General features: G+C 34.7%; 4 protein-coding genes and 2 long non-coding RNA genes across 15 annotated transcripts; 2 read left to right on the top strand and 4 right to left on the bottom strand.

Moving 5' to 3' along the window:
- Positions 1 to 7,473: 7,473 nt before the first annotated feature.
- Positions 7,474 to 11,139, bottom strand: LOC118276030 (uncharacterized). 2 transcript variants are annotated; one of them, XM_050699028.1, is made up of 5 exons: positions 10,835 to 11,138; positions 9,905 to 10,103; positions 9,725 to 9,868; positions 8,925 to 9,291; positions 7,474 to 8,047 (listed from the first exon to the last, which is right to left on the bottom strand). In XM_050699028.1, exons 1-5 carry the CDS (start codon positions 11,105 to 11,107, stop codon positions 8,035 to 8,037), a joined length of 996 nt encoding a protein of 331 aa, XP_050554985.1. In that variant the 5' UTR covers positions 11,108 to 11,138; the 3' UTR covers positions 7,474 to 8,034. The 2 variants fall into 2 exon arrangements, with proteins under 2 accessions (XP_050554985.1, XP_035450054.2); XM_035594161.2 differs by having other exon boundaries at positions 9,725 to 10,103; positions 10,835 to 11,139.
- A 1,446-nt stretch (positions 11,140 to 12,585) lies between these two features.
- On the bottom strand, positions 12,586 to 21,928 carry LOC118276776 (uncharacterized). 3 transcript variants are annotated; one of them, XM_050699025.1, is made up of 7 exons: positions 21,352 to 21,927; positions 19,668 to 21,072; positions 19,537 to 19,591; positions 18,978 to 19,031; positions 15,962 to 16,075; positions 15,492 to 15,563; positions 12,586 to 12,701 (listed from the first exon to the last, which is right to left on the bottom strand). In XM_050699025.1, exons 2-6 carry the CDS (start codon positions 19,770 to 19,772, stop codon positions 15,496 to 15,498), a joined length of 396 nt encoding a protein of 131 aa, XP_050554982.1. In that variant the 5' UTR covers positions 19,773 to 21,072; positions 21,352 to 21,927; the 3' UTR covers positions 12,586 to 12,701; positions 15,492 to 15,495. The 3 variants fall into 3 exon arrangements, with proteins under 3 accessions (XP_050554982.1, XP_050554983.1, XP_050554984.1); XM_050699026.1 differs by lacking the exon at positions 15,492 to 15,563; XM_050699027.1 differs by lacking the exons at positions 15,492 to 15,563; positions 18,978 to 19,031 and having other exon boundaries at positions 21,352 to 21,928.
- Positions 21,929 to 30,497: 8,569 nt separating this feature from the next.
- On the bottom strand, positions 30,498 to 38,968 carry LOC118276736 (uncharacterized). 2 transcript variants are annotated; one of them, XR_004783695.2, is made up of 2 exons: positions 38,583 to 38,968; positions 30,498 to 31,492 (listed from the first exon to the last, which is right to left on the bottom strand). It is a non-coding gene; the product is annotated as an uncharacterized LOC118276736 (long non-coding RNA). The 2 variants fall into 2 exon arrangements; XR_007706027.1 differs by lacking the exon at positions 38,583 to 38,968 and adding an exon at positions 35,449 to 36,619.
- A 3,795-nt stretch (positions 38,969 to 42,763) lies between these two features.
- On the bottom strand, positions 42,764 to 45,923 carry LOC118278076 (ATP-dependent RNA helicase glh-1). Its single transcript, XM_035597143.2, has 3 exons — positions 45,342 to 45,923; positions 43,986 to 44,166; positions 42,764 to 43,480 (listed from the first exon to the last, which is right to left on the bottom strand). The coding sequence occupies exons 1-3, from the start codon at positions 45,752 to 45,754 to the stop codon at positions 43,307 to 43,309; spliced, it is 768 nt and encodes a 255-aa protein (XP_035453036.2). The 5' UTR covers positions 45,755 to 45,923; the 3' UTR covers positions 42,764 to 43,306.
- Positions 45,924 to 54,498: 8,575 nt separating this feature from the next.
- On the top strand, positions 54,499 to 60,090 carry LOC118273898 (uncharacterized). Of its 6 annotated transcripts, none has more exons than XM_035591090.2 (8): positions 54,499 to 54,655; positions 56,149 to 56,384; positions 57,104 to 57,173; positions 57,661 to 57,676; positions 58,091 to 58,370; positions 58,620 to 58,644; positions 58,738 to 58,750; positions 59,799 to 60,090. In XM_035591090.2, exons 2-8 carry the CDS (start codon positions 56,333 to 56,335, stop codon positions 60,072 to 60,074), a joined length of 732 nt encoding a protein of 243 aa, XP_035446983.2. In that variant the 5' UTR covers positions 54,499 to 54,655; positions 56,149 to 56,332; the 3' UTR covers positions 60,075 to 60,090. The 6 variants fall into 6 exon arrangements, with proteins under 6 accessions (XP_035446983.2, XP_050554977.1, XP_050554979.1 ...); XM_050699020.1 differs by having other exon boundaries at positions 54,530 to 54,655; positions 56,132 to 56,384; XM_050699022.1 differs by lacking the exon at positions 54,499 to 54,655 and adding an exon at positions 54,903 to 55,197.
- Positions 60,091 to 64,503: 4,413 nt separating this feature from the next.
- LOC126911510 (uncharacterized) lies at positions 64,504 to 65,180 on the top strand. The gene is made up of 2 exons (XR_007706028.1): positions 64,504 to 64,625; positions 64,935 to 65,180. It is a non-coding gene; the product is annotated as an uncharacterized LOC126911510 (long non-coding RNA).
- Positions 65,181 to 72,089: the final 6,909 nt, after the last annotated feature.

The following is a 72,089-nucleotide window of genomic DNA, read 5'->3' as shown; positions in this document are numbered from 1 at the left end:
ATGTTTTAAAACTGTCTTACGTTTAGCTACAGAAACAAACAACAAAATATGACTGCACGGTTGGCGCGGTGGTTGGGCAATTGGCTGCTGTGCAACGTGTCGCGGGTTCGATTCCCGCACGGAACAACTCTTTGTGTGATCCACAGATTGTTGTTCCGGGTCTGGGCGTGATGTGTATGTGAACTTGTATGTTTGTAAACGCACCCACGACACAGGAGAAAATCCTAATGTGGGGCAACGTTTTTTTTTTAAAAAGAAAAAAAATGGAACGTCAATACGCAATATTAAAATGACTTAAATAATTGCAATTGTATCGAAAGAATGACCTTTAATCAATTCTGGTAAACAGTCAGGACCGGCCCCAAAACTAATTGGGAACAGACCAGGAGTAATGAGATTAAAAAGTACCTATCTAGATATTTCGGACAAGTCCAGCGCTTCGTCAATAAAACAGCTATAAAATGACTTATCTACAGAAACCAATTAATTATCATTTTACGAGTATGTTCGAAACCATAACATAATATTATGAAAAGATGTAATGGTTTGGATGCAGAATATATTATAGTTGGCGATAAAATGACTGCCTCGTTGGTCGAGTGGTCGCAAGTGCGACGGCCGGGCAAGAGGTCCCTGGTTCGATTCCCGGGTCGGGCAAAGTATTGCTTTTTTCGGTTTATTGAAAATTTCTCAGTAGTAGCACGGAGTCTGGAATTGTGCCCAGTATATGGTAATAGGCTCACTCCTTCTTACATGGGACTTATAACATAAGTGGTGAAAAGTGGGTGTACATTGTACAGTGGCGTTACGTGCCGTAATGTGCACCTCTGCCTACCCCTTCTGGGATAAAAGGCGTGATGATACGACGACAAATTAATTATCATTTTATGTTCGAAACCATAATATTATGAAAAGATCTAACGGTGTGGATGCAGAATATTAATAATAGTTGGCTATAAAGCTATTTAGCTAATTGAATAAATCGGCCGTGGGAATTAGTCAGTCGATTTATTTGAGGTAATTACATAGCGGTGTGACTAATGTTGCAGGCGGTAACATGTTATTAATGCTGCTATGATCCTTATGTGTTTTAAGTTCTTAAAGCATACTTTATTTTTTTTCTTAAATCATTTGCAGATTCTATAAATCATACTCCATTTCATCTTTTCTTTTATTATTTGCTATTTCGAAAATGCATGCGACCGATATTTGAGGTATTTGCTAGAATTAATCACTCTAATATTATAAATGTGAAAGTTTAATTTGTTTGGATTTTTGGATGTTTGTCAATTACTCTGAAACTACTGAACGCTATATACCAAAATGGTATACAGACAGCGTATGAGCCGACTTGGTTATAAAATACTTTTTATCCCACGGGAACACAGGCTGGCAGAAGCTAGTTTAAAAAGATGAAATATTCTTGTTTTCTGGTCATTAAGCTGATTATATTATTCATCTTTTAAATGCGATTAATTGTCAGGATGGATATATGTATGATAAAAATATCATTAGAGTCGAACCTGACTTGAATTTAAATGCTGTACTTTTTTGTTCCGGTAATACGAGTAGAACCGGATCTAACATTAATATTTTTTATACAGAGCTAAAGCTACAATTATATGAGTCAGTTTGAAGTTAATCTACGAGTTAATTTACTATTGTTTATTAAAACTTGCCCTGCCAAGTGTAGATCACGATCTACAATTAAGGTAAATTGTCTTCCATCAAAAATACCATTGATTTCGTTGATTGCAATCATTGTGTTTTGTACAATTGCAATAATAACATAGTTTAGTGTTTCGGAGTTCCTTGAATATCTTTCAATCGTTCCTTTATAAATATTGATTGCCTTTATTATATAGAAAAAATGTATGACAAGGGCACGGACAAGAGTCCTTTTTTTTTTTTTTTAAAGGGGAAAATCATCCAATGACTTCTCTCGCCATGGCAAAGCGAGAGGGAGTGTCAGACTCTTACTGACTAAAAACCACCCCGTTCCTACTCCTGCTTGTCGAGCCGGAGCCCCGGTAAACCCGCTAGGTTGTCCGCAGCTCCGGATTAAGCATCAGCCCTACTGGGCCCCATCTGTACGGTCTGATGGCTCTTTGAGGCGCGCGCGGAACGCAACGCGCCGCACGCACGGGTCTGGTTCTGGTCGGGCGGCGAGCTACCCTTGCTCGCCGTCCGCAGACCCGCACTTACGGTGGCCGGAGATCGTCATGCGATCCCCGACGCCCGGAGTGTCTTTCGCGTCGGCTGGGGCGTGAGGAAGTTCGTTCACTCACGCGTCCCGCCTCCTCCTTAACTAGCATTACTGCTTCGCAGAAGGAGGAGACGACATCCCAGTCCCCCTCGCTCCGCACCATGGCCTGAACCAAAGCCGGACGCGAGAGGTCGCCGTCGCCGATCACTTCCCTGAGGGCACGGCGGTGTTCAGCCCACGCAGGGCAGACCGCAAATGTGTTCCACCGTGTCCTCCGGGCGGTCTTCGCAGTGATGAAACGGACAAGAGTCCTTGGAGAACTAATTTTAAAGGAAGAAAAAGAAAATTGGTCAACTCAGTCTACAATATATACCTATGTGTAATAGTCAATTAATGGCTTATTAGTTTGTTTAGGACAATACAAGTACAGCATGCACAATATAATGTTTATTAGCCCAAACTTAAGTTATTAAATGCAAATTTCATATAATTAAATTAAATCCAACTGTTACTTCAATTAAGTATTCATCACGGAAAAAAATCATCATCGACTTTAGTCATACAAATACCTCCTTTAACAACTTTATAGTGTCTATTCAAGAATCAATTACAAAAAATATAAAACCAACATACATAATATAATTTAATAGACTAGACTTAATACTTATTATATAGTTGTCTATTAATAAATAAGACGAATAGACTTTTAAGCGTCACGATTATGAATGATTAAAAGATACTTATTATAAACACACGTTTTATAAATTATGATGATGCACGATCACTACAAAATGCTCACAGACATACCTTATTAACAAAAAACAATAAAATATTTAACAAAAACTTCTATCACATCACATCACACCTCGGAAATATATGTAGATATTATTTATCTATATAAAATATAAGATAATTGTCAGTTCCGTGAACAATATCCTGATATCGAAATATGTTGATGATCCACCCATGGTCAGCTGTTGAAAGTCTAGTGTTAACTGCAAAGGTCATTAGGATTGTTTGTTTAACGATTTAATTTGATTAACACAAACAGGATTTTTTTTTATAACTATATTGCATTGATTGCATCTTTATTAGCTATGCAGTCATCTATCGAGAATTGAGTTCCTATGTTTCTTCTTTTACGAGTATATTAACGGTTTTAAATGAAATTGCTGGTTACTCTATTCGTCTCTACTTCTTATTAGTTGTCTTTAAATTATATATGAGCTATAAGCGAATTACGTAGCTTGGGTATATATTTTTTATTTAAGTCGACTCTCATCAATTTGGAACTGAAAGGATTCTTCAAATATTTCGAATTACCTATCGAAATATCAAATGGTCGGAAATTTGAATTTGCCTCAAAATTTCGGTATTGATGTTTGCACACAAACAATCACATGGATGGACTTAATACCGTAGTCATTTTGTACTAGTTGACCCTCGGGTGATGCAGAGAAGAGTAACCACCGGGTCTTCATACGGCTCCGTACGCAGAAAGTCCACTTTTCAAAATGTCTGGTCTGCAGAATTTACAGAACCACCACAGAAGGTCTTAAATATCATGTAATACCTTTAGGTATATTGTGCCCATTGTGTGTTAGGCACAATATACTGTTTTACTCAAAATACAAATGCAGAGGAATTCATACATTTTAATTGGCAAATCCATCTAAAGAAGTCGGATCGAAATCGTTAATCAAACATTCATCCAAAGGAAATTGGCGTTAGACGATTTATAAATTAAATGCGCCACAACTGACAAGTCAAAAGTTGAATGACATTTCTCAGAAAAGCAGAACATTGCCATATTGAAATCGTTAACTTACAATAAACTTATAAGTAATTAATTGTCTCCAGTCTTAAGAGGTGTCGGCGATAACCTTACGCTTTGAAGTTGCTCGCCGAGTCGCCGATTATAATAATTAAAGTGAATCGTACTCGTAATCGAATGAATATAAAATGCTATTCTTGTACTGAATGAAGAATCGTGCAAGATACGGACATATTTACATGTTCTTGCTCTGACTACGAGTTATTATTAACTCTGTATTGTGTTTGTCAATTTATTTAATGAATGGCTTCTTTTATTGCAGAATATGAATATATTTCTGAATAAAATTATAGCCCTGGGCGTACATATAGATTGCTTTTATAGACTTTTAATCGAAAGATGCATGTGTTTTGTGAACCTATACCGTATAAATAAAAGGTAGCACGAATTCACGAAACTACCTGTAGGTACAGTTTCTTGCTAGAATAATAGTAAAAATTTACGCGCCGTTACTGACAATTTGATATTTAATTAATATACAAATTAAACCCTAAATAAAATAATACAACACAGAACACTTATATAACAAATACTTTACTATATTGGTTACGTTATAGGCGCTGAATTAATTACGGGTTCCTACTAGTTTACGTAGAGCAATGAGTTACAGTACGTCAGCGTTAAGTTGAAATGATTACTATTACAACAGGCGCTTAATTTAAAAGCGCCTTTGAAAATATTTTAATCTTAATCTCGTTATACGTGTCGCAGAGAATTTATGATTTTTGTGCCATAAGGAGTTCATGCAACAGCTATCATCGACGATGGTCCAAATCATACTCGTAGTTACCTGTGCGAATATTAAACGAAACTCTTAAAAAATAAAAATAAATATATTATACCTTAAATCTTATTTTGTCTAATAAATATTTCGAATAATATTAAATGAAAGTGAATCAAATTCACACAAACGTTTTAAAGTATTATATAAAAAATTGAGAATTAAAATAAGTAGTTACCTATAAGCAATGGAATATTTACAAGAATATTCCCCACTACTACAAACTATTCAAGTTTATCTTAAGTTTTATATAGGTTATTACTAGCTTGTTCCACCTGGTTTCCCCCGCTCTGTTCGGCTAGTCGGCTCCTATTGATTGTATCGTAATAAATGATATTTATTTCTGCAAGTAGGTTACAAAATAACACATTTAGGCCGGCATTTCTGACCGGATAACTGGACTATCCAAATCTAATCGTTTCTTGCTGGATCTTCTCCATAGGAATATACACTTTAGAACGAGGAAATAGCTTCACTAGAGGACTGACCGACAGATTCTTTTTTTATATTTGTAATATTTGCTTTGTCGTTGAAAAGACATTTTATCTTTTGATCCAACACAAAAAATATTATGCAATTTCGACCAGTTTTTCTGGAGATAAACGCGTTCAAACAAACAAAAAAAAAACTCTTTAACTTTAAGTATAAGATAATAAAATTATGCTTAGATCTATATTCTAGTTTCCTACGCAGAATCTGGGTTTCCCTATCACTTTGTGGTTTTTACAACAATAATCTGAACATTCTTGTTTACCTCACTTCGATGTTACTGAGAAAAATGATAATAATCATATAATAAGAACTAGGTATCGGTGATGTAATTAACTATGAGATCAGGGCGAATACCAAGTCGAAGGAATGAACTACATTACAGAAAAACATTTTTTGTTGTTTATACTTTGACAAGCAAAAAACAATTAATATTTTCCATATACATAACTTATCTACTGTTTTTTTAACGATGCCCCACACTTGGATTTTCTTCTGTGTCTTGGGTGCATTTACAAACATACAAGTTCATATACACATGACACCCAGACTCGAAACAATAATTTGTGGAACACACAAAGAGTTGCTAAGTGCGGGAATCGAACCCGCTACACGTTGCGGGGCAGACGTTTACCCAGCCACCGCGCCAACCGTGTAATTATTTTCCATAAAATGTTTATTTCTTAAAATTGTTACAACTCACATCGAACATAAATGGATTTTTAAATAAATTAACATTAATTACCAAAATTATGCTTTTTTTACTCGATTTTTAATCGCTTGAGAACGTAATAAAGAATTAATGTGTCGATTTTTAAAAACAATGATGAATTTAAAAATGGAATCTTTAAAACAAGTTTACTGGCTGTCTATAAAATTAAAAGGCGGATTCACGCTGAAGGCCGCGTGAGTAATGAGGTTGGATTACAAGAATTTAATTTATGAGTAGGTAGCTTGTAGTGACCCTTAGCACCATAGCTATAAAAAGCATGACTTTAAGAATGTTTAATTTTTGAAAACTGGCTTATGTCTAGAGGTCACAGTCTAGATTTTCAAGTATGATGTCTCTGGGTTTTTCCAATTTTGATTACTTCATTTAGATTAGTCTGGGATGACACAAACTCGTAATATAACTGGCGAAACAACAATGTAAATGTTCCGTATAATTTAATGTTTTTTTCCTATGAGTAGATAAGCAATTTCACATCATAGGCGTTACAAGTGCGTTGCTGGCCTTTTAGGGGTTAGGAATTTAGGGGTTGTTGGGAAATTGGGGATTGGGAAGACTAGGAAGGAGGGTAATTGGGCCTCCGGTAACCTCACTTACACAACGAAACACAACGCAAACGTTGTTTCACGCGGTGTTTTATGATGCCGTGGTATCAACCCGGTCGAGCCAGCACGTTCGTGCTCTCCCACACTTGTTCTGTTTTGTTGTTTTTTCTTTGTGTTAAAAGACGTATTATCATTGTTCCCAATTCTAGTGAAAAACACCAATCCAATGTCTATATATCTCATGTTAAAGTATCATCAGGATACTAAGTGATTACAAGTTCATTGCTAATCACTCTCTACAGATCAGTCCTAAGTGTGGCAATTATGTAATTACGGGTTATCAATCATTTTATAATGGTTATCGCACATCACAGAGTTACATCGATTACCAGAGGTGATGAATGAGTATAAGGTCGGCGATTATAGGATATATTATTATTGAATTCATTATGATTTTTACTAACTTCTACCGGCGACTTTGTCTGTGGTGCCAGGGTAAAAAATAGTCAACGTGTTGTTTCGAACTATACAGTATGAAGATCACTCATATGATTTAAATGAAACTACAAATAGTAGTCCACACAAGCATAATACAACTAAATAAGTTTTCAACGAAAACAGAATTTTTTTTTTGGCATATTGTCAGCCATGATGGTAACAAATATGTGATTTAAATTAAGTCATAAGAGGTTTGCCTATACGGTATACTTTAGTGACTTATCTACAATTTGCTTGACTTGGGAATTTATTCTAATTTCTAGGCAAAATGGTAGTTAATCATTGATTATGATTTATATTTTTAATTATGTCAATTACATACAAATAGTGAATAGAATAATAGTAAATAGGTCATGAGAAATAGTTCAAATTGGAAATAAAACAAAAGAATAATAAAAATGTCTGTATTTCAATTATTTTATTACTTAGGTATAAAAAGTACAAGGATTCATGTAACAATAGATAGGAAATCGTTTACTTGACAGAATACTATAAATACTGAAGTATCTGATATTGTAGGGAAACTAATTGGGTACCTTTATTTTAAATAATATCTACAAATACTCCTATGAATAATTACATTTACCAACAAGTCAATTCTTTGTAAATAAAAAAAATATCTGCATCTTTAGTATAGAAAAGTTGTTTTTGGATTTAGGATTCAAATTAAATTATTGTTCTATCATTCAAAAGTAAACCTACTCTCAAAAGTAACAAGTATCAAAGTTGAATAAAACAGAAATAGTTTTAAAACGACATAAAAACCACATCTGAATACATTTGAAAATAGATCTACTCACAATAGAAATACGGTTTCTATCTGTAATTACATGGATACCAAGTAATTAAAGCCATTTGGTGTCTAGCGAGTAATAATCGTCCTGTCACCTATGATCACAGCTTGTTCAATGCACTTCGAAACACTCTGTTATTTCACTGAGCACGACGAAGTTAACGTTTTCTTCTGTAAAAAAGAGAAAAAATCTTAATTATATAGTAAAAGCAAAAGGTTTAAGAGAGGAAAATAAAAAACCTTTGGTAAGATATTATTAGCTCTTCTATTAGCTTCTCGTTCCTGCCAGCGGTTTTGCCCGCGTTCCCATGGTATAAAGAGTGGCGTATGTGTTATTTCAGACCATAATCTACTCCTGTTCAAAATTTGATCTCGATCCCTTCAGCCGTTTTGAAGTGAAGGATTAACAAACAAACAAATATATAAACTTTCGCATTCATAATATTAGTAGGAAGTAGGATAAATATCTCGTAGGTATATATTATTAGCTCTTTTATGATCTTTTACAAAATACCTAACTCTAACTCGCGTGTAAAATTGGCCAAGAACTTAAAGTTTACAACAATTGAACAGTAATCTTTAAACACACAACGTCAAGAATTTATAAAAATTGAATATGTATTGTATACCCATGAATTCGAACCCAACCAAACTCAAGATCTTCAGGAAGTCTGATGAGCCTTAAGAATTGACGCACAAGACTAGACTAACAAGATACCTAAATGACATCACTGCAAACTTGACAAATTACTTAATCACAGGTTGTTTGAAGTAATCTCGAAGTTTTTGCTATCATTCACCATTATTTAATTTAAACACAACTCCTAATTATGTTACATCAATAACAAATATCATTAGAGGCACAGGGAGTAACGCTTCGAATGTCATTGCAAGCGTAAGGAGGACAAATTAATGTATAAGTCTTTAAAATTATATGTCTCATGATTTTGCAGTTAACTATGCAACTATAATATTTATAGTTTATAGGATTACATTAATTATTTAGTTGTTATTATCTAGGAATATCTAAAGTTCAAGTGTAGCTTACCCATAACCGCCTGCATGAGCGGTAGCAGTAGCAGTGGCAGTAGCGGTAGCGGTGGCAGTGCCGCTACTGTAGCCTCCGTTGCCACCACATCCGCCTCCGCAACCACCGCCGCCATGACCGTAGTTAGGTTGGTAGCCGCCGCCTTGGCCGCCGCCATGGCCACCGCCGCCGCCGTAGCCACCGCCGCCACCGTATCCGCCGCCACCACCGTAGCCGCCGCCACCGCCGCCGCCACCGCCGTAGCCACCGCCGCCGCCGTAGCCGCCGCCTCCACCGTAACCACCGCCGCCGCCGTATCCGCCTCCGTAGCCACCTCCATTACCACCGTATCCACCATCGTAACCGCCGTGGTGATGGTGACCGTGACCTGCACAAAAAATAAATCTTGAGTAAACAATTTGTGTACAGCCCCTCAAAATCTGTGTAAATAATTAGAAAACAATCAAATTTTATATGGGTAGACAGCAGTAGGTATATTTTCTGAGGGTCTGGTCATTGTATTGAAAGTATTGCAACCATATAGAAGAAAGGTGAGTTTGGTGTTGTAAGTAAATACAATCGGTGATAACTACAAATATGCATGCTACTTGTTTACTAGTACTACCAAGCATGTTAACATCAACAATCTACGAGTACTTAGTATGTAACTAGTTGTCAATTACTAGTTTGCTAATTTTAACTACTGATTATTTACTACGCAGGCACAAACATTATTAGAAGACAAAAACTACAAAGAAAGCGTTCATAAAGGCATAATTAAAAAGTGTGTGTGTGCAGAAAGCTGTGCAGTGCATTCGTACCACGATCTTTAACCACTTTAACGACTACAATTTTTTCGGGTGGTTCTTCGTAACCGCCACCATGGCCTCCGCCAAAGCCACCGCCGTAGCCACCGCCTCCGCCATAGCCTCCGCCATAGCCACCGCCTCCGCCATAGCCACCGCCTCCGCCATAGCCACCGCCTCCGCCATAGCCACCGCCTCCGCCGTAGCCACCGCCTCCGCCGTAGCCACCACCGCCGCCGTAACCATCGCCAAAGCCGATGCCTCCTCCGCCGATTGAGAAGCCGCCACCGAATGACAGTCCACCTTCTCCCAGACCCAGACCTAATAATTTCTTCTTCAGTAGATGCCGCTTTTGTCTGTTCAGGTTTTCAGGTTTATCCTGGTCTTCCAGTTTCTGTGGACAAATAAACATAACACGTATATTAATTGTTTTTATGCATGAAAAAGAGCATATACTCATAGCAAGAAATGCTGACTGCAACAGTAACCTTGAACTTATAAATATGCAAAACTGATTCGCTAAAGTGTGAAACCCATATGTTGTGATAATTTTGTATGTTTCTATATTGAAGGGTTTTTTTTTTGTAGTTCTAATAACTCAAATATTTTCGTCGACCCTGTATTCCGATACTTAAATTCATACAGCCATTTGATGATTTATGCATTATCGTTAAGAACGACGTTGTTGTGTTAAGATTTCGTTTCTAAATCGGTAAAAAATTAAGTTAAGTGTCTGGAGGAAAGCGTCAAATTGACATATTATAGTACCTAGTTAAATGGATCTACTACATATGTTGTTTATGCAAAACACAAATGAACGAGACTCCATAATAAACGGTTAACCTCTGAAATTAGTCGCAACATATTATTAAAGATCACGTTGCGGTTCATGTTATCTGTTGCACAATTTAATAAAGACAAATATGAGAATTGTTGGTGATTTAAAAAAAAAGAACTGGATAACCAGCTCTTTTTATGAAAATATACACCATAAAATTTGTTTGCATATAGTAAATAAATTATGCACTTTCATGATTCCATTCTTTCCTTCGGAGAGTGTTGAGAAGAAAAATGCCAATAAATTAAACAACAAGATAAATATCGATAAAAAGTATCCGCAATTACCTTCACGTAAATTGGCTGCGGGTTGCCTTTTAAGGACTTGGCCTCGGGCTCCAGACGACCGTACGATGGGTTCGCCTGGGCAAGGAGCACTAGTATCGGGAACTGCCTTGACCTCGTCGTGTCATGTGTCCTGGAGTCCCTAGGAGGGGCCAAGACTGGTGACACGAGCAGTACTCGCTCCCCACCGTCCAAGGAATTGTCTCTGATTGACGGCTCAGCCGTCGCCAGCGCCGACAGCGCCAGCACGCTCACCACCACACTACAGTATCCCATCGCGATCACTGACGCAGGACCAACAAAGCAAACCTATTTATAAGACGCGTTTTTCCTGCGACCGCTCCGACGTCATGGACCGCCTACTGCCGACACCAGTCCGCGGGATCAGTTCGCAGAACGCGCCATTCCCACGATGACGTTGACAATCGGATCAGTCAGATTGTTTTCAAGATGACGTGCTAAATTGATGTTCACGCCGTAGCTGATATAATTTGACACATAGAAAATATAAAGATGATGTGCAAGTACGTGTGGTTGGACGAGAAAAACGTGATGTTACACGCCTGCCAATTTGCTGAGTCCATGCACGTATAAAGCTGGTTATTCCCATAAACCGGATGCTCGCCTGTGTGTGTTCGGATACATACTTAATAACAGCGAACTGGTTCTTTATGGTTTTTGTGGTGGTAATCTGCTAAGATAGCTCTGTTGTTAAACACGCAGACTGATTAAAACGTTATAAACAAGTATACGTCTTCAATTCAATGGTTATTAAATTGAATAACAGAATTAATGGATTGACGTAATAAGCTAAAGTTGTCTTGGAAAATATTTAAAATAGATTCCAAAGATTATCAGAAAAAAAAAACTAAACGCGGAAGACAAAATTACAAATAGAGAAACTTGTGTTCACAATCTGAATCCTAAAAGACGAATTAAAGTTAAACTAAAGCACGTAAATATATTGTGTTGCAGGAATGCAGTATCAGTTCTTAATATTCTGTGTATGCCCTGTAAACAAACAAACTGTTATATACTATGAAGATTCGAAAAAGGATTAAACTTTTCCATATCTCTTAAAAAAAATATGATATTCTTAGCTAACTAAGGAATCAGTTTTGCTTAATATCGCTGATATTTCTATACTTTGAACTTTAATCAAGCTACACTATGGAATTAAAAATGGAATCTATTCACAATGGTCTATGAATATTGAATTCAGTTTTGTTAGACCATTCAATGCTACGAGTTTATTCTATGCTATTTCTAGTTAGATATAAAATAAACACATAGGCGAGGCGTAGACAGGACAGTAATAAAACCCTTGAGAAAAACTAGATGGAATGACGTACAATTAAATTCATGGCGTGCCTATCTTTATACCATAAAAGTAATCAGAACATAATTGGTAGATCGTGAACCATGAGCAAAAATATCTGTGTGCATACAAAGTTGCATGTGAACATGCAAAAATCAGGAAAACAATAGAACTAACCTCATTTTAATCACACTTTCTTGGTATCAAGAACAAATGATAGCCACCAATTACTATTCCTCTTTAATCACCATTAACTCGCCTCCATAGGAACAGTGACCCGGAAGTCATTGGAAAATATCATTAACTCGCATATAATTAAGGTTCATTTTTTAAGCTACATCATCGCATCTCATAATTATGCCTTCAGATGTTCAATTACTATGGAAAAGGTAAATTACCTGACCTTTAGGGGTTGTGTCATTGATAAAGAAACCAATTGTTATATTAATAAAGTTTTATTTTCAATAACAAGTTTTGTGTCTTGTGACATTTTGGTCTATTATATTCTTGGGACGTATGGGTTGCTTAGTACTGGAGTCATGTAGTTGTCATCTGTAACAGAAACAAGAATTAATCGTATTTGGTGCGTACTTCGTCTTGTGGAATTGAGAAGTCCTAAATGATAAGACTATTTTGAAACTGTTTTATTTAACTTGCCCTTGTTTCTTTGTTTGGGTCAAATTTTGTAATTAGAATTTAACTCCCTTCCTGATGTAATCCATCTTTTATTTTGTACACATCATGATGACTACGATATAAGCTAATTAAAATCGTTTAACATAAAAAAGTATTTTTATGTAATACTTCTTAATTTAACACGTATTACGTTGAAGCTGAAAGGTAGGGTACACATGAAGACAGGTTATTGCTAGATATAGGTCTTTCGTTAAAGAAAAATGTTAATTAAGAATAAGTTAATTACGACCAGATCTTCTAAGATCTATATCATCCTAGATGATATCTCTGATTCTCTATTAACACGTCGTGTGCCGGAACGCAGATCTACGCGTAACATGATGTAATTTCTATTGTTGTTTTATATACGGCATACGAAAGGTTAATTTAAGAAACTGACATTATTTCATCAATAAGATCTTGAGGTATACTTCTATAGACGTAGAAACTCTTCGGGAGATTTTTAATTTTGATTAAGAAAGCACAATATTTTCAATTTCACAATCTTATTTCATAGATAATTGGAGAATAGAAGACGTTCAAATATCATATTTATCCAAATTAGCTACTTAACTGCCGTTATCACTAAGGAGTTAAATTAATTAAATTATGTAAAAAACTTGTTTTAAAAATATCCCCGTGTTTTAAATGATTAAAATCAAAACAGTGAGATGAGCGGTCCGGTTTTTCCGCCAGTAATGTGTTTTTTAATACAGTAGAGCCTCGATAATCCGAACTACCAAAAAATTACCCCTGTTCGGACTCACGGAGCGTTCGGATTATAATATGTACTATAGAAATAAATAATACAGTATAGAAAAAAATTAGTTATATTTTGATATAAATATATTTATTGAGGTTTAGTAAAATACACATTTAAACCACATTTTACACAAGTTACTTATTAATAAGTGAAAAGTGCTTCTTCGAGAACGGGATTTTCTGGCAATTTAAGCGTTTTTCTCAAACCTGGGCCTTTCTCGGTTTGAGCTACAAACGACCGTATCTTCTGTTCTTTTTTCTTTAAATCAGTAATTGTCGATTTTCCAACACCATACTTAAGGGAAAGAGACACTCCATCTTTCAAACTATCCAGTATGGCACACTTTTCAGTTATAGTTAAAGACAGCGGCAGTTCGGATTACAGCAGCGTTCGGATTAGCTTGAGTACGGATTATCGAGGCTCTACTGTATATTGTATCTTTATTTTATATTTCTTTAATATTAGGATTTTATTGTAACTGATTTATAATGCGGTTTTGCTTATCGTTAATTTAGTTTACGTAGAAAAGAAAATTGGAGATAAAAGTCGTATAGAACAACAAGATTTTCTTTTCTTTTTTATTTCATTTAATGTTATATGTTTACAGTGAGAGGTAATTTCTTAAATCGGGTTTGCAAAATTATTCGTTAAGCTGTAACAAACAAACACACAAACTTACTTTACTAGCATTATTACGTTAGGATTTAATTGGCAATGCTAAGGACAAACCAGAATTTAATTAATACTTAATACATTTTATTAGTTTTCTAAAACATAAAACATCGTGGCCACGTGACAATTATGTATTAAGTTTTAAAGGCCTATAATGATTTTAATGGGCCTAGTTTTTTTTATACCTTGCGTGTAAAACATTTAGATACAGATACATACATGTAATTGAACAATTATTTACAAAGTTCTTAGACTCTGAAACCCAGACAGGTCAGGTCCCAGATATGAATGGAATGGGATTGAGATATATTATCATATTGTGTGGGGATTCCACAAGGGTAACCCGGGTCACGGTCACGATCTAAGGTAGTAGAGAAACACCGCGGTGGCTTTAGCCGGATAGTTCGGCATGCCCATTACCATTACGATAAAAAAATCATATTATTGGGATACATGACCATTTTAACAGATTATCGAAAGACCTGCATACTCTACAAATGTCTTAGTGAATTAAAAAGTAACATGCTATACGTAATAATTACATTGTTTTTTTTTTATTACCGACGCAAGCGCAATTACAAACTATTATCCCATTTTATATGTTGAGGCAGGATCTTAACCCCCGTACCTACTCCTGCTTTTCGAGCCGGAGCCTCGGTAACCAACAAGGCAGCACTGGGGGATCTTAACTTTATTCCGCATTTCAGTATCAAAAAGTTTTAGGTAAAGGAAAATTTTAATGTTCGTATTATGTTACCATAATACTTAATTTATGAGAAGCGAACCTTTCGTATGGGAAACCCGACCACGAACGCAAAAAAAACTTCTTCAATAGAGTATTATTCTACGTAACTTGTATAAAAACATAATCTTGTTTACGGTATCTACTTATATTGCGTACTATATTTTTTTCAATTAGAGTAAAAAATATAGTATAGGTACATATTATATCACTTCTTGTTGTAAAATAGACTTCCCCGCCACATCTGTCTGTCGATTCACTCAGTGTTAATCTCAAATACTACTGAATGGATTTCGATGTTGGTTTTTACTATTGAATATTATAATGATCCTCCAAAACTAGAGAGGATAGTACTTATATGTTGAATGCAATAGCATATATAATATTATAAAGAGTAAGATAGCAGATTAGTTATAGGAATAACTACCCATAACTATTTTTAGTACTTTCATTAGGTATATAGTTTAAAATTGATTTGAAAACATCTTACCCTACTACTTTTCGGATAAATCTGAGAGAATCTTTTTTTTCTTCTTTGTGCTTTTCTTACAGCTACTGCTATCTGTAGCAAGTAAAAAATATCGTTCAAGTAATTGTTTAAGATTCTAGGTAATATCCATTTTATGTAGACCACTTTTTAGGAGACATGCGTCTCGTATCCAAAAATTAGTTCGATAAGCCTATATTAAAGCTTGCATGAAAAGGCTGATGACTGTTGATGAAGTGAAAGTGAAAAGATTCGTAGCAATTGGCGTTCCATTGTTTTTGCCTACCCCCACGATCCACTGTATAACCCCCATGGAAGACAGGCGTGAGGTTATGTATGTATTTATCGGTACTTATGGATTATGATAGCATCGCAAAGATTGTGTGCTAACAACTGCTCTATTATGCCATGAAATATAATAAAAATAGTGATATGAGTAAAATATATCGAATTATTTAAATTATTAAAATTACCTGGAACGCTGACCACTACGGTAGGGGCTCTGTTCACGCCGTAACCAGCCGCTTGTGTTCCATAGGGCACGCTTTGTGTTCCATAAGATGATCCTCTATACACGGTGTTAGGAACTGAAAAATACCATTATTTAACTGTTATGATCGTTAAGTAATCAAAAGCCTGTATCCCTAGTATGGCGCTCTGAAAAGTTGGTTTATTCGAGCCAACCAATCAGTACCCTTAGTATGAGTTTACGTTTAAATTAATCGAAACGAGACCGCGTGCGGTGCTTTAGTTGATTGGTTTATTCGAACTGGCCAATCAGAGAGCCGAATGGGCTCTCGTTTCGTTTTCGTAAAGCAAACTCGTACTATGGGTATTGGTTGCCAAGCTAGGCGTCAGATGAAAAGTCCAGTCGGAGTGTCTTTTATTTCTAATTTCGCTAATTCTTAATGGGTAATTATAAAACGAAGCCTGATTAAGTGTCTAGTGAATAAAAGATATAGTCGTAGTAAAAAAATATTATATGTCTAATCTGCGTAATATTAATATTTTTAACGGTTTTTAAGGTAGCAAATTCCAAATTACTGCCTCCAAAACCTGATTACTAATTTATGTATTTTAATTATGTGTATGTGGAAGTTTTGGATCATAAATTGTATTTTTTTTAATGTCTAACTGTCGCAGTGAACTTTGTTCTATCTCAGAATTAAATTAATATACCTATGGTTCATTATCATGATCAGAGGCAAAATGGTGAATGTATTATTCCATCGTGTCGTGTCCTAACCAGATAAATATCATAAAATTAGCTGACCCGGCAAACTTCGTACCCCATTAAACATGTTTTTCTCACGTTTTTAAACCTTCCCTGGACTTCGATTCAAAATCAATATTTGCCAATATCGGTTCTAGCTGTTCTCGAGTTTTAGCGAGATTAACGAACAGCTATTGTTTTTTGTACATATAGATTACTGTTTTGCGACAAAAACACAGACAGACAAACATATTTTTGCATTTTTATGTGAGATTTTTTCAACTGGGTATCTGGTTTTTTACCAATATAAATATGGAATCTTTAAAGAGCACGGAACAATTTATTGATGTACATTACTAATTGTATTTTAATGTACATTCTGTAGAAAAAATTAACATTTTCGACCATATCATTATGTATTTAAGTACCTACGATATTTATTTATTTTATACAAATTACATAGTCGACCGTGACTGCAGTTCTGTAGCCAAAAACGGTTGTCGATGGCCAAAGATATCAATCAATGTAAATGTCGCTATAAGTTCAGTTAATTTTCTTTTGTTTTATCACGGTTAAGTTATAGTAAAAACTTGAAAGTCTTACAATGGGTTAATAAAAGATTTTAATTCGTATATCCACTGTTTGTGTGGACCTACATGGTAATTGCTCCCCGTTAACTACTCGTTTGGGACATACAAATGAAATAAGTTGATTGATAACTTGAATTAATCGGGAAATAAATGTTTTGGGAAATGAAACTATATTTACTATGCCTATCAGTAGCACCTATAATTGGCGTCATGTAGCTATTTGTTTTTCTGTTAATTTTGTATCAGCTGTAGATTCTCTTAATAAAAAAAAATATTTGCGGTTGAAATTTTGATGATTTGAATTTATTTAGTTTCTTACGTCAAACTTTAGGTGCTTTGTGGTAACAAAGGTGAATATTTTTGGTCGTACCCAAATATTTTTTTACTTAATTTTGTTTAACTGCCGATCAACGTCAGAACATATAACCTGAGCATTTGTGACCAAAATTATTTTGCTCGTTAACAAGTTAAATGCTATTGGATTCACCGGTTTCTGGAGCGTAGCCTTCAACAGTTTTCGATAATAGCCAAAAACTTATATAGTAACCTAACCAAATAAGGCCTATGCCCCAATAAAGCCTATTTTGAAAATTTCCCTCTTCCCGATGTCAAATGGTCGCCAAAGTTTGTAGAAGTGTGCATGCACATTAATTAACTAATTTGAGCACAGCAAGCAACCCGTGCCGCGATTATGTTGGCACCTACAGACGAATACAAACACGACGTGGAGCGCACTTTAGTTTTTATAAAATTCGAGTAGCGTAAACTGTTAGTATTTTTATATTAGTATACGACGTGTCGTGTTTTGTCTGTATGACAATTATACATTTAGCCAGCTCCTCACATAAGTGAAATAGCTATAATATCGGTGTATTTCATATAATCGTTGTTTTGTTTACCTATGTGCCATGCCCCAATAAAGCCTACAAAAAAAACGTGTAGGCCTTATTACGGCATAGTTGTTTTTCAGTAATTTCATAGAAAACGGATCACCAGCTTCTGTCAAAAAGAAAGCCAATGGATTTTGCAAAAGATGGAAAACGCTGTTAAAATGGTAGAAAGGGGTAAACGGGGTGAATAGATACAGAAAAGGGGGAATGGATATCGGGAAATTCTTCATAGTATCTATTCACCCTTCGAATTTTATGCACCCTGTTTTACCCGGTAGGCTGATGCAGCCAGATATAACTTCCAAAGAAGTACGCATCATCTAAAGAGTGGTTTCCACTACACGAAATTGGCTACAGAACAAGAAGTTATTCTCATTCGTTTGACTGATGCTGGGGTACCGATGACTTCAAAGATGTTACTTGGGTATTACATGATGAGAAACTCGTTTAGTCTGATGTATAATGACCAAAATTAATTAATAAGATCTCATTACATTTATTATAAGCATTGACAAAGTTTTATTATAATTAAGAAGTTGAATACTTACTAGTTTTTATTGAGGCCTTATTAAGACATAGGGTTCCCAATAAGGCCAAAGTGACACTTTAGTTATTTGTGTTTACAAAATTGTAACGTTTGTTTCTAAAGCCATTTTGATTCCATTATTACAAAGTTTAATAAATAAATATAAGATTTTGAAATTATCAGCCCGTTGTCATTTTAAACCTACGAGCTAGGAGGTAATAAAAATAAGGTAGGCCTTATTTGGTTAGGTTACCTTATATCTTTGCTTACCTCCAGGCACCACCACCACACTTGGTTGCACTGCCTGTCCGTAGTTTTTGTAACCTGTGAATATTACAATAAGCTTTAATTACTGGGGAAAAAACAAACGCATTAAAAACACTAAAATTCGTGGTTACGAGTGTTTCTTCAAAGTTATTGACTTCAGATAAGGGGATTTTATATGTAAATTAAGTAATATGTAATTTGAAGTCTGGATTTTAATTAGTTTGTGCTGGTTTCACGCTAAGATGACTAGATAGGAGAGTCATTTAATGCTCCTAAGTACTTGTGTACCTAGATATATTATGTAAAAAACGTGTAGATATGATAGCTACAAATTGGTTAGGGTTACCGTTTTTGCTCATAATGAGACATACGTTTTGTTCATGTCCATAGTCTCATGACACTTACAAATGAAGAAATTAAAAAAAAAAATACAAGTTACTTAAACTGATCGAACCATTAAACAGTTATGAATAAACAAACTCATGTATGTATTACATATCTATGTATGTAGGTTGGATATAATTATAACACGCACTTTATAAAAATAAAATAAAAAACAAACCTAGTAGTGGGCTCTGCCGTCTAAACCGGCTTGCAGAAGAATGTCTGGCTGCATTCTATAAAAAAGAAAACACGTTACAGTATTGCACAACATTAATTAATGGTAAAAAATATTGTGATATTTATATTTACCTGTCCATGTATGACATCAGAACTTCGTTGCCCATTATTTATTAAACAATTTACACTTAAAAATACTAGTGATAAAGTAAAATAAATGTGAAATTGAGACGCCATTTTGAAAAAAAAATGTCTTGTGTTATCTGTATTTTTTGCAATATGGCGCGAAATGCAACTGTCACCTGTTTTTATAATGTCAACAACTGATGGTATCGCAGATTTTAATAACTTGGTTTTCCTAACCACGTACTTTAACAATTAAAACGATTAATATGGGTATTACGTCACATTTAAACAAGCATAATCATACAAAGTAATGGAATTTTCTGGATCTTTATGAATGGAAATAAAACACAGTTTTAAATAACAACTGTATAATAAATCACTGTGTTAGTTTAATAATATCTCTATAGGTAGTCTAACATACTTTTTTAGTAAACATGTCCCAAAGGTCGACTTGTCACATTTGTAAAAATATCAGAATTAGGAAAAAATACTGTTTTAAATTAATTTGCATGATTTTTGCTGTTTTAGTGAGTTTCGTCTAGGATTAAACATACTGGGGTTTTAATATGAGAGTGCTTTATGTTTAATGAGATCGACACGAGAAGCCTTTCTCGTTTCATTTTCGTTCAACGTAAAGCAAACTCGTACTAAGGGTACAGGATGCTGTATCGTAATTTTCCAAAGCATTTTGAAGTTTTCGTCTGTCATATATGTACAATTATTAATTGGAAAAATGAATATAAATTGTAAAAATGTATTTTTTTAAAGAGTAATGAATGGAGTTTCTTGCTCGTTCTTCTTCATTTGAAGGTACACTTTGAAACGAGCACTTAGCTTCACTGATGGACAGTCTGACAGGCTATTATTTATTTATTTGTTAACATTTCAAAAGTACCTATTCATGGTTTAATTAGATGATTTGACTTTGACATAAAAGGGAATAATTCATCATTCTAGTTTTTTGTAGTTTTACAGATTTTTTTATTAGTAACAGACAGACACGAATCCTTTTCAATGATGTGCTGCTATAGTCAATAAAATAACAATAAATATAATAAAAATTGAATAGGTAAGTTATAAAATAGCAAAAACGTGGCTACGCACTTGATAATTTTTTTGTAGTTCTCAATGTTAGCAACCACACAATGTTTAAATCAATTGTGGTGCTAGATAAACTGGTTTTGTTTAAAAATACCAAGATTGATTTCAATAATAAACGCTTCTTCATAACTTGTATTATATCTTTTATTTCCTTGTACTTTATTTATGAGTAATTTTCTCGAAATATAAGATGTGTTCCGGCAACAATTGCTCATCTATAGTTTTTTGTTGGCTATTAATATCTCTGCACGAAGTAGATCTTGCTTATTTTTCTACGGCGTCTCAGGAGATGTTTTTGATCTTCTATTTTCTGGAAATAAATAGATTAAAATATTAGAAGTGTCATGATAACGTATGTATTTGCTTTTTCATTGATGAGAGTAGTAATATTAGTTCGGATATATCGTACGTTGTCTTCGGTCGCAGTGTTGCGTCGTACGAATTATCTTACTCAAAAATAAACCTTAACATGATTAACTTATGGTAATTAGTTCGGTTAAGTTTTACCTATATCGGTGGCCACTCACCACCGCCACAAAGAATTATTTTAATCAAAAATAAACCTTAACATCATTAACTGAAAACTTACTTTCACATACACAGGCTGTTGAACAATATCCGTATTTTTTTCTTCTCGTACACTTTGGTCGCCATCGCCAGCCAGCAACATAAGCACGGGAAAGTCTTTAGCGGTCTCATTTGTTTCTGCTCTCGCGTTTCTATAAGGAGCTAGAACGGGCGATACCAACACAACTCTCCCATCTTCGCTCAAATTACTTTGCACACAAACAAAAGTAAACAGTATCAAAAACTTTAGTACTAAACGATTATATCTCATCGTGTTTAAATATAAATGAGTACATGGTGTTCCAAGGAAGCCTTATATACGGACCTTCTTCAATAACATCACGACTTGCTAAGTGATGGACACTACACTTGAATATATTCTTGTTTAGTCACGGAAAGATAATGTATTTCAACCTGTTAGCAACTTATCTGTATTATGTTTGGTTGATTTATTGCAGCCGATTCATGTAAAAACTTAGGAACTTTTGATTGCAATATTATACCTATGTGAGGTATTATAAAAAGGTGTTAATTTATTCACTCCAAAGTAAATATCTTTAAATAAATAGTCGGTTCAATCGATATGATTTGATTAAATCGTGTTTGATTGTCCTGTTATATTAAATGTCTAAAGTTGTTTTTTTTATTGTATATATTGTATTGAGCAGTGCGATTGGTTTTTGTACCATTCTATTCAATGAAATTAATGTTTTTGTTTTATGACTGTTTGAATAACTATTCACCTATTAGTTTTTTGAAGGAAATATGTCAGTCTTTAGTTACGAGCACACAATCAGTCACTTAATTCCCTAAAAAGGTCTACAAAGAACAATTTTAGTTGAAGAAGCTGAATAAACAGATAAATCGACACCAGCAATTTATACTACGCTAACTCAAAAAAGCGTACTTTACAGTAGAGGCGTTTAAAGGAAAAAACGTGATAACTTTTACATTAATTAAGATACTTTTTTGAAATTTGGTATGCTTAATATTTAATTTATTCATTGTAATATCTCATATTTATATTTCCTTAGTTATTTCTATTTTTTGATTTAGCGCAAGTTAGCCGTATATAAACGTAATTCATCAAAAAAATGTTACATCTTATACACGTCTAACTAATGTTAGCGTACGGGAGGTCGTAGTGCATGATCAATCATCTGATGCATATTTCAATATTTTTATAAAGAACATGTACTTACTTACAAAAAGAATAGTCAACGTACCATTAATAAACTAATTAATACGTTAACACATAAGTATTTACTATGTAAAAGTCGCTAAGTCGTTCATTTTACAAACGAACAGGTATACACATGAACGCACTAAACTACGCTAACTATGAGTTAGTGCAGTGTTGCACGGACTTTGACCAAAGTGATCCCTGCGCACACTCCGCTAATAATAGTTGGCGTAATATAAATCGAGTGATTTCAAAAAGTACCTTTACCTACTTAGCGTTTTATAAGATTTGTAACTTTCTTATTTTTGCATATTTCTTCTCAATTTTTTTATGACGTTTTTTCCAAATTTCGAATTAGCGCAGTATAAATTGCTGGTGTCGAAATGGTCTATATCTAAGATCTTTATAGTAACATAACAACTCATTATAATATAAACAGTGCACATAATTCAATGAGTACCTACACATTATATCAAACATAGATCTAAACATAAGAAAATAGACTTTATTGCTTCGAAACAAAGATTCAGTTTTAAATGTGACATACGAACAGAGCTGGCTGTTGTAGTACTACTGTAAATAATAATGAAATTGTGGAAATAAAGAATAAAGTGCATAAAAGATACATCCAAGTAAAGTAAATTGTATGGTAAGTTATAAATGCCTTTTAAAGAGTTAATTATACTACCTGTCCGTTGTTCTTGAACCCTTTTAAAATCAAGAAAGTTTTGTTGTGTGCGTGTGGGACCATCGTAACTTTAGTCACAAGAGATCGCCTAGAAGAGACTTCAGACCACCACAGATCGGGTTCTGTAGGGTGATGCTGACCCAGGATTGCAGACTGCCTAGCGAGTTACCGGGTTTCCGGCTCGAAAAGCAAGAATAGGAACGAGTAGTTCTTAGTCAAAAAGAGTCCGACGCCCTCTCTCGCCTCACCCAAGGTGACCTCACCTCACCAAGAAGACAATAGATGATTTTTCCTCATTAAAAAAAGTTACAAGAGATCACACTAGCTGCATGTATTTTAGTATCTGCAGTTTCTTCTAAAGGCATTGTGAAATGTCCATATTCTTCTTAATATGTGTATATTAATAAAAATAATTAATAAATGTCATCTGAATAATTATTATATGTATCATGATGCTTTATGTTAACCTGTCGTCTGTCAGTATAATGAGAGATAAAACGTTCTTTGTATCTTAATCTCATAAATAGATCTCCAGCACACAAGTTCATCTCAATCAATCATTGCAGTCTTTGCAGATGCCACTCAAACTGGTATAGGAGCTACGGAGTTACAACAAAACAAACAAACGTACTCACAATATTTTTTACTAAAGTAACATTAGAATGATTCATTTATTTAAAAACTTGACCTTTTATATCGAACGTGATTCATTTTAAGGAATAAAACTAAGTACTATAAAATACTTAATACATTTTATTTTTCTTGATATGATCCATCTCCGATTGACTTAACTCATCCGCTGATCGTGATGGTCGTCGGTTTTTTGTTCAGACGCGCTTTTTTTGTCCCTGAAATGATATCAATATATTAGTATATGCACAAAAAATATATAAGTGATGGTTCATGGATACAGCCTTGGCCTTACTTGTCGTAAAGTTATTGGCTGTGGTTAGCTTCGTAATAGTACTGGCAGATGTACAAGCAGAGAGTAGGTAATACTGCTTGACGCAATTTCTGTGAGATATGAATCGACCCTTAACTAAAATATAGTATAACTTATAAAATTAACTCATCGACGTCACCGCGTCTGTGCACGCTGCTCATGATGAAGAGTCCCTCTGTGACTCGAAACTAATAGAGCTTTTCTCCATTAATGTACGTGGATAAACCGTGATTTTTTAGTTAATGTAGTAGGCAATAGGGATAATACATACCGGTAAACTATGGCAACTTTACCGGGCCCTTGGCAACTTTACCATACTATAGGTATTCGGTATAAACTCATTTATCTAAAAATCTACCCACTAGAATTCTGTTTTGTAATAGAAGTATATTTTAGACATTAAAAGGAAATATTTACTATATTTTGCGTAGACGTAAGACTGCTATTATGCCAGTAATGGCCGTCACAATGTATGCGTGAAAATGAGCTAAAAGTTAGTTGTTTCTAAATTGTGCTTACAGAGCCTTAACTATTTGTCACAGGTGAGTGAAATTTTGATCTTGTATGTATATTATAGTTGGGATTACTGTTGTAATGTCAGCAATTGCTTTTTCTTTAATTTATTGATAAATAATCGCTTCGGTAATGTTGACACAGTTAGGGTTGGCAATAAATGTTTTTTTCTTGTTTGTGTGTATGTAACCATTTTCGAATACCTAAATTTCACAGCATAATAGTGAATATCCTGGATGATAAGATATAATGTATTTAATAATACCTTTTGTTTTACAGCCAAAATGGCTCCCATGAAACAAAACCGCAGAAAACTCGGACCTAGACACTATAAAAATTATACGGAAGTGATGTTAAAATTAGCTATGGAGATAGTGAAGTCATAAAATTAAAAAGTCAAGGATTAAACATTATTTTGTAGCCTTTTTTACAATTTTAAACATAAATACTTAAAATTTTAGAACTTAATTTAGTTTAAAAGGGAATAATATTTATGTTAGAAATTTGTGCGTTTTTTTACTTTAGGTTTAAGGTTTATTAATTTTTTTTTAAATATACATGTCATAAAAAAGTTCCTCCTTTTTTGACAACCCCGAGCGTAACAAATTATTTGTATGTAAATTACGATGAAACCCGTGGCAACTTTCCCTACTGTCTGTGTAGCCGTTATCTTTATAGATATCCTCATACTGTTTGCATTTTAATACGAAGTAGTCCTAGATGAAGCCCTCTGTACCTCAACGACTCTTCAATATGCAATACACGATGAATACGGCGCGTAGGTAAAGTTGCCAAAAATTTGGTATCTTTACCCATGTTGTTTTTTCTATACTACGGCTAAAATAAGTGTTTGTATATAATGACGATCACGGTAAAGTGAGCCAGATAGACTACAATTCTAAGTATATAGTTTTGGTTTCTATGCGTCTTATGGTTAAAAATATATTTCGTGTTTTGTTCTAAAATATGGTAAAGTTGCCATGTTTTACGGTACTAAAGAACACAGTCTTTTTCGGCTTACCTAAAATGGGACGAGACTAAAAAACTTAACTGGCAAAAATGAGTTGAAACATTTTACTGTTTGCAACATATTTTCTAATTCTGCTAACATACATATTTGAAAAATAAAAGGCGTGATACATATAACTTATACCTGAGACTGCTTCATTATAGATATCTACGAAATGTATATTAAACTAATCGACTTTAATAGAGGAAAAAAGTTGAAATGTAATTAATGGATGACCAATCAAAATCTTAATGCGTATTTAACTACGCACTTATGTTCTAATAATAACTGAATGTGCTTTTTTATTAAATAACATTTACTCATATAAAAAGAAGGTACATACAGTTTATATTACATAAAAAGACTGGCACAAAGTGTACTTTTTCCTGGATAACTCATAAGTCACTGTAATTCAAAAACTGTATGACAGATTTTTTTTTTATATTTCTGATGACTGTTGGAACCTTGCCGCCATTTGGACATCATATGTAATTTGGTATTTAGTCTCGAATTTAGAAGATAATAATATTATACTTGATCTAAAATGGGCGTAAACAAATAGTCTAATGCTTCAAAAATAAATGTGGTTTTAAGAAAGTTCTCTTCAAACATATCTCCTTTATTTTTTGAAAAGTACTGTGTTAAAATTAAATATACTTTAGCATGTTTATATTATATTTATTTTTTAATAATTAACGACTCCTCTTTAAGGGGGATAAAAAGGCGTGACGATATCCTATGCAGACCGTAAACTCTACACATGAACAACAATAAAAGCAACGTGTTTTTAATTGAGCAGCCAGTTCGTTAGTGCTGCCGTCTGGTGTCTGCTATTATTTCACGCTCTCCACTGAGGTCGAGGTTACAATACATCACTTCCGAAATTAATTTGTAATTGTTTTATCTACTAGAAGTATAGAAGTACAAGGTTATTGAAACTACACGAATATGATAATGAGAAATTATGGCAATTATATACATACATTTATTTATTTATGTCATACTTACGTCTATCATTGCAGGTTAAACCTAATGCGAGAGAGAAGCTACTTGCACACTCACGCCTGTCTCCCATGGAGGAAGGCAGAGACAATGGAACGCCATTTCGCTTCATCAATTTATTAAGGTTTTTACGCATGTCCTAATTTTGGTCTTCATATGTTACATAATAAAGGTCATCAAACACATGTTTTGTAGATTCTAGATGAGGATTTCTAGAATTTTCCTGTTCACAAACCAGTTTAGTGATGATGCGTGTGTTTCGAAGCTTCATTCTGTTTTATAAATAGACACAACAATATTTTTTTGTAAACAAAATCCGGCTTCCTTCGTCTCTTGTGTAAGAAGACTGATCCTCTTCGAATAGGTGAGTGAGGTTACCAGAGGCCCAATTACCCTGCTTCCCACTATTCCCAAACCCCGATTCCCCAACAACCCTTAAATTCCTAACCCCCATAAGGCCGGCAAAGCACTTGTAATGCCTCTGGTGTTTCGGGTGTCCATGGGCGGCGGCAATTGTTTACCATCAGGTGATCCGTGTGCTCGGTTACCGGCTCAAAAAAGGTTAATAGAGAGACGTATTAACCGTACAGCTATCTTAACCATAAATATCGAGTACCATTTCAAAATTGGAATATAAGTTAACTAACGCATAATGTTTTCCGTAATATTCCGTAGTCCTTGTACCTAATAAGTAAATTGGATTAAAATTGGTTCATTCGTTAAGGAATTACGATGTCACAGTCATACTTGAAGCTCCACAGCACAGACGCATTTTAACATACTATAATAGACCTTACCGTGTGCGTCAGGGACGGAAAACCGACTAAACCATACCTACTTTAAAAACAAACACACTTTAAAGTAGTCAAATAAAAAGCTATTACTCACATTTATCTCCAAGTACTTAGATTCCCCAGTCAGGGCCTCGTCTTCAGGTACGAAATAGACTCCATCAGGTAAGCTGCCGCCGTCAGTATCCACTTTAGTCAGTTGCACTTTTCCCTTCGGAGTATACCCACGTAACAAATCAACTAACTCCACTCCAGATACCTGATAAGTCGGAGATTCCTTTGCAGCATTATACTGAGTTAAAACACCCAAAATAAACAATGTTATAATAGTAAACCACTGCATCGCTGCTAGGTTGTTTCTCAAGGATAATATGAACGCTAATGTTTTTTTAATATTTCGACCTGTGGTATTTATAGGGCTGCCTTTTATTGTTTATTATTAGATCTTTAGCTTAGTTGTAGTGATTAAGTTATATACATGTTTAGTATCGATACTTTTTTATTGCCAAACACTCAGACGCTATCAATTTTTTACTTGAAATGTTTCTTTTACTGTCTTTGCATTACTAGTAACGTAACGTAACGTCACGACTTTTTGTCCCCGAAGGCTAGGCAGAGGTGCTCATTACGGCACGTACCTAATGCCACTGTACAATGTACCTACACCTACTGTACAATGTAATAGGGGGTGAGCCTATTGCCATTTACTGAGCACCATTCCAGACTCCGTGCTACCACTGAGAAATTTTTGAATAACTGAAAAAGCCCAATCATACTTTGGCCGACCCGGGAATCGAACCCGAGACCCCTTGTCCGGTAGTCGCATTTACGATCACTCGACCAGGCAGTCATTACTAGTACTAGTTGAAATAGTCGTTACCCAAAACAACAAGGTGTTAAAATAGTTATTCACTCTCGGTGTTCACGACACCCGCGGAAAGAGTATCAATGGTAAAGACAGTTTCCTCAGTTATATTGCTAGATCTAACGAGACAAGATTATTTATTGTAGGTTGAATTAAATGGTGTTTCAGTATTCGGACTTAAATTTTGTTTAATGGATATCATTACGTAATATCACAATTAAGTTGTTGCCCATTACAAGCATGGGAATTAACGACTTAGGTAACTAACTTTGAGTTTTTACTCAGTGTGATTGAATAAGATAATATCACATTTGTGGGGAGCCATGCTTCGGCACGAATGGACCGGTTCGACCCGAGTGATACCACAGCTTCACAGAAAACCGACGTGAAACAACGCCTGCGTTGTGTTGCGTTGTGTGAGTGACCGACCGTTACTGAGGCCCAATTACCCCCTTTCCCAATCTTCCCAATCCACTGTTCCCACACAACCCTTAAATTCCTAACCTTTCACTTGTAACACCTCTGGTGTTTCGATTGTCCATGGGCGGCGGCGATTGCTTACCATCAGGTGATCCGTCTGCTCATTTACCGGCTTGCCATAAAAAAAGGACTCCAAATAAACTCTTTAAAGTAAATTTAACTTAAGCTTGTTCAGTCAGTCATCTTGACTCAACCTCAATGACTTACCTCTACAGAAATCATCATTTACTTAAAGTAAGATCATCATTGTATCATACAAACAACACCAAAGACATCAAGATTACTCATCTAATAACCGCATACACAACTAACAACATTTCAATTAACAATCACACAATTAAACTAACCACCATTACAAGATGAACCCACACATCAAAGACAGCACAAGAAATGAGAGGTCTTATTAAGCTGGTGTATAATTAGATGAAACATCGTATATAAGGTATATGGGAAATAAAACGGCTATAACTCGATACGTTTATTATGTTGAACATATAACTTGGTGGTTGGTTCGGTCACCGGGGAATTCTCCGTGATCAAGATGCGAAACAAAGGCGATGTCTGTCTGCTACTACTGCCTTTGTTGTTTCTATTTCATAGGGCTGTCACTGTCACTCATTGTTGTTTTTATTAATATAACGTGAATAATAATCACCTAGATCTGACATAATATCTACTGATAGATTGTCGACGCGTATTGAGCAAGCGTGGTGATTAATGCTCAAACCTTCTCCGTGTGTGAAGAGGCTTTGGTCAGCAGTGGCTAAAAGGCTGTTGATGTGATAGATATGCAAAATGTTTATTTGCTATCTTTAATATTAAAATTCTACACGAAAATGTGACTTTAATGTAAACCTAACTAACTAGACTAATCTATATATTAATCACGTGATGCCAAAACTATTTGATTCCTTTACGAAAATTGCGCGGATGTAGGAGCATAAAATTTGGTACACTTATAGTTTATGTGTAGGAGAAGTACAGCATGCTAATATTTTTCAATAATAGCTTATAAAGTACATTAAATCAATAAATAAAACATTACACACACATGCATAGTATCTGATCGTATTTGACAAAACGTCAAAATTGACAGACATTGCGATGATATTCTCACGTCTCATATGAAAAGAGGTTTTTCATTGAAGGAGGTTTATTCATGATGCGTTATAAAAGAGTTTGTTTGAGTTTGAGTTAAATAAAAATTATCCTTGAACGTATGTTAAGTGGTATTGTAAATTAAATCGTATATGGTCGAATTTCGGCCACTAGGCGACCACTAGTTACAGTGATTGTTTCTATTTAATTTATAATTAATTTGATAAGCATTGTTATCAGTGAACTAATTAGGTATAAAATAACCATATTAATTAATATCATAATATGCTTTCTTCGTCGAATACAAATTAAGATTTATAAATCTATTGCAATCCCAGTGAGAGATTATTTCCTGAGATTAGCGCGTTCAAACAAACAAACAAACTCTTCAGCTTTATGTATTAAGTATAGGTTATCAGTTCATCCGTGATCATGGCGCTTGTAACAGTGCCGAAATATCGGAAACTCATAGAAATAGAAAAACATGGTAAATATCCCGTTTTAAGTTCTAATACTAAGTATTTGTAATTAATTTGTTAATAATATTGACAGCCCTACGAAAACTGACCAATAAGAGTAATAATACACTACACACATAGGATATCAACTCGTAATATAATTTGTCAGATAAATTATACATTTGCCATCCTGATATTATCTACTTTTTGCAGTATTATACAATGAAATGGAATTTTTATACAGACTGAGGTGAATCCCAAGATACGTATATGAAAAAGAAACATAAATTAATTACAGGAGTGACGTCATAATTGCTTTGTTATTAGAGTTATGACTACTGCGTAAGTACCAATCATTAATTTAACAGATATACAGTATAATAAAATAATTTAATTTATGTGTTACCGTATGGGGAAACCTCTTATAACTTAATTTAAATCACATAATTAGTTATCATCTTGGCTGACGGCATATGAAAAATGAGCAAAATATTAGGCCTAGTAGGTAAGCCAAAAAGTACATTATTGTCTTTGAGCTAATTTGAACACTCTTTACAAATACGGCATTATAACAACACCGCAACATTTTTAGACAAACTTACAACATTACAGCTCTTCTTCAACAATACTTGATTAATTTAATTACATAATTTGTTTGAGAATTTCAATTGTTAAATTTTCAGTTCTCGTTGAAATATTTAGTTGTAGTTTCATTAAAGTCATATGAGTGATCTCCATATATACTGTATACGTACTATAACTTGCAACAACTTTACAAGTAACCTAAATCAAATACATAAATATATTTTTTTAATGTTTTAATGATCAAAAGTAACTTATTTACATGGTTGCTATTCAAAGATTGGCTATTCACTACTATTTTTAAAGTGATGCCGAAACAAACACACACACAGACCTATAAACGTGCAAGCAAACGAACAGACAAATATCCAGAATACAGTTGAAACGCATTCCATCATGATATTTGTTCGAAAGTGCTATTTCTGTATTATACTGCTATACGGAGAATGAATTAAAATTTTAATATAATTTAATTACATTTAAAGCTATAGCTTAATATCTATGGAGTAGGTGTGTTGTGTGGCTCATGGTTCGTACTGCGTGTACTCCGTCTGAAACAAAAAGGAAAAAACCCATTATAAGTGTAAACTAATTTAGAAATCAGATTAACAGCTGCAACATAGTGCTGGCAATGACGTATAGGAAAATAAGTGTCTCTTATTAGTAAAAGTCGCTGCAAATCCGGTGGCCGACCAAGTACAGAAAATCTATAAATCCAACCTGTAATTTCTTCTATTTGGAACGCAGGTCTTAACGAAACCCAGTATTTTCTATTGTTTTTCATATCCGTGCCAGAACTAGATCCGTGCGCGAAACGCGACGCGTGTCAAAGAGTCATCAAACCGACCCGGGGCTGCGGTCTGCTTAGGGGATTACTGGGGCTCCGGCTTAAAAAACAGGAGTAGGATCGGGGTGGTTTTTAGTCAGTAAGTCTGAGATTCACCCTCGCCTCGCCGAGGGCGGGAGAAGCCATTGGCTAATTCCTCTCAAAAAAAGCCATATTTATCAAGAAAATAATTTTTTTTTTTTTTTTTTCTTAAATAACAACCCTAGACAGAATTACCCAATAATGTCTGACATTGTGCCTAATAAGGATAAAGTCGCTTGCAAACATTTGAGATACACAAAACCACACCAGTATCATTAATCAACGACTTAAATGTCCATTGCGGTTTTTGTTTAGGAATATTAGAATTACATTAGTTGAAAACAAGCAATGTAAAAGGTCACGGAATTAAGTTTAGATCAGATTGCTGTTTCTGATGCATTTGAATGCATTTAAGGAGATTTATGAGATTAATGTTTATTATATGCAAAGGTTGATGTCATACTTAAGATGTTACATGTCAGATTATTTTATAAGGAGATGTGTATGTGTAATATTTCAGCATTATATAAGGTGTTCTAAAATTATCTGCTACGGCTTTAATAGGAGGTAGTGTTGTATTTGAAGATTACAATAGTAAGGAAATTTCGTACCCCGGAACAGTTAATTCAATTTGAGAACATAAAGAAGTTATATAAATATCGACTCTACTCTGCATAAAATTGTTCAAAAATACGCACGATGCGTCGTTTCGTCAATGAAAACACGATGAAGCGACAGAGACAGTGAAATTGGTGAACCGATTCTGACGGGACTTGGTAGTGATTGATATTCGGAGGATGTACTAAGGTGAAACTTAGGCTTAATATATTTTAGAATAAATATTTTATATTATAAAAAAATCAAATCCCTATTCTATCACAATTTATTCTACGCGGACGAAGTCGCGGGCATCATCTATTTTTGAATAAAGTGAAAGTGAAAGGTCCGTGATTTCAAAATATCTGAATTTTTAATCCTATAATTTCAAAAACAGTAAGAGATCCATATAGATGTCGCCAAAAGAAATCATAGACATAACTAGTTTTTTCGAAGCTGTGAACTACCTAATTGGTTACTGGGATTCCGGCTCAAAGCAGGAGTAGGAACGGGGTAGTTTTTAGTCAGTAAGAGTCTGATACTCGTGCGCCTCACTCAAGACGGGAGAAGTCATTGGATAATTATCACCGCTATAAAATAATACTAGTTCATTGACAAGGATGATGTGTGATAATTCTCACTCTTTTTTATTGAACAACTTGCTTTTGACATAATTTAGCAATAAGCTCGTCTTGTGCAAGAATAGCATCAAAAAATAACACCAGTATACACAATTGATACTAAGTAGTATCTAAATAAAGTGGCGACACTACGCGAATATAAATGTTTCTTAATATTTACGATTCTTACAAAAAACATATATATGTGAAAGTAACTCTGCATATTATTTGTTAAGCTTTCCATACCTCAACACAAAGGGTGTTCGAACCTCGGCTCAGCTGGGTCATTAAAATATATTTTTTCCAAAACTAAAAGTAGCCTTAGTTACTCTTTAGTACATCAGCTACTCGGCAGTAAAAGTCCCGTCAAAATAGGTCCAGCCATTTCAGAGATTAGCCCGAGCAAACAGACAGACACAAAAAGAGATTATTTTAATGTAATGGTCACTACATTATGATTTATTAGTGTAGATGTACATATATGTATGAGTATATGTAGATTTGATAAATAAGATGTTCAATCTCGAATTTTAACCTTGGTTAACCAGATCATATAAATGGGTACATCCTCAACAAACTTTATTTAAACGAATTTGATTATTTTACATAAATTATCTTACTTTGCATACTAATGTATGTATTTGAAGTAAATAGTCTAGTTTTCGGCGAATTAACAATTTAAATTTCAGCTCAATTATGTCAGCTTAGAGTTGGAATTCCAATGAAATTAGCAGATTTGAATGTCACGCTGTTTGGTGTTAGTCTCGGTTTTATTTGTCTATTTGTGAATATATTTAGGTAAGGATTAAACTAGGAAACTGCAGCCGTGCAAAGTTAGGTGTGTCACTAGTTTTACAAATATTGATGAATTAAGTATACATGTACAATGTACATGCCTATCAAAATGTCAAACAGGTACTAATGGGCATTTGCAAATTTTTCCATGCATTGAAGCATTGATCAAATTCTGCGGATAAAATTTTGGGGAATTAATTATTGAAATGCTGCAGACTACCTTTTTTTTTTTTTTTGGTGACGAGGGATACCTTCAAAAGGCGCCTAGCTACTAGGGAGTGTGGGATTTTTACCTCACTAAAACCACCCCGGTGGCCACCCTCAACACCTGTAAGGGGCACCGGGTCCTCTTAATAGACCTACTCCGGAGCCCCATGGTGCAACGCCTGTTACGGCACATCCCTAGGGAGACGCGTGCCTCCCCTGAGCCTTACTATGCAAGTTGCACGGCAGCACGTGACCACTGTGCTGCCGTCTTCCCTGGGGTCACTGGGTGGGCGCCTAGAGTCCCCACTCTATGCGCCCGTGGCCCCAAAGGACCGCTTGCAGTTGATGCAAGCGGTATTTCGGCGTATTAGGCGTCAAGGCGGTTGCCTCCTCGACGCCTTCTACGAACAGGATCGGCCCTCTCGCGATCCTAATCGACCCTCTCGCGATCCCGGCTGCGGACTACCTAGCGGGTTTACCGGCGTTTCAGCTCGAAATGCAGAAGTAGGAACGGGGTGGTTTTTAGTCAGTAAGAGTCTGACACTCTCTCTCGCCTCGCCCAATGCGGGAGAAATCATTAATGATTTCTCCCGCCCTATGATGTCCCCCCCCTTAGAAAAAGCTTGGTAATTAAAGGGATTATTATAGAATAGGTAAGTACAGAAATTGAATGTCATTCTATGTCCAATTAATGTTATCATTAAAGTTCAATGTGTGAACGCGTCATCATTAGAGTGTGTAATCATGTAAACATTATTATTGCTACATCAAATTGCATTGGGTGCCATTTGATTTCAATATATATGTCAGAAGATTGCAAAAAAACTTTGAATAAAAAGTTACCATTTGCAATCGAACTGATACCTTAAAACAAGTGGTATTTGAGCAATTTTTTTTTGTCATTTCTCAATGTTATTGATTTATATTTTTATCACTATGTATAATTGTCACGCTTTTTATGCTCGAAGAGGTAGGCAGATGTGCTCATAATACCACTGTACAATGTACACCCACTTTTCACCATTTGTGTTATAAGTCCCATGTAATAGGGGGCAAGTCAATTGCCACAATGGAGAAATTTTTGAAAAACCGAAAACAGCTCAGTAATTTTTTGGCCGACCCGGGTATCGAACACGAAACCCCTTGTCCAGCAGTCATTTTAGAGAAAGAGAGAGCAATCACTAGGTATAAATTTAATTATAATCGGTTTAATTGTGAAATTAGTAGGAAAAAATTACGTATAAGGGTGATTCCTGATCGGCCCTCCACAAATTGTTGTTCTAGGTGCAGACCTACACACACACATCCAGATGTGATGTGTATGAATGTGAAATTATGTCTATAAACCAGGAGAAAATCCTGGTGTGAGGCATTAAAACCAAAAATATTAGGGGCAGATTACATAGCACTGGAAACGAACCTTCGGTGGTAACAGGTCATTTGCCGGCACGCTGACATCCTGAGTAGACAAGAAGGGCTTGACACTCGTCGGCTTAATGTTTAATTTGTTAGGAATATTATCCGCTGTTGTGGTGATCTTATTGAACGGCGATGTTGCAACGGGAGTAGGCTTCACGCGATTATTGAAGTCAATATTTTGTGCGGGCGCCGGTGCACGCGCAGTGGTCGGTGCAGGCGCATCGGGCAAGGGAAACACTCTCCACCCACTCACAACACAAACCACACATAGTAAAAAAACGAAATTAATCTTCAACATGATTATTGATTACAGGTAGCAAACAAGAGAACGCGACGACTGTTTAGATTAGAATGGATGTCGCGCACAATAATTTATGACGATTTTAGCACTCCAGAAGTGTTTGTATTAACATAAATTGTTAAGTAAGAGTGGATCACCCTGAAACGAGAACGGTCGTCGAGACATATACACCTACGTAAAGATGAGCGGAAGATGGTTATACCACTATTTATTAATGGTACTCTTTATAGACGATATTTGACGGAAACCGCAAAAAGCAAATATGGGTGGAATGTCATGTACTTGAATAAACGTTGGTATATAAATTGGCTGACATAACACGTATCGCTCTAGTCTTTGATAATATGATAAATAGTTTTGCTTTGGATTTTCCTTAAAGGAGTAGGAAGTAGTTAGATGATAATTAATATCATGCATATAGGAGATCATATTTAATTGTGTTTAACTCTCAATAATAGAAGATCAAGGATTTTAATCCTTCTAGGCAGAGACCGACTGCAAATTTGGAGTGGTACCTGGGCAACGTGTAGCGGGTTAGATTCCCGTACGGAATAACTCTTTGTGTGATCCACAAACTGTTGTTTTGGGTCTGGGTGTCATGTGCATGTGAACTTGTATGTTTGTAAACGCACCCACGACACAGGACAAAATTCTAGTGTGAGACAATGTTTAAAAAAAAGGAAGATAGTACCTGATGTACCAATTACGATCTTTCATAAAAGATAAACCAGGAATCTCATGTAACCTAATAGACAACGATCCTTTTGTCTCTCATTGAGCACAAATTGTTATTGATTAAGAATTTTTGTGATAAAAACATAGAAGAGTTTTTTTTTAAATAAACCAAGAATCAGAGATGTAAAAAACAAGAAAAAAATTACCTTGTATTGTAAGTCCTTTTTGAAAGATGTCCTGGTTAATTCTTATATATAGATAATAGATTAAAACTATTAATAAATAAATAATAAAATAAACACTATAATGAAACTAATCCACATCCGCACATACGACTGTTTACCTAACACGGGCTAATCAATCTGAAAATAATTAATGACTTATTTGTAGATAACTTCTGTCCTATGCTGATATAAGAGTGTTTAGTAAATAAATTAAGTCAATAATACGCGAGAGAACATAATTTTACATTCCTCAAAGACTAAAGGGATAGGCAGCAATGCATATAATGAAAATGATCCTGCCAAGCGTAAAAATGTGGGTGATCCGACCTATTTACGTAGGACGATGTTCTGTATCCTCCTGTTCTGTATTCTTAGGGATGTGCTGTAACAGGCCTTGCACTGTGGGGACTCCGAAGCAAGACTACTTGGAGGAATCGGTGCCTCTTAGAGGTGCAGAAGGTGGCTTTAGTAAGGTAAAATCCCACACTCCCTAGTCTTTTATCCCCAAAAAGCTAGGCGCTTTTAAAAGGTCTGCCCCATCATTAAAAAAAAAAGAAAATAAGGATGTACAGCCAGTAAGTTCTTTTTAGATATCCGATCTGGTAGTTTATTTATAACATTAGACACGTATTTTTTCTTTTCTTACAAAATTAAATACTTTCGATACATTGATTAGAATGTCATATGACGTCATGATTTACTACATTTCATAGGGTAACGTGATGTACACCTCCCACTCCTAAACTTAACTCCGTTTTATCTAAGAACAAATTAAACTTTTTAATTTTCATTTTTTGGGTTCATATCGGGTTTTATCAGGTTCAAAAAACGAATTGTTACAGATGGTCTAACCGAGTATTTAGTACTTAGTTATTTTTAATAGTTACTATATGAAGGTTACATAAATATATAGAATTAGTGAGTGACACTTCACCATGGCTTTTACGTAATACCAACCGAATTATTTGTTCTGCAGATGCCAATGGCAATGTGGTCAACCGCAATCGTTACGTCGCAATAAACAAAAACTATCCCTATTGCGTATGAAATAGAGATGATGAGAACTTTACTGTAACGTTAATGATATTCGTGGTCCAAAAGCTTAATTGGTTGAGAGCGCATGTCACTGTCGAGAAAAGAATCTTAGGAGCTATGTTTTTGTATTTATGATTTAACGATATTTGTAGGTTATAATATAACATAAATGGTGAAATGTGAGTGTACATATTTATAGCGGCATTACCTGCCTTATTGTGCACATTTGCCTACCCCTGCGGAGATAAATGGCGTGACGTTGCGTATATTTGTAGGTAACATGCCAACTGTCTAATTAACTGAAAATCTTTCATAGAATTCCTAAAAAATCTACCATATACCATTTCTGAAAAGTAACGAAATAACTAAAAAATATACAAAAAAGCAATATCAGGAGATCAAGGCCTTCAATACAAACAATTAAATAGACACAGTTTTCCAGCTCAACGGAATAAATTCATCAGGGTGGAATGAGACACGGAACTGAGAAGTGTCCCTCGAAGATATAAACCATAAGCAGATATTGATTATAGAAGTAGTGGCTTATTGTTGTGCACAACAGATCGCCATAAAGCACAAAGAGAAAAGAAAACTGATGACTGTTGAAGCGAAAGATATGTATAAGAACCGTAGCAATTGGCGATCCATTGTCTCTGCCTATCCCCATTGGAGACAGGCGTAAGGTTATGTACATAATATGTATGTAGAAAAGAGAAATAAAACACACAATAAAGAGGAGAGAGGAGCAACTCTTTGTGTGATCCACAAATTGTTGTTTTGTGTCTGGGTGTCATGTGTATGTGAACTTGTATGTTTGTAAATGCACCCACGACACAGGAGGAAATCCTAGTGTGGGGAAAGGTTTAAAAAAAAAGAAAAGAAAAATAAAATAGGACTCACCATAAATTACTGACGATGGTATGATCTATACATTGCAGAAGCTGTTTGCAAATCGTGGGGTAAGTTACCGTAATCCAGATCAGGATATGGCTTTTCTGTGGTAGGTGGTGGAGGTACACCAAGGATGTACTCCAAAAACAATACTACCAACAAAGGGATCAGAAAATACTTCATGGTTGTTTGCCCGACAACTTTCTAGTCACTGAACACAACAGCAGCAATTAATGTAAGCCAAGATAACAGTCACGTTGTAACTGCTTTCTTGACCCCAACCAGATGTGATATATGTACATGTGATATAATAATAATAATATGGACTAGTTTAGACACAATCTTTTAGCCTGAATTATTTATCAAGAACTTGCTTTAAAATAACAACTTGTTGAATCTGAAGAGCCGTATAATAAGTACATGTTCAACCCAGTTCTTGAAAATGGATATTTCACACTGTATTGGGATCGAACTGTCTTCACAGATAGGATTAATTGTTACTAACAAACCTGACATTTCTACCTTTTCAACAATTTCTATGGGCAACTAGCAAACCCGGCGAACTCCGTTTCGCCACCAATGACTTTACCTGTTTTCCTACTTTTCTCTTAATTTTTCCCCGAATTTTCTTTGTTATAAACTTCACAGAGCTCGAAACCTTTCCAACGAATGAAACAACGTGGAAATCGGTTCGTGCGTTCTGGAGTTATAACTAAGTCGGGTTTTCCTTCCTGACGCTATAGCGTCAGGAAGGAAAACCCGACTTATTTATACATTATAGATGTAAACCAAAATAACAGTTTCAATTCAATCACCAAAATTGCAGACATGTTGTTGCCCTATTAGTATTCATTCAGCGTTACCATAATAAAGATCGTTTATAATCAAAAAGGTTTGGACTGAGACCAAAGCCGTGAGTCATGGGAGCAGCCCACCATGCGAATATGACGTACCTTCTTTGTTCGTATTCAAATTACGTGTGTAACATTTCATGTAAGAATTTGTGATCGTTTCAATTCTATCCGTCTACTGGAAAATCCTTGGTAATTTTGGTCTAACTTTTGTATCCGTATTCCATGAATATCAATTATATCGATGTGTTACTAAGTAACATAGGTATTCTTCTATACTGTTGTATGACTTGTATTTATAGTGAAAATACAAAATAATGTACGAAAAATAAATAAACAAAGTTACCCCTTTCGAAGGATTAAGACAGCGAATATAATGAAATATTATAATCTTCAAAAGGCGCCTAGCTTTTTGAGAAGAAAAGGAAGAATGAAAGAAAGAAAGACTAAGTAGTGTAGGATTTCCGGCGCTTCGGGGCTGCGGCTCAGAGCAGGAGAAGGAACGGGGTGGTTTTTAATCAGTAAGAGACTGTCACTTCCTCTCGCCTTACCCAAAACTGGAGAAGTCATAGGATGATGTTCCCCCTCAAAAAAAGGAGGATATAGGATTCGTACCTCACATTGGAGAAGTCAATATTGGAAGACAATATACGCAATGAATGTTTCATGACTGGTATAATGATGATAATACATATTTTAAAAAAGGATTAACTTAATGAAGTAAATAATAACAGAGTCAATAAGCGTAAGATTCTAGTTGCCAGCACCAGTAAAGATAGAGCAAAAAGTTTGTATCTTTAAGATATTTTTAGCCAAGGCGGGTGGGACCGGTTCGCGGTCCTTGAAGGCGAGATACATCTTCAACTTGTACCTGTTTTGTTTACGTCTGACCCGCTTTTAGGAACACAAAAAAATACCTACAATACAGTAGGTACTACCCGTGAAATTATCTTAATTAAAATCTCAGAAGTTGTGTTAGCAATGATATGTAAAATACAATGAGTCTTATTTGCTCCGTCGCATCGCTCTATGAGTAGTGCGATGTGGAGCAAACACCACTAGGCTTTTTATGGGATAAAGTGGCAAACGACTATTATGGATGACTAAAAGGAGATGAATTAGCGTTACCCGTGGACCCCCAGATGAATTACAAGTGTGTTGCTGACCTTTTGAGATCTGGGGATTATTTTCTAAATTTTATATTTCATTAAAGTTTTAAGCATTCATGAGTTTCTTTTCTGCTAGTAATCTGAGTATGTTAACACATAAATAACGCATTTAGACGTTTGCCTGATATTTTGTTACGAGCAAAACCCATGTAAGTGTGCAAATAATCGTATGAAGATGGTATGTAAGAACGCTAGTAGGCGCTCAAGGTAAATTACACTTTTAAATCTAACTAATGATTGTACGTCTTGACTGTATTTAAAGTTTCTCTAATTGACATTTCATTTGGTCAAATAATTCTGGAACGTAACTTGAATAGTCCATTTACCTAGGAAACCTACATGGGTTATAAAACATCACGCTTTGATCAAAAGGAGCCTAGCAGAGCAGGTGGCACCGCGTCGAAGTAGCTAGTGTTGTATAAGGCGCCTGTCAGATAAGTACAGTGATGATATCGGTAAGGTGCTTAACTGTAGAAGTTGGAAGCAAAGAGCTTAATAGTGCACTACTAGAGAAGCCTATGCCCAACATTGGCTGATGCTGTAGATAACATGAAAAGACAATATAATTAGTAGACATAAGTGTTAAACGTCATGTTATCTTTCGATTTTATGTGGTGGAACAGAAACATTATTGTTTCTCACATCGGCTTGATATTGCTAAGATAAAATACGAAGGGAATCCTCTTCTCTTTTAAACCTTAAACCTGAACCTCCAGGCCAATACGACATTCGAGATTTGAGACTTTTACCAATTTAGATTAAATAAATAATCTTACTAACTATAGTTATATGTAACGGTATTAGAAATAAAGGCATTTCTATTTATTTTAAGGTATCTATCAAATAAAATTTAATGACCGCTGTGGATAAAAAGTAGTTAATTTTAAACATGTTCACAATTTTTTTTACATTTACTCTTACATCAGAATTGTTCCCGCTAGGCAGAAGCTACTAAAAAATAACCCAACCATTTTAATTAACACGTTAACCGCCACGTCGGACACTGGTGACCGACGCTTAGCGGAGGATTTGCCTTTAACAGTTTTCTTTCGGCAATTAATGCTTTAAATACGGCAACCACTATATTTTATAAGGAACACTACTGTCTACTACTGATCTACATAAATATTATGTAATCATATTATACAGAAGCACTCTTCGTCCCATTTTTACTGTTTGATGTTATGACAAGTGAATTAGAGAGAGGTCAGGGGACTTAGTCTGCTATTACAATTGTGTCAGAATTGACTCAGTGATCGACCATTCTGACACAATTAGAAATTACAATGTAATTATTACAATTATACATATAAATATCGAATTTATTTTACAGAATTGATTAATTTCATACATCGACTTTAATAATAGAACAAAGTCTAAAGTACGTTTCTGAAGTAAAAGAATACACGCACAAACCTTGCCAATACCTAAATAAAAAAAGAAAACATAAATGTGTTCCTGTTACTTATTTTGAAAAGAGAACGTAAACCACTTTCAACTTTTTCAAGGATTGAAAGTAGTCTTAAACGCTTGTTCCTTGTATTAAAACCTCCTTGATCCGTCACTCTTCAAGTTCATTTTTTATTACGTTTCCTTACTTTCTAGAAGTATACAAAATAAAACAAAGTTTTTTTTTATTATCCATTTACTTTTTCTCCGGTTATTACACATTGAACTTTAAATACATGTATGGTACAGTTCAGAATTCAGTGACAATTTGTATAAAAAAATATTTAAACCGTTTTTTTTGAGCTACACGAAAAGACAACGAAATAGGTATTTGTACTAAAGGAACAGATTTTTCTTAATTTGAATTTAAAAGAAGTATAATTATATTTTTTGTAACGGCTTTTAAGAGGTAGACATTAAAAATCAATAAAGTTCCCAACTAGTTATAATATGACTGATTTAAATAAATTACGCAATAGGCAGTCCGTGTTTAATGAAGCATCTTTATATTAATTAATTTGAATAAATTAAAAAAAAAACAGCTTTACTTACATACATATTAGATTGAAAATGGCACTAAACATTTGCTTAACCACTTTGGTTGAAATTATTTTAAACTCTGAAAATATTCTACATAAAGTAGTAATTGCTTTGACACCTAACTTCGTAGTTAAATTACAAAATAAATAAATTATAATTAAGTTACTATTCTATTATTATAACACTCTTCATCGAGACTTCATTCGATTGACTTTTAAATTCGTAAATCGTGGTTTATCCTTGATCTGTTAGTCGCTTAGCGCGTAAAATGTCTAGATAGCCGCTATGTACAATCGACATAGTTGGCGGTTGACCATCATTATGAGATATTCACAGGCACTCGGTGCGAGCGACCACAAGGAAAACAGAATGGATAGCAATTTTGCCACAGAATTTTGTTGAAAAAGTGTACTCTCGTAAACTTTGCCGATAGTACCAGATCTAATGTTGTATTTTGTATGAACTATCTGCTACATAAGTTTATCTAAACACTTAGGTATATGAAGGTGGTGAAACAGACGCTAACAGCCGCACTCAGAGACATTTAATGTTTACTTAAAGGATTTTGGATCGAAAACAGTTACTAAGGACAGGGTTAAATAACCATTAAATGACTCCGAGTACGGCGGTAAGTGGCATAATAACAAAGTATAGATTACCTAAAGTCTCGATATAAGATTTGATCGATATATTACTATCTATCTATATTACCATCTAGTGTCAATTAATCGGAGACTAGAACCGCCAAGAAATCATTATTATTTCTTGATGAAGGACCAGCTTTTCCACTTCGGAATGCTGCTGCACCTACCCCCTTACTTCTGCCCACAAAATCGGGGGGAAAGGGGAAGTTAGGGATGCCCCTGTGTCTGACATCCAATAGGCCGTCGCCGAAATACTGAAATTTAGAAAGAAATACATAAAAACCTTCAAAATCATTATCTTTGGGAGATATGTTAAGAGAAAATGTATTAACTTTGGGAGTTATTTGATTTAATTCGTATTTGAACAGTTATTTCCATGTCAGTTGAAATAAATAAAGTACCTACTTGAAATTGAAGATTTTTAGGATGTAGAAACATAGCATAATATAGTCAAATATCACATCAACAGCTTATAAGTGGCCACAGGCCACTGCTGATCAAAACCCACTTCTCACTCGTTAACTCAAATATACCTTAACCATAATATAATTGTCAAGTGAGAATGTTTAACACTAAGACGAAGTGCTGCGCTAAGTAATCGAAACGAGAGTGCGTTCGGCGCTCTGATTAGCCGGTTCGAATAAACCAACCAATCAAAAATCATACTAAGGGTAAACCATACTGTTCTGTAATCTAATACTTATTCTTATTATTTTATGACTAAACCTGCTAAAAATGCTTTTTAAATACTCTACTTACAGGTTGTTGTTGGAATCCATTCAAAGAGTTGAAACCAAAAGCTGAGGATGCACTCTGGCTTTGGCTTCCACCTCCGAATCCGCCTCCGAGGGCCGAAGCAGATGAAGTAGCTCCTGACGCTGACAGACCAGAGCCGCTGAATGAAGCCGCTTGGCTGCTTGCTTGACTGCCGCTGAAGCCGCTGGAAGATTAAATAATTATTGAAATGACAAACAAAAAAATGTTTCAATCGGGGTTCATAACATATTTTCTTAATATTCTTGATGATTGGAAGTATTGTACTTAAATTGTTTTGCTGGTTATGCTAATCTCAAGTAATAGCCTGCATTGTCATATTTTCAATTTCAGACTATCTAACTAAACTACTGATGAATATCGAAATTGAAACGCAAAAAAAAACTATTGTTGAAAGTCAGAAGATGCCTTGGCGGACTTGTTTAATGCTAAGTCCGCCATTCACCATAATTTACGTGAAGAATAAATAAATCTAGACTAACAAATAAAATTGGATTGTCTGTTTGTGATATTGAAGTAACCGATTTTTACTACATGCCTATGAATTGAATATATATAAGTACCTAGGTACGATACATACCTACAACAAAATAATATTTTTTACAATTATTTTTTTATGTATGTCTATTTGTTCTGGCTAATCTCTTGAATAGCTGGATCGATTTTGACTGGACTGTTATTGACAGGTAGCTGATATATTAAGGAGTAACTTAGGCTATTACTAGTCACAAAAATCGTAATCCACGTACCTATTACCATAATCAAGTATGACTAATACTATAAAGAATTTATGAAATACCTATTTCAATTTTATATTGCAATAAATCTTCGCCAATTCAACTTTTTTATACTTTTTTGAGTTGACAAACAGAGTCCTTTATGATAATGTAGTTTTTCATTTGTTTAGACATGTTGTAAGTCCGCATTCTTAGCACATCAAACGTTGGTTGAATGTAGGTAGGTAGATAAGTTCGATTTATAACTACAGTATTGAGTCACATTCGGGAAATCCAAGCAACTTGACCGATGCTATCTATATTTGGGTCACCTTGATCAACTCTCCGTCTACTATCTCCGGTTCAGATTTTACATAACACAACAACTCATATTGTTGCTTAAATGTTAATTGTGATTATTCACAACATAATTAAATTGATTGATCCAATTTGAAGAGAAATCAGAAAAATCACCACATATATTTTACATAATTACATTTTATAGACTTAGTTCTCTAAAAGTCGTATTTTGAAAACTTAAAGAAAAACAAAAGTCTGTTATAGTACAAAAATCAATTGCAAAATAGAGCGCTATATTAAAAATGTAAACAATAAGGTGACTGACCTTCCGAATCCATTGAACGACGACGCTTGGCTGGCGGAGTGCGATGCGCTGAACCCTTCATTGAACCCGAACGAAAACGACTGGGACGCGGACTGACTGCCGCCCAAACCATTCGCACTGCTGCTCACACTCGCTGTCAGGCCTCCAGTCCCTGAAGGAGCCACATTGAAACCTCCACCAAAGCCAAATCTCGGCTTCACTGGACCAGGTCCCGGAGCACGTCTCTCATGAGGCAGCAGAGTACTCGGATCACGCTCCAAATGTTCCAAAACTGGCAGAACAGGCGGAGTGATCACTGGCTCCAGCTTCTTCTCCCGTCTCCGTTCATCCGGGAACACGAAACCGTTCGCCGGCGCCGGCAGAACGATCTTCAGCACGGAGGCGAAGCACAAACACGTGTAGATGAACCTCATGGCGTCTTCTGGTGACTACGTGGGATTGACGGTGTATCTTGTTTTAATAGGGTCGTACGAGGTCACCGCCGGTGTTGGCATGCGGCACGCGCCGCAGCCTTCAGAAAACCCACTGCGCTGCGCCCGAGACGACATCCTGCCAACTATCCATCCCCCCTCTACAGACTCGAGCCCATAAAACACGTATTCCTTATAAAATTAACGACTATATTGTCTCCATCGCGTTTAGCGGCGACGGGAAAATTAGACGTCTAAGGTGCAGCTAATGATTGGGAAATCCAAATGTCCTACTTTATTTGTACAGTTAAACAACCTGAGCACGTTTGCATTGTGTGGATAGCCGCGGAAGCAGATCAGCTAAAATGTTTTAACTTACTGCGCATTTTGTTATTTCGTTGTCTATTGATTCAGAGACATTCATAAAAAAATAGACAGACGAAAAACTAACATATTACCTCCATTTATTATACCTAGCCTAATTGGTTGTAAATATACTAATAGAGGAATAAATTATCAATGTTTATTATAAGAAATGTTAGAGGTTACGCATAAATTGTTAAATTGTTATCTTAAAAAATTAAGCATTCATTCTTTCCTATTAAGAATATGCTAAAAGGTAGCGGTACTTTGAAACGTGTTAAGAATGTATAAACTTGGTAAGTAATCAATATATTTCGGTAAACACTAAAGAATATGTAATATGAGCTTAATCCGTATAATTTGAAACTATTGAATACATAGTTATACGAGAGTATCTACAAAACAGTAGATATGGCATGAGTTTTTCATACCCGTAATTACTAATTTTCCCGTACCTCTTGAAAAAGAAGAAAGTCAGGGAACTGAGAGAAAGGAAGTTAAAATAAAACAAATATGTAGATAGTGCAGCGAATGATGTAATGAAAAACAGAAAACATTACGAACTTATAAAAAAATAAACATTGGTAATTACTTCTACTAACTAGTTTTCACTGCTCTAAATAATAGGATAACGTCGGAAAACCAAACAACATATTAATTATTTTTCTCTCATGTAAGAACAAGTTAATAAAAAAATTAGAATGTCGTATCATCATCAACCTATCGATTCTTTTTTTTCTTTACGATACAATGTTCTTGCACCTTGTACATGATATAATTCACATATAAGACCTGTAAATAAACGTTTAAGTCGAGTTATATTGTCATAAGTAGCACTTAGCAGTTATAATGCAGATTACCCTATACTATCATTAAGTTTAGGGTTGGTAAAATTTTCTTGTAGAAGAAAAAAATATGAAATCCTTTGGTACTTGCCGTTGGTAGGTTTCGAACCCACACCCTCATGCATGAGAAGTGGACGTCTTAAACCTTCGGGCCACCACGACATTTTTAAACTAATTTTAGGTTATATTGGAGAAACCAAGGCAGCAAAGGCATGGTTCGTAGTTGAATATCCATTTATAAGGAACCTGCATGTTATTTATGTTGTACTAACAAACATAATTCGTTTGATATGTCTCACTACTACAGATGCAGAAACTAAACATGTACATGTTTTGTTTCACAACGAAATATTCGAAGGTGCTGTTATATTTATTCTAAAAATATAATTAATGCTGATACTGTGCTAAATTCTACTAATATCTAATAAATGACGGTATATCAAGATTTGAAAAATCTTAAAAACTAAATACTCTACTACTAAAATAATCTTTAATTAATAATATTATTTATTGTAGGTTTTCGAAGAAATAACGGTTTCATTTCCATTTATATTGATTCCTAATCACAATTGGAATATTAAGTTATATTATAAAAAAAACCTCAGAAATCGAACGCGGCCGCTGAATAAGATTCGAAGGCAATTCATTAATTTTTATTACATTTCATTAATTAAATTTTGTTTTTAATTGTCCAGAATTATACGTACCCTTTGTCCGCCCTCATTATAACATATTTATACGACAAGGAGCTTTATTACTGGTCTATTTAGAGTACCCAGTGTCTGGTCTTGAATCTGATGATCATCGGATTGGTGTTGGTCATAGTAACCTCACACTCCCTAGTCTTTCCCATCAGACGTAAGCCATCTTTGTAAGGTTTCTCCCGACAAAAATACTAATGGAGACCACAGGGCTGGCTCTTTGTGTGATCCACAGATTGTTGTTCCGGGTCTGGGCGTGATGTGTATGTGAACTTGTATGTTTGTAAACGCACCCACGACACAGGAGAAAATCCTAATGTGGGGCAACGTTTAAAAAAAGAGGTTTACGTGACAGCCCTAGAAGTAGTGGTCCGAAGTGTAAGGTGAGTGTGAACAGGGCCGGGGTCACACGTCCCGTGTCACGGTCGGCGATCATGTACATTATCGCCTGTATCATACGTACATGTCGATCCCATTGTAGATTGATCGTCAATCCAAGAAAATTAATATCAATTTCCTTTGAGATAAGGTAGTAATTTCAATGTGAATGTCATGGATTGGTGTGAATTCATTGATATTACCGTTATATTTTATTGAATTAATAACTCTTTCAATATTTCTTATCATAGTAGAGACAAGAGAGTGTGCATTAAACTTCATGGTCTAATTAAAAATTAAGTTATCTATTGATGAAACGAATTTAAAGATGTAAGTACCCAATTACCACAATACCATCAATAGTATTTTCTGTTATGTTTTACTAAGAGTCTGACATTCCCTTTCACCTCACCTGCGCGAGAAGACATTAAATTATATTTCCGGCCCAAAAAGGAGTTCACAAATCTAGTCTGTCTCCGTTTGCTCGTTTACCAACTTGTACCATAAAATAATAATACAAATTCCTCACAGGTTATCTACGCCATACCTACCTAGATCCGGAACAAATGTTTTACTGGAATGAAATGTACGAATCATTCAATCATCGGTATTCCAATTAATTTATTTACGGAGATACTTGTCATTTCCCGTCACATTCAAACTTGCGTGATTTATGCGTGATTTAACATAATAGTGTTTTTTTTTTTCATTAAACGTCAACGACTTGGTTTTTTTTGTGTTGGATTTTAAACTTTTTTCTTTTTTGGTCGTTTGTTTATACGACCTCATAAAGTTATTGTTTATTTACATTTATTTGCACTGAATGAAAACAGTAGTTAAGAAGAGAAAATACCGATAACTGAAAGAATACGAGTACATACCAAAATTGCATTTGGAAAAAGTATTATCACTTGTAATTCTATAATCTTATTTAATGAATTTACTATACTGTCATAATCAATAGGTTTATAAATACTCTTAAGCGAATGTGAGTACCGAGACAAACCTGATCTAGTTTAATGGTGCAAAAATATGTAAAACTGTATTGAAATGTAACAAATAAATAAACAATATAGTTAATATGTATTTTACAAATAAACGATATTCTTATGAGTCATTATGCATGTTATTGTAAGTTAATCGTCGTGAAAGGCGTCCTGAGTTGTCAATGAGTCACCTCAGATGATATCAGAGTTGCAACAGTTGTGCACTCTACTTTATATTTGGAACTAGATTGCCCATTTAGAATTTGTGATATAACCAAAATACGTAAGTTAGATAGAGAGAAAGATGTATGATGTTATAAAATTCATCATAAGAATCCACAATCTACATATAAGCAGCGAAAGATGAAAATATGTACAACGTAACTAATTTTATTATATACTTACTCATTAATACAAATGCGATTGTCGATTCAGATGCAATTGGCGATTCAAATGCAATTGCCGATTCAGAAGCGATTGCCGAATCAGATGCGATTGCCGAATCAAATGCGATTGGCGATTCAAATGCGATTGCCGATTCAGATGCGATTGCCGATTCAGATGCAATTGCCGATTCAAATGCAATTGCCGATTCAGATGCGATTGGAAAAATTGTTACCAAATATTTCCAGTAAAAAAATCAGTAAGTAGTTTCTCCTGTAGTTTAATTCGTATGTTGCGGGGATTATAATATTAATATTATTATGGATGAAATAACTGGTTTGTGAACTATAAAAGTTCTTTGAACTTAATTAAATAACTTAACTGGGTCTACTGGTCTTTTGACTGGTAACTGGTTATAGGGGTTTCTACAGCTAACATCTATACATATAATAAAATCGTAGAAAAGTGCTGTCTGTACATTGAAAATAAAAATAAAAAAAATAGCAGGGGTTATTGTTATGTCGATGTCGAACCCAAAAATGTAATTAACTTTTTTTTGTCTGTTTGTCTGTTTGTCTGTTCGTCTGTGCGCGCTAATCTCAGAAACGGCTGATCCGAGTTGGATGCGGTTTTCACGAATATATTGTGGGATGCTTAAATTTACATTTAGATGTCAATCGTCATAAATTTATGTCAAATTAAAGAATCACGTCGAACATTCTATGCTTATACCATTAATCTCCGCAACTATTTGACGGATTTGGTTGAAATTTGGTACAGATATAGTTTAGAACCTTAGAAAGGACATAGATATATTTTTATTTCAAAAATCAAAAAATAAAAATAAGAAATAAATTATTTATAAATAATTCTATGTCGATCGTTACATGACTTCGGTTCATGTTATTGTTTTAATTTATCGAAAAGTTCTTTGAACTTAATTATATAATTATGTAACTTAACTGGGTCTACTGGTCTTTTAACTGGTAACTGGTTTTAGGGGGGTTTCTACAGGTAACATATATTACTATAGTTACTTAAATAAAGTACCTAATTAGTTTGAGGGACATCCGTGAGCTATCTCAAATTAAATCTATAATATATAACCCTTCCTTGGCAGTCGGGTAAAAAATCCGCACAAACCGATGTTCGCGGTTTTGCATTCGTTGGAAAGGTCTCGGGCTTCGTGAGGTTTATAGCAAAGAAATTTCAGGAAAAATTCAGGAGAAAAGCGGGAAAACAGCAATAATCATTGGTGGCGAAACGGAGTTCGCCCGGTTTGTTAGTCATTTATAAAAATCAGAAAAAATCTTGGTAGGTGTGTAATGACGTAACGCAAGTACATTATCAGTTTAATTTGGCGTAGATGCGTAATTTCACAACAAACCGTCGCGTGCGCATCAGTTAGCAATGACATTGAACGTGTTGCCCAATGTGTAGGACGAGCTGTGAATACATTATATTGAACTGAATGTACATCAGGTGGATACTTCAAAGTACTCTGATTAGTGACGTTAGGATTCAGAATGGAATTTAATTTAGAAAAGGTAAAACTAGAAGTAGATTATTCTGTATAGGTATTATGATCTAGGCAATCAAAGTAGAAATCATACTTCACACTAATATTATAAATGTGAAAGTTTGTTTGTTCGTTGTCCTGATGAAACTACTCAACAGATTTAACTGATGAAATTTGGTATAAAGACAAGGTATGAGTTGACTTGAGTAATAGGACTACTTTTTATACCATGGGAATGCTTCTTTGGTTGATTTTTTTCAGTTTGTGTCCGAAAAATCCAAATATCTTACGGAACCCTATTTTTTTCCAAAATAAAATATAGCTGACAAGAGCTAGTAAAGTAGAAGAGTGGTAGTGTTGCATTAATTATGTATTATGCGCGCTTTACCTTTTGATCAATAATCTCATCAGCAAAGCTTGCTCAAAACACGGAAATTTCGATATTAAGCATATATTTACGGTAAATAACAAATTTCTCAATATTTTCCTTTGGTCTCTTGTTGTAATGCTGAGCTCAACTCTCGGGTGCTCTGAAGCAATGACCCGATCATGTCGTGCGGTTTCCCAACGGCTTATGCTTGCATACAAATACACATACGAGAGAATGTTGAGATATTTGTCTTAATACTTAACACGGTAGCCCAGTGAACTGTACGCTTAGTATGAGTTTGCTTTACGTTTAAAGTAATCGAAACGAGAGCTCGTACTGCGCTCTGGTTGGTTCGTTTATTCTAGACGGCCAATCAGAGCACCGAACGCGGTCTCGTTTCATTTTCGTTCAACGTAAAGTAAACTCGTACTAAGGGTACTGTTTTGTAAAAGAAAATTTCGTAAATATCGTTTGGCAAGATGTCTTTGTATTCAAATCTTTATTCTATGTGACTAAATCCTGCTATGGCCAAGCCTAAGCATAGACCACAATGCCTTTTGAGAATGTATTCTTGTTGACTCAAAATAGTTAATCAAACTCATATTTTTTTAAACCCAAACAACATACCTTGACTTCTCTGGTGCTATGGGTGTCCTTGACTTACCATCAGATAATCCGTATGCTCCAATTACTCTTCGGGGGCTTTATAATCTTTCTCCTTCTTTCGGTTGCCCCACACTGGTTCTCTTAATTTGATTTAAGCTTAGGTGCCAAGAAAAAAATAAACAATAAAATTATGTCATTGATTCATATGTTGCGCCATCGAACCCGGACCTCATCTCTGCGTAGGAACGATGACGAGACTAACACAATAAGCCTTTTTCGGATTGTAGGTCAAATTTAGGGGTCAAGTTTACCAATTTGTTATTATGTAAGTGAATACGTAATTTACAATTTTTTGTTTAATTTTTGAAAATTATCAAAAATGTTTGAACGGTGTTTTTTACTGTTTAAAGCAGTTTTTAGATTGAACCTAAAAACATCAGCATCAAATCTTAGGTTCTTGTGCGATTATTAGATCAGTTAAAGTGCAATAGTACCTACATACGAAGTTTGAAATTATCCCCGGTATATACCTGGGACACAATTTACACACAAAATTATTGGTAGGCATACACCTACCAATATTTTCCCAAACACATTACAATTCTGGACAAAGGTGTTTACAATATTAGATATTATTACTTCATCAACAGCATCCAATTTGGATGGCAAAATACTCACCTTTGCAGATCCTTTTCGAGGTACCTACCTACTATGTTTTTCTAACCGTTATTATTTCACATAGAGTCACATCCGCTTCCAATGTAGGTTTGATACAGCAGAGATATGAGAACCAGTCGGTTTTGACGTCATAATCCAACTCCACGACCCGGAATGTCGACCACATCTGTTAACGACCTCAGGATTTTAAACACAGTGACGGACTTGAAGTTTCTTATTGATATTCTTAAGTTAATTTCATTTTAATAGTATATTGATATTATTCTATTAAATAGCAATAATTTTACAATGTTTATTTCAATTTACACACAAAATAATTACTTATGTATTTGGTTAATGGATGCAATGAAATCAGTATGTTATTTTGTGCGCGTGAGACGTGTTCTGTGCTAGTATAAAATATCAACTTTAATATTTCCCTTCGGAAGTATAACACATTTGCTGATAGCCATATTTTGACATAGGTACAGCATATCTCCTTATATGTAAATTGAGACGGATTAATAAATAATCCTTAAATCCGCTCCTGTGTTGTATGGCGAAAACGCTAGAAGAACCAGCCATTGTTTGTGAGATATAGGTGCTAACAGGAACCTATTAAAATGAACTAGTCAGCAGTTTGTCAAAGTACATTCATATGCTAAAGATCTATGACTAACGGAACTAGACTAAAGTCAAGGCTGTTTTGTATTGTAAGAGAAAAAATAGAGTAAAAACATAAGCTTCTATTGACTATAAATGCACAGGTAGGATATTCTATACCCTGCGCGCATCGCGTTCAATGAGCCATCCGACCACCACAGATGGGGCCCAGTAGGGCTGATGCCGACCCAGAGCTGCGGACTGCCTTGCGGGTTACCGGGACTCTGCCTCGAAAAGTAGGAGTGGTTTTTAATCAGGCCGGCAACGCACCTGTGACTCCTCTGGTGTTGCGGGTGTCCATGGGCGGCGCTGATCGCTTACCATCAGGTGACTCGTTTGCTCGTTTGCCTCCTATTCCATAAAAAAAAAACAGTAACCGTCTGACACTCCCTCTTGCCTCACCCAGGGCGGGATAGTAGTCATTGGATTATTTTCCCCCATCAAGAAAAGATACTTATTTCATATTTCACTGTTTAAAATGTCAACATTTTAACTTTGAATTCTGCTGTGTGAATTTCAATAGCGTACTCTATCAGTTCTATCAAAATTATAGAAGAACACCTATTTAGTATAGGCAGGTCATGTACAGTCCTGCATGGAATAATAGATCTATCGTCCCATTAGAAATACAAATAAGTTTTAAACGTGTAGCCTGTTTCGTTTTAATCAAAAGTCTCAACAGCTAATCTTGCAGTGATACACATTGCTATGTCGTGACGTCATTGTGATATAACACCATGTTGCAACATGGAAAGCGTTTAAGCAAGGATGCATCGAGTGACGTCACAGATGTGGGCAGCAGCCTACGTGGTCAATGCGGATATGTGCATACATTTTGTGCCAAATTACGGTAAAGCAAGTTGCGTCTGCTTTACGTAAGACAAGACATTCTTGATGACAACACTCTTCGGTTTAGCTATAAATAATTCTGATAAATTACGATAGCATTTCATTCTTTTGTTGAGTAAATGTATAATTGACCTCTGTGAAAATGTCATCTAAATCCATTTATTATTTCTGGGTTGATTGAGTAACAAACATCCATCTCTTTAACATTTGATGTTTTGTCAAACTCCACAGATGGCCAGCATTACGCATATCATGTACAAAAGCAAATAAATTCAACCCTAACAGAACAACGAAACGAAAATATTACAACCACATTACAGAGAACATTTATACAAAAAAATAAACCAAAGAAAATCACAGAATTTCCCCACACAAATAGCTACATGAACGGAAACATTATAATATGACTTATCAGTTCTGTTTTCCATGAAAAACTGTACGGTTAATGTACGTACAAGTTAGATTTAATGTGTTCATTAAATACCATGTTTGTATTACCGACTTGGGAGAAATAACTTGGTTTTTTAATACTCATATTTCAATGAGATTGTGAAGTTTACGCCCGTCTCGGTTGCTACAGAAGGTAAGTAAAGAAACGATTAATAAGTAATGAGTAATTTTATTACAACTTTCGTGAGACCATGTTTTATTTACTCATTACTTAATTAATTATTATGTTATCGGCTAACTCACGTAACTGTTTGACGAGGATCTCGACTAGTTTCAAGTCATGTTAGAGGCTTATATTAATGACTTGAAACTAGTCGAGTTCCTCGTCAAAAAGTCACGTGCGTAAGCCGATAACATAATAATTAATTTAGTAATGAGTAAATAAAACATTGTTGTAGATTCATGACAAATGTAATGTTTTATTGGTCACGTTGTAGCTGTAAACCTATCTTAGTATACCTAGTCCGGGTCTAATCATTACTTTCAAATGTCTTGTGGTACACAGAACACAAACTTTAAGACATACATAGACGTATTTGTTCAGTAACGATATTAATTAGTACATAGAAAAGGATCAATGGTTGTATCTCTTTGGATTTCGAAAAAGGATAATTTATGCATACAACTGTTTAGTATTTAGTTAAAATTGTGCAAGGATTAGTGTAAACTGCAAAGGTAAATTGTGTTTTTTGTAATGTTTTTGTCAATTAGGGAAAGTTGTTTTGCCAGTGGATTCGTTAAGTATTCTACTAGTGTGTCTATAAGGCAATGGTACGCCTCAATACATATTATTTAAGAAGTTACTTAGCTGTATTAGAAAATAGGTCAGTATTTTCTTAATTTCAACTTTATTAAACCAATCTTGTTCCGAGCATGTAACGAGTCGAAAAATGTTATCCTGCATTCTCGACTAGTTACAACCCGCACCAGGGGCCCATAGCCATGAGCAACATGGGCGATAACCAGCGTGGTGAAAGTCGCTCAGCCAACTCATACAAATCATGTAAAAAAATAGAAGCCTGGAATTTAGTTTACCAACAGAGTGAATACTGTTACTTAATCTAATACGGTTATTCTTAATTTAAAAATTCCAAGTTCCTACGTCTGTACCGTATCAAATCAGCAATTATTTATCAGCAGCATTTTCAAGCATGTACAAAAACCAATTATAATTCGGTTTACAATAGTAGGGAACGTTTCGTCACACATGACATGTTACATAGGCCATTTTTACTTGTAACTTAAAAAATAACTTGAAAATGTAAAGTTAGACCATTAGACCTGGCTAATTTTTGACACGTTAAACGCCATAGAGGTCACCAAAGTTATTTAAAAAAAAACGTTGTAAAAAGTAAAATCGGGTTAAGTGCTTACTGAAACCAAAACATACATACAGAAACCCATTTTTTGTTATATATATAATTGCACTCATATAAAAAATACTTTTAATTAGCTTTGCCGTACACTAGTATTTTCTCCTGTATCGTGGGTGGTGGAACCGCCTACCTTTATCCCAATTTCATCCAAATCCATCCAGCAGTTCTGATATCATAAACTAACAAATATCCATCTAAACATTTTCGTTTATAACACTATTGTATAGATTCAGGTTTTTACATGTTTCAGCCACTAAGCACCAAGACTATAACGAACCAACATTGTTTACACAGCTTGCTCTACGAATAACAAATAACAAAGGACTCACATAGCACACTGCAAGGAGTTTAGTTATTCTCTATTACTTGGTTAAAGATATTGTTGTGATAATATTAACTACGGGTTTAAAATATTATTGTCTGTTTGCTGTACAATGGGATTTTCAACGTTCGTGTTGACCATATTCTTGGTCGTCATGACTAGTGGTAAGTTTGTGAATTAATTTTATTTTTTATTAGGCGCTATAGTTGCAATTTAAAAAAAATCTTTGAAAACTTAAATTTTATTATGATTATTGAATTTTTTTCTAAATGTGATGTAAAAACTGATTGAGGTTTGGAAAAATGAATGACGTCAGCGCTATTGTATTATTTGTGAAAATCAAAGCACCACGTATGTTACTGAGCTACTTGGCTCGCTAAGGGTTCATTCAGATTGAACCAATGCAACATTAGTCCTATGTAAATCTTGTTCGAAACAAACATTGGATTTGTTGTTAATAGCAATACTTTTGATAATAGCAAATTTCTCTGTTTGCGAATTGCTATTTGTTCACATATTTATAAAACTTTCTATGCAAAATATTTCTTAATACATACATATAACCCATGTTTGTTAAACTTAGTCTATAATTTTCTATATGTGTCGCGTAAGCGCACAATGCGCAGTTGAATAAATATAAAACGTAAATCAGTAGAAAACAAAGATGGTGTATAAAACTAAGACCTAGAACTGTATAGAAACCAAAACCTTTATTTTGATAAATAATTAAAATATATTGTTTGTAAAATATATAGTTTTAAACACAGTGATATCTGATTTAAAACACAAAAAAAAGACTAATCTTTATAATCCTGTAATTTTAGTTCATAAGTAATGTTTAACTATGAAATATTAATATTGAACTTTATTTCCACCGGAACAGGATTTAATTATGGCCACTTCTTTTTAGCTGGCTTTCCAGGATGGCCCACAGGAGACAGTCCGTTTACTGGGTGAGTAGTGACCTTGACTACAGAGTTGCCTTCAGCCTTCTATGTACAACGAATGGTGGTCCCTTCAAGTCTATAGACAGTAAAGACCAAGCGTAGAAGTTTTAAGTGTCGAAGAGCCATGCTTCGGCACGAATAGGCGGCTCCACCGGAGTGATATAAAGACCTCACAGAAAACCGACGTGAAACAACGCTTGGGTTGTGTGAGTGAGGTTACCGGAGGCCCAATTACCCCTTCCCAATCATCTCAGATGAACGCGTTTGGTATTTCAGAGTGTACATGGATACCGGCGATTATTTACCATCAAGTGAAAAAAAGTTATTCGAAAAAATTACAAGGTGTAAATGAACAAATTCAAAGTCCGTTCTAATGTTTTATTCGAATAAATTTTTTGTCTAAAGAATTAAGGATTCCGATGGTTTTGAATTAAATTCAGTTACACCTTGTACATGCTCCTTAAACGCATTAATTTTCTTATGATTGTTTCAGATACCAATCACCAATGGTAAGATTTAAGAAACATTAATTTGGGTTAGGAATGATAAAAACATAACATGCACTACTCTACAAATATACACACAAATGGCACAATAGTATAATCCCAACATTTACGTACCGCGTGCGTGGCGTAGGCAGTAAAAGACTCGCAGTTATGAAAATTAATGCAGAAAATTATCCGGCAAAATGATAACCAGATCGATTTAAAAGGCTGTGAACATTAAGCTCTTTTGAACGAGGGTAAATAATTCGCATTTAAATCCCGTAGATAGAAAGCCCAACTCAGCGGAGCTCCATCAACCTGACTACAATATTTGCATTTGGCACAATAATTGCAATTTTAACCTAACTATAAACAGCGGAATCATACTATTTACTTACAAAATATACATAAAATCTTCGTCTTTGTAATTATTTCCAGCTGACTTCATTACGCTTTGGTCCAATATCAATGCCCACACCTGGGATTCCAAAGTTCCCCACGATCCCAGCACCAACGTTCCTATATCCTTTCCCAACTATACCAACATTCCAATCTATACAAGACATGATCAAAACAATGCCTAACAAGGGCGGCTCTTACTCTGGTGTGGTAGTGAGCACACAGACAGAGTCGAAAATGAAAGACGATGGTACTTTGGTCAAAAAGGGAGGGTCTACTATTCTGATCAACGACGACGGGAAAGTTACGGTGCATACCAGTAAGTTTCATTTAACTTAATAATCCTTAGTTTCTCAGTGTTATTCAGATGAAATAAAAAAAAAACAACTAGAACCAACAATTATCAAGGACTACGAAACTAACTAGAAACAGACGTCCCGATACGCTACGCAAAGTGCTACGACTCTCGTAGCGTCGTAGCATTGTGCTACGAAAATTTTAATTTACTTGTTTTTTCATATTTATAGGGAATCATAATTGTTATTTAATTAAAAATATTAATTTGCAGCTGGAGACAACCCACCAGACATAAGGTAGATTTTGAAAAAGCCTTCATATATCAAATGTATGATTTTAATCACAACAAACTTTTGTACATACATTTTAACACATTTATTTTGTTACAGCGATAAAGCAGCGGTAAGCATTAGTTAGCAGGGACCATGTAAAATATTACAATATTACATTACATACAATATTTTACATACGACACTAATTATACAATTTGTTAAACACAGGCCGATAACAATAACACTACATCAGCAGGTGAATACTGAAAACATATTAATACATAGTTTTTAATTTTATAACAAAGACGAATTTTTATTTTCTCTCTTTTCTCTTTCATTCTCTATATACACATCTCACTCTCTTACTGTACATGTACGTGTAAAATAAATGAAATTATAAATTGTCTTTTTTCAGAAGTATAATTTCTCCGTGTATAAGGTAGAATTTTCGATAATTTAGTTGCCTTGTCCTCCCGGACAAAAATCACATATTACAACTATATTGAAAATACAATTTTGATTTTTGATTGAATCATATGTCTCTGGGTACTATTAGTATTATTTTCTTAATTTTGCAGAATCCCGCACTAGGCGTTTGTAGGTAAAACAAAAGTACAAATTACGAGTATTTTCCGCCTAATAAATTCCAAATCGTATGGTTGTTTTCTTCACAATAATAACTTACTCTTCGGTTTTTAAAAACGACTACCTACTACTGCACGTGGTTTTATTTGCAACAGCACCATTTTTCTGGTTGAAATTAAAAACTTTGTCTGTTTAATTATCTGCGTAATTTGAACAATTCACTTGCTTGATTCGCACTTTATACCGACTTCAAATTCACATTTTACTGCTATATTATGCGAAAATTTAAGAAAGCCACAAGAAAGGCAAATACAAGAATTTTTGGTCCTTTGGGACCTTGGTCGCTTATGTGTGTTAATCTGTGCCATATTATTTGATCTAAAAGTTAAACGCACCAACAATCCATTCACACAACTCTTGGCATACTCTTGACACATTTTTTTATATCAATCTCTATTCTTTGTTTCACTCTTCAAAATTTTATTTTCTGTAGGGGAGATCGGGGTTGTTTGTCACATGCGATGGCCACAAAAGTGACACTAACCCCGGTCTCCCCTAACTCACATTTTAACATTATTTATTTTCCTCCACAGTTTAAGCCAATTCCACCATTTAAGTTCAAGAGCATGTACGACAGTTTTGACAAATTCAAAAATTACGACGAGTACCATAATTATCCCAACGTGAAGCCGATTGACTTTGATTCGATCAAGACCCATCAGCCGGGACCCGGGGAGACCTTCCAAGCTCACGCCATCACCAGCAACAGATACTCGTCCAATATAAATGGCCAGGTATCACAAGGAGGCCACATAGCCACAATACAGAATAACAACGGAGAAATAAAAGAAGAAAGTTATACTTTTTAAAACAAGAAAAAAAAATTGGAAGTTACAACGGGATATTTACCATGTTTTTCAAAAATGAGTTTTCGATATTTATCCGTGATCATGGCGCTTGCAACAGTGCCGAAATATCGGAAACTCATTAAAATTGAAAAACATGGTAAATATCCCGTTTTAAGTTCTAATTCTAGTGTTAGTGACCATGTCAGTTTAAAAACTTATAATATCTAAAATATTGTGCTCACCGCCGTACGCGGAGTCATTTAATGGCTACTTAACCCAGTCCTTAGTAATTGTTTTCTATACAAAATGTACTAAGGAATAGTTTAAGTAATCAATAAATGTTTCTGAGTGCGGCAGTTAGTCTTATGTTTCGTTGTTAATTCAGCTTAATTTTTTCAAGATTTAAGTTGTTTTTTGAGTAATTGTGTACTGTAAAAAAAACATGTTTTGTAATATCTTTACAAAATTTTTAAAGCGATAGTGTCTTGAAACAAGTTTTTATTTAAATAGTTTTCTTTTTCAATTTATAGTAATTTTATATTAAAAGCAGCAAGATGTTATGATTTTAGTAAAATTACATTTAGATAAGCATGTTATTAATAATTCATAATTAATAATTGTTTGTTTAATCCTTAAACTTATTTTATAGAATAATAATTTTTCAGTTTTGTATATCGATTTATTCCGTTTAGAATTATAAATTTTACTTATTATAGAAATAAATATTTGGAAACGTTCTTGTGTGGTTTATTACAAAACGTAAAATACAATCATGCCTTTAATTTTTCGGAAGGGTTAGTCAGTATGACTTAATATAATACCAAAATGCCAGTTATGTTACGAATGCCATGTCATCATTTATTATATAAAAACTAGCGGACCCGACAGACGTTGTCCTGTCTACACGTTAATTTGAAAATTTTAAACTTTTTTAATAAGCTAAAACATTCTGGACCCTTTTGATGAAAATTATTATTCAAATGTTATGACGTCATAATATTTGACACTGCGATGGTAGCGCCGTCCGTCGGATCCGATGTAAAACATTCCAAAATCAACAACTACTTATAAATTAAAAATTAATTAAAAAAACATTGCCCAGCGGACAAATTTGTGAATCTAAACCATTCTCAGATCCCCTTGAACACACACAAAAAAATTCATCAATGTCGGTCCAGTCGTTTAACGTTCCAATAAACTACCGATCGGTAGCCGTAGAATTTTGACACATTTTGTATGGAGCTTATGTCAAAATTCTACGGCTCGTAAGCAAATTTACCGATCGGTAGTTTATTGGAACGCGCCGTTAGAGGAGTTCAGTGACATACACACGTACAGAAGAATTATATATATAAAGATAAGTCGGGTTTTCCTTCCTGACGCTCCAGACTGCGCGAACCGATTTGCATGGTTTTGCATTCGTTGCAAAGGTCTCCGGCTCCGTGAGGTTTATAGTAACGAAAACTCAAGAGAAAAGCAGGAAATCAGGGAAAACATTGGTGGCGAAACCGAGTTCGCTGAGTTTGCTATTCAAATATATTCCAAACACCATGTTCCTCAAAAAAAAGAGTTGAGTAAGTAATGTTGTTCTACACAAACTTTCGCATTTATAATATTAGTAAGATAAACGCTTATATATTATGTTATTTCAATTTAATAATGTAAAATACAACATGTTGTAAAAATGACTATATAGCGCCTTATCATTTTACAACAGCAAAACGTAAAAATACTGATTTGACCGGCATAAAGTATGACTATCAGTATTCAATAAGGTTCTGTTTGCTTCGATTTCTGAAAAGGCTCGCTGCTAGGTCTCTGTCATGATATGTAGCCTCTTTAGATTAGCTTTAGCACGCGCTTTATAGTTTATAGTTTTTTGTGCCCGACAGGGTTCGTAATTATGACTTCATATTTTATTTCCACCACGTGATTACTCAAACTTTATACTGTAAAAAAAATTCTCCTTTATCGAGGGTGCATTTACAAATATACAAGTTCACATACATAAGACACCCAGATCGGAAACAATAATTTATGGATCACACAAAGAGTTGCTCCATGCAGAATTCAAACCCGCAGTCAGTTACCCAGCCACCACTCCAACCGTGCAGTAAAAACTCTACTAAACAACCATCATTGAAGTATTTAAAACTAAAATAATGGTGTAAATACCTTTAACAAGTAAGTAGTAATGTTGTCCTAAGAACAGCCTAAAGTTTCCATGAAATAATACGACGCAGCACAAATGTTTCAAATTCTAAGAAAACAAAACGAAAATCATTCATCATTATGTTCATAAGTATACACCATTCATTGAGTTATACATGTTATAATTGAAGTTCGTTACAAAGATCTATTTTCAACTGATGACCATTAACCAAAATCTTACAATATTTGTTTTGTATAGAAGAGTAAGATGGGCACTTTTGATACAGATAAGTAAACATTTTTTTTTAAGCCACAAACAATAAATGAGTTTTTTTGAGATGGGTAAACCATCCAATTTCTTCTCCAGCCTTGGGCAAGGCAAGGGAGTGTCAGACTACTACGGACTAAAAACCACCATGTTATTACTCCTGCTTTCTGAGCTGGAACCCCAGTAACCACCTAAGCAGTCCGCCGATACGGGTCGGAATAAATGAGTTCCGTACCGATTTTTTTTTCAAAATTATATTTTTGCTAATAAGGTTTTAAAAAAGAATTTTCTGTTTAATTTGAATCATCAAAACATCAATTATTTTATTTCTGACTAAAAAAAGTGTGGGTTCCGTCAAAGATTTTGTTTCTGTCCCTTGATATACAGACAGAGTATGAGCTGAATTAGGTGATAGGATAACTTTTTATCCCACGTGAACGCCGGTAAAGCCGCTGGTAGAAGCTAGAAAGTAATAAGTACGTAATTATTTATTTGACGGATATTTTTTTATATTTTACATGAAAAAGAACGCACATGACCCGTTTCTCCCCATTTTAGCCAGAATTGTTGACCGCTTCAAGGTTGTCACTTCAGGGTATAAATACGTCCTGAATTTTACATGTGTTTTCATAATATTGTAAGAAACAGTGTCAACAGTTGTTCGTCTTGAAATTCAAAGGAAATTCAGAACAATGTCGAAAATTATTTTGTTTGTTGCTCTCGTTACGCTTATGTGCGTTAGTGGTACGTATTTTATGTTAATTGTATATTTTTTTGTTTGTTTTTTATGAAATAAGAGCAAACGGGCCACCTGATGGTAAGCGATCAGCACCGCTCATTCACCCGCAACACCAGAGGAATCACAGGTGCGTTTTACGGAATAGGCTCTTTTCTTTTAAAAAGGAATACGCTCTTTTCTTAAAGGTTTGAAGGTCGTATCGTATTTATATTATTTTTGGTGATTTCTGGTGATGTTCTCGTTTGTTTTTTTTATTAAATGATTGATGGATTTGGTAGTAGTCTGAAACTATGACAGTTTTGTTATTTGGAACTAGTTTTATTTTTTTTTTTTTCGAGGGGGAAAATGATCCAATGGCTTGTCCCACCTTAGGTGAGGCGGGAGGGAGTGTCAGACTCTTACTGACTAAAAACCACCCCGTTCCTTCTCCTGCTTTGAGCTGGAGCCCCGGTAACCTTTAACGTTGTCCGCAGCACCGGAATTTGGTACTAGTCTAGGAACATTAATTGAATTATATATAAGATACATAACGTTGGCAAAATATACTAACTTCAAAATATAATTAAGTAGATTCAGTGCTTCATCAAGAAACCGAAAAGCTCTCACTCACTTTAAGACTCTATTACTGAACCCAAAACCACGAGTTCAACAACCATTTTTGCAACCACGCAGCCCACAATAATGACGCAATATTTTTGTAATTATACGTACTTCGTTTAGTTCTTTGTCTAATCACGTTCTAGTCACATTGACACTTGAACAAATAGTTCAATGTATAATGAAAATATTCACATTAGAAATGGTTTTCTAGAAAAATAAAAAGGTGTTATTTGTTTTTGATTAGAATTTCCAGCTGAGTTCAAATTTTTATTGATTATGTGCCTATCTGATGAAGGATAACAGATAATTCATTATATTTGATTCTCTGCCTATCTCATAAAGGATTTACAGACTTGATTTAATTGTTATAATCTCAGGGTAAGATTTTTCTTCTATTATAGAATTCAGCTACATAATACAACAAATAATTGGGCTCCAGGGTAAGTGGACTTTTTATAGAATTGAACTAAATATAATAAATAATTACCTAATAATTCAAGAAAAATTTGGATGATTCTAAAAGAGAAGATTACTGGCGTAAAAATAATTTATAACTTTACTTCCAAAAATAAAGCGCTTATTTTCTTTAACTTAGTCTCACACTAATATGTCCTACTGTCAGATTGTTTTTCTTTTTTTAATAAACACGTATAAACGTCTAGTATTTTTTCCTGAGTCGCTAGTACATGTTGAAAAACTGTATGACCATTCGACCAACGACCCGCACCAAATATATTTTAATCGAAATATCTAACTTCAATTTGTTCCTCATTTCAGGCTTCCTGCTGGATTTTTCAACTGGCCCTTAGGCCCTGTAAGTATTAAATTGTCTCAAAGATTTTACTGCACTAATTAATTACTGCGACAACAGTAGGCTTAGTTTGAATGCTGACCAAAGCACAGGACCGAGTTCATCATCATCACCATATCACCCATAAGACGTCCACTACTGACCATAATCCTTCCATAATCATTTGTATTTACTAGAAAAAAGTAAAGGTAATATTTAAAATGTTTCCATATAAAAAATAAAAAAATCACACATTTTATCACACACTTGCCTAATACACAGAACTTTCAACTTTATACAACAACAATTAAGCATCAATTTAATTTGTCACAGAATTTCCAGGCCTTCGTGGCAGCCCAGCGAGACAGTATGCTGAACAGAGAACCAGGGTCCAACGAGAACTACCACGCGGCTAGCATGACATCGACCTTAGAGAATGGGAAGGTTGTCACCTCTATCTACCAGAACGATAATGGAAAGAAGAAGGAATTCACTATCACTAACTAGACAGTGAAAGATAAAATCATATCTTGAAGAATACTTATGAAAAAGTCTTAATACATTCTAATAAAACGGTTCCATTTGTGTTTTGTTGTCCCACTCAACATTTTTTTTAAGTACTAAATACAAACAACGTAATTGAAGAACAGTAGTTTCTTTATTCAACAATTTTGTTATAACTATTACAATTCTTACATTTAGCATTTTATATCAATGTGTTTTTTTAAACGTTGCCCCACATTAATTTGCAAACGTTCAATTTCACATACAAATTTTCAACACCCGAAACAAAATTTTGTGGATGATGCAAAAATATTCAACTATGAAAATGACACTAGCTTTATTGAAAAATCCCCTTTTTAAATTCAATTTTTAATTTAAAAATAACTTAAATACTGTAACTGTAAAATAACTTAAGTCTATAAAGTAAGTTTTACAATACTATAAGCAAATAAACTATCTACAAAATTGACATTTTACAAAGATATTAAAATCAAATAACATCTTATTGTCATGGAAATTTTAATCTAGTTTTATTTTAATAGAGCTATAAAAGTCACACCTTGTTACAATACCTACTATACTTAGCCGATTTTAGTGTCTGACTAAAATATAGGTATTATTATTCGTCGTAATATCTATTAGACGATGATTTCTTAGTGATATTTGGGCCACAAAGCCACTTGTCAAGCCTTTTTTTTTGAGGGCTGAAAATCAGCCAATGACTTTTCCCGTCTTGGGCGAGGCGAGAGTGTCAGACTTTTACTGATATTATACCTACTGGATAAACCACTCCGTTCATACGGAGTCGGAGCCCCGGTAGGCAGTCCGAGAGTCCCAGGTACTTGATAAGCTTGGGAATTATAGAAAACCCACACCACACCTAATCTCATATGCCTTTGTTCAACAGAGCACACATTCAACTACCTGTGATTAAGACCCAGGATCTTGGCCTTGAAAGTCAAAAACCAGGAAAATATGTAAATAAATTGTATGCCGCCTGAAAAATTAAACACCGCAACATCTTTAATCTTTAGAACGTTGCTAAAGCGAAAGCATCAATTTAATCTTTTCAGTAGCTGATACTGCAACGATAAAATTGTTAAGAAAAATCGTCAAAGCGTCTCCAATATATTTCTATGATTATAATAAGTAATAAAACTTTATCTAGCCAAATAACAACCTAGGTCGGGCAATGACATCATCAAATTCCAAATGCAAAATCTTCAAAGCTAAAAATTAACCAAAATACATCGTAGATCCAAAATGGAATCACCAAAAAGTAAAAAAAAAACAAATCAGTTCTTCCGATTAAATCATATAGTACTTAGGTACTTTTGAAACGATCCCTGGAATACCAAAATATCCCAGAAAGTAAGTAACATAATACGAGAATTGACGTAAATACCTTATTCTTATATAACTATGACGAAATAGGCCTATTGTTCCTTCCTATTAATATAAAAACCCGTAGGATCTGACAAGACAGAAATAGATTACCTGTAAGCAGAATATAATAAAAGAACTTCGCGAATCGTTTTTTTTTTTGTTTTGTAAAAGCTGATTAACGAGCTGACGGGTCATCTGGGAAGCAATCGCTGCCGCACATGGACACCTAAAACACTAGAGGCGTTACAAGTGTGTTGCCGGCCTTTTGGGGGCTAGGAGTTTAATGGTTGTTGGGAAATCGATGATTGGGAAGATTGGGGAGAGAGGTAATTGGGTCTCCAGTAACGTCACTCACACAACGCAAGCGTTGTTTCACGTCAGTTTTCTGTGAGGCTGTTGTATCACTCCGATTGAGCCGGCCCATTCGTGCCGAAGCATGGCTCTCCCACACTTAAAATCGTATATTGATTGTGACTGAAGGCGTCAACTATTGTAGGAAACTACATTACGTTAACGTTGATTACTGCATGGCGTTTTACTTTTGTTTCAGAGTTACACAACACAACACAGCGTCAAACCTTTTATTCATTAAACCGGTGGTGCAGAGGTGTTTACGTTCGATATAGCAACTACGTTTCGCCAGTTGAGTTAGCAGTCTCGTGTTGTGGTCAGATGTTATCTTTCACAAAACACAGTGACGATCTTCTTTCTACTGATTTTTTTATTTATCCTGTAACTTGGCAATTTCATCATAATATTTCATCAGAGAGAAGTGTCTTCAGCCGAGTGGGGCAGCCATTGATGCTTTACTCATCTGTTGTCTTAGTACGAGTTTGCTTTACGTTTAAAGTAACCGAAACGGTAGCGCGTTCGGCGCTCTTGTTGGTCGGCTCGAATAAACCAAATAATCAGAGCGCACAGAATACATATTCCTTCTACTACTGATTGAGGGTTGACAGAGGTCTCCAAAAATAATTCTGTGTTGTCTGTGCTAGGAGACATTGATAACAGGAATTAACTGATATAATAGTACATTTTTTGACGAAACTTCTAATCCTGGATGTTGGATTAGCCCTAATTACATTAATCATTTTATTTGAACCCTATACATATTATAATAAGGGAAATGCCACAAAAAATGCCACAAAAAATACCTATATAAATCATATATAAATCAATTATAATTACCTATAAATGGAAGATATATTCTGCAGATGACTTTGTCCAAATAAACCTTTAGCTTACATTGTATTTAGTATTCCAGAAGGGTACATATTTGATTTATACCTTTGTTTACTAGGTAATAAAGTTTTTAAGCACTATGGTAAAGTCAATGAACGTCGACCGAGTCGTGCAATACTGAATGCAAGGTGAATCGCACGCTCTTCAAGTGGCCTAATTTAAATTTAGTTAATGTCGTTAGTCTAATTTATGTTTATTAGGTTTATAAAACGTTAATCGGATTTTAATAGATAGAAAATAAAAAGGTGAAGATGTATGCCAAACTATAATGTTCCATACTAGGCTATATTACAAACTGAAAAGAAAAAGAAAGAAACTTGCAAGAAGTGAACTTTAAAAAAATAAGGTTAATCAATTCGAACATATTTTAAAATCGTTCTATTTATGAATTTTTATTTCTTTTTCCTCATATTAATACTTAAAATACCATAGCGTGGGTTGTAGTATGCAACATAATATATTATAATAACAAGGATAACTTTTTTTGAGGCGGAAAAGTCATCCAATGACTTCTCCCGCCTTTGGTTAGGCGAGAAGGAGTGTCAGACTCTTACTGACTAAAAACCACGCCGTTCCTTATCCTGCTCTTCGAGCTGGATCGCCGGTATCACGCTAGGCAGTCTGCCACTCTGGGCCGTGCATCAGCCCTACTGAGCCCAATCTGTTAGACTACTGATAAAGTGAAGAGCTATCAGACTACTGATAGCTCTTTACGATATGATAGAAATAAGGATAACTACGTCAAGAAACCAGCTACTGTTTTAAATGCCATATGTTTTAAATTTATGACGTCGGTGATGGAAAAGTTAGTTGCATAAATTTGAAAACTATTAAAATAGTCCAAAAAGTACATAGATGGTGATTGCAAATGATTCATGATTAGGGTTGAAACTTTTTTTTTTTCTTTAAAAAAAAACGTTGCCCCAAATTAGGATTTTCTCCTGTGTCGTGGGTCCGTTTACAAACATACAAGTTCACATGCACATGACACCCAGACCCGAAACAACAATTTGTGGATCACACAAAGAGTTGCTCCGTGCGGGAATCGAACCCGCTACCCGTTGCGCGGCAGCCAGTTGCTCAGCCAACCGTGCCAACCGTGCAGTCCGCGTTACTTTGAACAAGTACCGATAGAGGTTATCGTTGTTATGATTTACATAATTATTTATTACGAACTTTAAAAATGTCTGATATGAATCATCCAATCATAACAATTTCCTCTAGATGGATATATAGATTAACAACAACTAACTATAGCTACCTAGGACCTATACTAGGTCCCTAAGGATGTATTGTAACAGGCGTTGCACCATAGGGGCTCCGGAGCAGGTCTAGTTAGAGGACTCGGTGCCCCTTATCGGTGCTGAAGGTGGTCTCCGGGTGGTTTTAGTGAAGTAAAAATCCCACACTCCTTAGTCTTTCTCCCCAAAAAGCTAGGCGCATTTTGAAGGTTTCCCCCCGTCAGCTATAGAAAAGTAAAATACGCAAAAGGAAAAAAGGACGTGATACATAATGTTTATTATAAATAGGAATAGCATGCACATTACACTCAGTAGTTCATTGATACCAGTGTCGACCCTAGTCGACTGGTCTAGCGAGTTACACAAGGTTTACTGGGAAGGGACCCTGACGCATCCTTGCTTGTCAAATGAACTGTTTGTTTCTGTATCTGATAGAAATAGATATAGTTACTAATGTATGTAAATCAGTAACATATGCAGATTGATAGAATTACTTAGTGGACAGTTTTAAACTCGTCTATAGAAGAGATGCGATGGCAATCCGGCGTGATCTATGAGAGGAGCATATGCAGGAGCAGGACCAATCAAGTAATGGAGCACCTCGGCAAGCCTTTTTTTAAGTTCTTGTTGGATATTGTAAGAGTGAATAAATGATAGCTTCTTTGTTTGTTTTGCAATTTCAATTCCATTAAGAACAATCGTAGATCGTAGCGAAAGAATTAGGATTAACTTTTTTGTATAAAATAGTGGTAGTATCTTGGGACTTATAAGTGCTCCTTATAAAACAAAAAAAAAATATCTTTAATTATTCACAGCTTGGTTTTAATTTAAATTTATAATTATATAAACTGCAAAAATTCACGCGTCAAAGCTAGATTTCGCAATTTTTATGTACATACGATTTACCACACATAAATCAAAATAAATCATCAATTAGTTTAGAACATAAATTAATTAAATACTACGTTTTAAATCAATAAAACATCTTTGACTATCATCTAAAGATGTTGATAATATAATCATAAAAATAATCAAGTATTAAAATGGCCTAATGATCTACTAACTATATTAGCACTCATACAAATCACATTATTACAAACACGTGTTAACACATTCTTATAAAATAAGCTAATAAAACAAAAAACCGATGCGAAAATAATAAAATTTTATTAACGGAATAATAATCACATAATGATTATGCCAATAAAACTAATATCAATATTAAGAAGATTATTGTCTAGTTTTGAAACGAAATAATTTTAATATGACATTTTTTTTTAAACGTTGCCCCACATTAGGATTTTCTCCTGTGTCGTGGGTGCGTTTATAAACATACAATTTCACATGCACATTTTAAAACAGACCTAACAAAAGAGAAGTAGGATCTGTGTGGTATAACAGACGTCACGAAGCAGTAGTAGGATAGGGGTGGTTCTTAGTTAGTAAGAGTTTGACACTCTCTTGCCTAAACAACGGCGGAAGAAGTATTTAGATGATTTCTCTTCTCAAAAAAGGGGTCTCGGTTTTCCAGAGATTCTTCATAGCTGGGAAGGTCTGGATGGCCTTTTCGGCTTTTCCTAAATTTTAATTAGATAATATTATAAATAGCATGAAGTGCGTAATTACACAGGAATCACATCATGATATAACAAGTGACAAGATACACGCGATAAAGTTGTATTACATTTAAATATACTCCTTCAGATAATAAAAGGATCTTACGTTATATATATACTAAAAGCAAAAAGATCAGATCACGATTGTACCTAGGTAGATATTTGAGAAAAATAAACGACACCCTTATGTATTATCCTTATACGATATACATACATACATATTATAGCTATCTTACGCAGAACAAACATGTTATTTAAGTGTCGGCCGGGTCTTATACCCGCATTGAGACGCCAGAAGCCAAATAGTTCGCACGTGTTTACATGAAACAAGTTATTAAGTAGTTTCTAGTTTTATATATTCGTCCAAAATGGCAAAAATCGTTTCGATATTAATTCTAGTGGTTGTTGTTATCACTGTCCAAGGTAAGCTACATCTTTTATCTTTGTAGTCTATAAGAGGAGAAATAAATATAGAACATATTTTTTGCATAGTTTTTTAAATGAACGATCGTTTTTTGACTTAATTATATATTAAATTTGAATAATGTGCCACTATTTACGTAGCATTTTCTTTATTCGAGAAAATTTTGTGTGAAAATTGTAGAGAAATATTTTTTCTGAAATCAGTATGTTATGCAATCTCTCTTTTTAAAGAAATACAAAAAGTGAGATTCTTTAAGATCAATAATACCTCAGAAAAAGCAAAATTTTCTAAAACCATTCATTCAACGCGTTCTTTGTGCGTTTCTTTGTTGATAATTAATTATTGTATTTCAATTAAAAGTCGCCACGGTCAGTCGAACACGATGGCTAGTAAAATCTTTTAATTTCGATTCCCTTCTAACTTATGAAAACACGTAACACTGAAGTACATACAGTACTAAAGTAAATACACACAAACTGACAAACATTTGCATTTAGTAAGATATATAATATATTAGTAAGTTAACCGTCGTACTCAGAGTCATTTAATGATTACTTAACCCAGTTCTTAGTAATTGTTTTCGATACAAAATCGTTATAAAGGATTAGTTTAAGCAATAATTAGAATAATGTCTCTGAGTGCGGCAAGAGTCATAAGTTCAGACGAATAAATAAATATAAGGGGTCAAATTAATTAATTAAATCAACTCTATCTACAATTTTACTAATATTATGATTTTACCTACGAAAGTTTGTGTGTATGTTTGATACTCAATCACATCAAAACAGCTGAAGGGATCAGTATGAAATTTGGAAATTATGGTCTGGAATAACACATATACTCATTATTTTAGAAGAAGGCGGGCGAAGCCGCTGACAGAAACTAGTTAATTATAAGCCAGAATAAATATTGCAGAATAGAAATAACACGTATTGCAGCCTTACTTCTGTCACGGCCAACAACAACATAGGTCATGTTCACAAGTTCACTGGCGTTAATATTATTAATTACTAACATTCATTAATTTATTGAATTCATTAGAGAATAGATTGAATATTGAATATCCACTAACAAA

Source organism: Spodoptera frugiperda, chromosome 15, assembly GCF_023101765.2.
Source record: "Spodoptera frugiperda isolate SF20-4 chromosome 15, AGI-APGP_CSIRO_Sfru_2.0, whole genome shotgun sequence".
Classification (NCBI taxonomy): Eukaryota; Metazoa; Arthropoda; class Insecta; order Lepidoptera; family Noctuidae; genus Spodoptera; species Spodoptera frugiperda.
This window is presented reverse-complemented; position numbering and strand designations above follow the sequence as displayed.

Coding starts and splice junctions, on each gene's coding strand:
- LOC118276030 (XM_035594161.2), bottom strand. CDS start 11,107: ATGGGATACTGTAGTGTGGTGGTGAGCGTGCTGGCGCTGTCGGCGCTG. Junction 10,104..10,834: donor CGCAGCCAATTTACGTGAAG/GTAATTGCGGAT, acceptor ATTTGTCCACAG/AAACTGGAAGACCAGGATAA. Junction 9,292..9,724: donor TAAAGTGGTTAAAGATCGTG/GTACGAATGCAC, acceptor TTTTTTGTGCAG/GTCACGGTCACCATCACCAC.
- LOC118276776 (XM_050699025.1), bottom strand. CDS start 19,772: ATGGCGTCTCAATTTCACATTTATTTTACTTTATCACTAGTATTTTTA. Junction 16,076..18,977: donor TGTGGTGGTGGTGCCTGGAG/GTAAGCAAAGAT, acceptor GGTATTTTTCAG/TTCCTAACACCGTGTATAGA. Junction 15,564..15,961: donor CGTAGTGGTCAGCGTTCCAG/GTAATTTTAATA, acceptor TACTTGCTACAG/ATAGCAGTAGCTGTAAGAAA.
- LOC118278076 (XM_035597143.2), bottom strand. CDS start 45,754: ATGAGGTTCATCTACACGTGTTTGTGCTTCGCCTCCGTGCTGAAGATC. Junction 44,167..45,341: donor TCGTTCAATGGATTCGGAAG/GTCAGTCACCTT, acceptor TTAATCTTCCAG/CGGCTTCAGCGGCAGTCAAG. Junction 43,481..43,985: donor ATGGATTCCAACAACAACCT/GTAAGTAGAGTA, acceptor TCTAAATTTCAG/TATTTCGGCGACGGCCTATT.
- LOC118273898 (XM_035591090.2), top strand. CDS start 56,333: ATGGGATTTTCAACGTTCGTGTTGACCATATTCTTGGTCGTCATGACT. Junction 56,385..57,103: donor CTTGGTCGTCATGACTAGTG/GTAAGTTTGTGA, acceptor CCACCGGAACAG/GATTTAATTATGGCCACTTC. Junction 58,371..58,619: donor GAAAGTTACGGTGCATACCA/GTAAGTTTCATT, acceptor ATTAATTTGCAG/CTGGAGACAACCCACCAGAC.